Raw genomic sequence first — 72,089 nt, forward strand, 5'->3', positions numbered from 1 at the left:
GAAGGAGGATTCCTGGGGGAAATTTCTAAGCAGAGCCAAGTAATTATCATAGTTGAATGGTCCTCTGATGGTGAAAAGGAGAATTTACCTTGAAGACATGGGAATCATATCTGCTTCTGTTTTTAAGAACTGTGCAGCAGAAGGCTCCCTTAGATGGTGAGTTTGTTGAATTTCGTTCAATCCATTAAAAAAAACCCAGTTTAGGGATTACAGTTCCAGGCACTCCATGGTGGCCCCATCAGAGGGCACCTATCCATTGGTCAGCTATTCATTTTTTTTTTCTTTTTAAGGCCACACCTGTGGCATATGGACATTCTCAGGCCAGGAGTCAAACTGGAGCTACAGCAGCCAGCCTACGCCACAGCCACAGCAATGTTGGATCCAAGCCACATCCTTGACTTACACCACAACTTGTGGCAATGCTGGATCCTTAACCCACTGAGCGAGGGCAGGGATTGGATCCAGATCCTGATGGACACTCTTTCGGGTTCTTAACCTGATGAGCCATAACAGAAACTCATCTTTAGTTAGTTCTGTATTTATTCTAGATTGAATAGCATTCCCCTGAAAATGTGTGTCTTCCTGGAACCTCAGATTAGGACCACTTTTGAAAATAGGGTCTTTGCAGATATGATTAGTTTGGATGAGGTCAGGCTGACTCAGAATGGTCCCCACATCCAATGACTGATGGCCTTAGAAGATGAGGAGGGGATTCAGAGACACACAGGGGTGAGGTGGCCTTGTGAAGATGGAGGCAGAGCTGGGGTGATGCAGCCACAAGCCAAGGCTGCCAGCAGCCACTGGAAGCTGGAAAAGGCAAAGAAGATGCTTCCCTAGAGCCTTGAGAGGGAGCACAGATGTGGGGATACCTTGATTTTGGGCTTCTGGACTCTGCAGCTGGGAGAGAATCCATGTCTTCCATCTTAAGCCACCAAGCTTGTGGTGCAAACTTCAGCCCTAGGAAGCCAATACACCCTCTGGGGTGACTTAGGGCTATGCCAACCTCTTCCTAGCAGAAGCACAGACATCACAGAAGAAACCCAGGAAGTTCTATATTATCTCCCTGTCCTAAGCCAGGACCTGAGAGGTGTGTTGGCTTTAAGATCCATCCACTTCCAGCCAATGGCTCTTTTTTTGGTTTGTTTTTTAGGGCCACACTTGTGGCATATGGAATTTCCCAGGCTAGGTGTGGAATTGGAGCTGTAGCTTCTGGCCTACACCACAGTCACAGCAACATGGGATCCAAGCCACATCTTTGACCTACACCACAGCTCACAGCAATGCCGGATCCCGGACCCAATGAGCAAGGCCAGGGATCGAACTTGAATCCTCATGGATACGACTTGGATTCGTTTCTGCTGAGTCTCAATGGGAACTCCCAAATGGCTCATTTTTTAAAAAAAATTTCATTTTAGTTGATTTAGAATGATCTATTAATTTCTGCTGTACAGCAAAGTGACCTAGTCATACATATACATACATATATATTCTTTTATATACACATTCTTTTCCTCATATTCTCTTCCATCATGTTCTGTCACAGGTGATTGGATGTAGTTCCCCGTGCTATACTGCAGGACCTCATTGCTCATCCATTCTAAATGTAATGGTTTGCATCTACTTTTCATTCTTTTCAGCTCCAGAGTCCACATTTCTCCCTTCTCCAAGGCTGAGAAATGATTTCCTGGAGTCATGTCATTGGAGCAGAACTCTGCTGTGTGCATGAAGGGGCCATAGTCTAAGTTCCGGGCCTCTTCATGGCCTGCATATTATCCATATCTTCATTTCCTCTTAAGCAAACCCAGCACTCCTCCCATGTTTGATGCCTGGCCTGGATGTCAGACCTGCTTCCCTGCATGTTGGGAACAGGAGGGGATGGGTTTTCAACCAATCCCAGCTCGTCCTCCTGCCCTTCTGATCACCAGTGGGAGATGCTCCAGAAAGTTCTGCGCCATCCTCTAAAGGCGATGGGACTCCTTTTTGCACCATCAGGCCCTCCTCTTGCCTCAGGCATCCCGTCGCCCCCCTCCTGTCCCCCTTGTTTAATTGTGAAGGCCTCGCTCCTGTGGGCTGTCAACGGGGCTCTGCACATTTTATACCTGACAGGACCTCTCCCAGAAACCCCGGCGGGAGACACCGTTAAAGTGTTTTATGCTGGGGGAGAGGTTGCTTTCTGTGCAATAAAACCCAAAGCCATTGAACAAGCAAGCTCCTGGGTAATTACTGGGAGAGAGGAGATGGCTTCCATATGCCGGGTGGGCGCAGGCAGGCCAAACCTGCATCTGCTGCCTTTGTTCTGTCAGAAAACAGAGCCAGGAGGGGGTCTGACCTCCCGATAAACCCTCAACCAGAACCCTCTGCTGAGCTTCACGGAGAAGAGGGGGTTGGGGGAGGTCAAAGGGCAGCGACATCTGGCTGGAGGAGGAGTTGGCGGGGGAGGGGCTGGACGAAAGCAGAGGGGAAAGGGCTTGGGACCCGGGCTGCCCCTCCATAATCAATAAAGCCAGCTACCAGAGGAGATCAGAGAACCATTCATTAACGAGCTCGTTAAGTGATTGATAGGCTTAATTTTCCTGTCAAATGTGGACTTCCCTTGTAAACATGTCAATTGAGGAAAGTTCAAGCTTGTCACTTGGATTTATGGCTGGAATAACATGTAGGTGGAAAAGAGAGGGCAGATCCCCAGTGACCCACGCTGGCTGCTATGAGATGCTCAGGCCCATGTCTCCAGGTGCCTCCAAAGCCCTAGGTTTTTCTCCCTACAGCTGAGATAACAGTCATAGCCTCCGTTCCCACTCTCTCATCCTCAAAGGGAGGGAGAAATGGGCAGCTGACTGCTGCCAGCCCCACTCCCGCCTCTGCAAAGGCTGTCCCCACGGTCATCCGCTGATTCACCTGGACGTCCCCAGGGACATCCCAGTGTTGGAAAGACTCCCCCAAGCTGTGCTCTTGGCAAACCTCCGCTTTTCCCCTCTGGTTCTCTTAGAAGATCAAGACTCAAGGAAAATAGAACTGAAAGCCCTGGTCGTGTGACACAAACAAGCCATCAGCTCCTCAGTGATCTGGAAAATTGCTGGTGGCTCTTGGGGGACAGGTGGGAGGGGAGGTGGGCACAGGAGGAGCAGCCCGAATCAGAGCCTGGCGGGGGGCTGGTGGAGGGCAGCTGCTGCCCGCAGCCTAATGGGTGGTCCTGTGGGGAGCCCGTTTCTAACTGGCTCCGTTTAATGCTCCATGTTAAATCAGCCAGCCACGATCCCCAGATGTACCAGAAATGCAGGCACGAGACAAGCAAGCATTTTGGATAATTGAAAATACACTTCAAAATCCACTAGAATCCATTAGGGTCATTATCATGAGGCACTGGATATAGCAGAGAGGCTTTCCAGGACCTTGGCTGTGGGCTCCGCTTTTCCTAGCACAGTGAAGGTAATGGAATTTGGGCTCGAAGATGGTCTAGCCTCTTCGGGGTTAAAATATGTTACGCTCTCTCCTCCGGCCTGGCTGCAGACCATCTGAAGTCAGAGGCCTCTGTTTCTCAAGCCTTTGCATCTCTTGCTGCGTCTGGTGAAGGGCCTGAGCGCAGATGGCTGTCCCACCAGCTACACACCTGCTGGCCTGGGCCATATCAGCCCTCATAGCCTCTGTTCTGGGGCACCAGGAACTTCATTCCTGGGACCACCAGTACAGGGAGAGTTAGTGTGGGGGATGGACCGAGGCAGCAATTATCGCTAGGTGAAAACTCAGTGACAGGCTCATCTCAGCAGCACTTAATAAATTGGAATGTGTGTGTGTGTGTGTGTGTGTGTGTGTGTGTGTGTGGTGTCAGATAGGTTCTTACAAATGACAGGCCCTCTGTAGGCCCTCCTGGCCTTTCATATCATCCTAGATCATTATTGGTGTGGAAATGTGCTACACCTGAAAAAAAATACCAACATACAACTTTCTGCAGCGACACCAAACTTGTCAGTCTGAATCCTCAGGTGAGGAATCAGGAGGAACTCCTGGCTACTCTGGGCACTGGCTCCTTTTGATGGTCTCTGAAATTTTCTTTTGTCTGGAGCTGCAGATCTGGTTTATTTGTATAGGCTTGCTTATACTTCAACACTCTCAAAGTGGCTATCTCAACAATAATGATAGGAACAGCAGAGCTACCCCTTTTTTGAGCACTTACCTTACGCTGAGGTCTCCCATCAGGGCTCTGCAAACATGGCCTCAGAGTCTGTGACAAAACTCCAGTTCAGCCCAAGGAGGCCCAGGTAGCTGGGGGGCAGAGCCTGGCCAGTCTGCGACCTCCAGGGGCCAGGCTAACTCTGCTACATAGTTGCTTCAGAGGGTCCATGGCCACTTAATTTTATGAAATTGCAACATGTTTGGTGTGTTGGTCAGAAACCTCTTTGTTTTCCTGGCAGGATCTCTCAGCATCTAGTGGCAGGGATTTTCTGAAATATTTTTAGGTTCAGACCCACAGGACCATTTTTCTTCCTTATCTAAGTGCTGGTGTATAATAGGAGCTATATTATGGCTCTAATGTTCTCTTGAATTGAGCTTCTGGAAAGGTGCCAGGACCCAGTTTGGACACCAGAAAAGCCCCGTTGGAAGGCGTTGTGTGGCGGGCTGGGAGGCCCATCAGTCATGGAGCTGCCTCTTGGCAGCGACCAGACCCTCACTTTCCTTTAATGCAGTCAAGGCCGTTGAACCCAGGCCCGGACGGCCTCCCTCCATATGCTGTTGCCTCCCAGCCTGTGATTATTAATTAGTTATTAAAGTAATCTCCATTTCTTATTGAGCACCTACTAAGAGACATTATAAAGGCTCTTCTATTGACGGTCAAAATAACTCTACCCTGGAGGAACTCTTGTTACCACTGTTTACAGAAAGAGAAACTGAGGCTTAGCGAGTGGAAGCACCTACCCCACGGTGAGGAGGGAGAGGTCTGTGTGCCTGTGGAGCCTTGTTCTCAGGCTGGCAGCTTCCCAGATCCTCTCCCATCATCCCCCAAATCTTCTTGTCTAAGCCTCCTCTGCACAATCCATTTTCAAAAGTGGCTGTGAGTACAGAGCACAGCCCCCATGGCTGCTTTCCCCCTTGTGGCTGCTTGTCTTCTGACTTGGTTTCTGGGCAGAATAGACAACAGATTCTTGGCACTGTGATGGCCCAAGAGGGGCTCTTGTTGGTGCTTTGCCTGTGTGTCTGGGGCAACTGCCACCCAACTGATTCCATCTATTTCAAGTGGTCAAGGCCAGTGGAAGCAGACATGCCTCATTAACAGGGTCCCTCAGCCTGTAAGAAGCTTCTGAGGTTTCCAGCTCCCACAGCCCCCACTCATGACACTGGTCTGCACCTTCCTGGGGCACTTGTCCTGTTCTGGGTGCCTCCTGCTACTTGGATGTGGCATTCAGTTTTGGGTACCAGCTTTCTCTCTTCCAGGATTTTTCCTCTTGGAGAAAGAAGCAAGAAGGTGTATGCTGTGTTTAGTAAAACATAACTTTTGGCCCTGCTCAGTCTGCTCTGTCCTTTTTTTTTTTTTAATGGCTGCACACTCGGCTTATGGAAGTTCCCAGGCCAAGGATCAAATCTGAGCCGCAGCTGTGATCTACTCTGCGGCAGCAGCAAAGCTAGATCCTTTAACCCACTGTGTCAGGCGGATTTAACCTGAACCTCTGCAGCGACTGGAGCCACTGCAGTTGAATTCTTAACCCACTTTGTTACAGCGGGAACTCCCGGCTCTGTCCTTGAACGCTGGCATTTTCACAGTAAAGAAGACTTTGATCAACAGCCCCATTTCCAAGGGAGGTTCTTTAACTTGCAGGAAGCACCACCTCCGTCTGGGCTGGAAAGTCCCAAGCTCCACGGCGCTGGCACTAGCCCCTGGGAACCGGCAAGTGAGATGAATTGGGAGCCTCGAGCAAAATATTTGGTTTCGTGCAATTTAGTTCCCTTCTACTACTTGCTTAAAATTCTGCGGAACAATTAAATCTTAAAAGTCTTGCGGGTGCCTTGGGCTCCCTTTTCCTTCAGTTTTATTGATAGTATTTGATATCACTCACAAGAGCAAGAATTCCCCCCCCCCCAAACATTTAATAAGACCATTTGGTTGGAATCCAGAAAGAGAAAGTCCACGAAGTGAGCAAGCATCTAAACTATGGCAGCAGACTCAGCTCAGCAAGAGGAAACGCTCACAGCGTTCTATCCGCCACCGTCCTGGGTTGCCTTTGACCGGGGTCTGGATCGGGACCAGTGAGGAAATAGATCTGAATGAAGACTGGATATTCCTGCTTGTGAATATTGTAGAGAATCCTTGAGGATAAAGCAGAGAAAAATACTGCAGACAAAAAAAAAAAAAAAAAAAAGGGCTTAAGGACCCTGTAAGAAGTCAGATGAGCAAAAACAAATGAACATAAAGAATATATGGGAGTTCCCATCATGGTGCAGTGGAAACGAATCTGACTAGGAACCATGAGGTTACATGTTCGATCCCTGACCTCGATTGGTGGGTTAAGGATCCGGTGTTTTTGCCGTAAGCTGTGGTGTAGGTTGCAGCTACAGCTCTGATTAGACCCCCAGCCTGGGAACCTCCATATGCCACAGGTGCAGCCCTAAAAAGACAAAGACAAAAAAAAAAAGAATATATGAATGTATATATAAATAGATATCTTCCCCTCTCTTCACCCAAACAGGTTACTGATAGCTGATTTATGGGTAACATTGAGAACACACCATGAATTGGACTTATAACCCTCTGTACCAGGTAATCAAACTGAGTGACTTAATTCAGGGGGATTCAAGTGTGAAGGAGTCATTGAAGGTTGAAAACCATCACAAGCAAGTGTTTATTTCTTTTTTTTTTTTCTGATCACCTCTTGGCAAGTGGTTCACTCACTCTTTTTCCAAAGGCTTCTAAATGTCTGAGCTAAGAAGACCCCAAAGAATTCACAGCCTCAGGACGGCTGAGGAAGCCGAAGAAGTGCCGCCTGAACTTCTTTTTAAAAGTCCAGGTGAAAAGGAGATTTTAGAACGATAAAATATAAGAGCTGCTTCCTGTCTGTCATGGGGGAGGGGATACCTGTCCACAGTGTAGAAGTGTCAGGAGAAGCTTCTAATACGAGGTCACTGTCAAGATGGAAATGATGGCTTCTCAGCAAAAGAGGAACCAGAGGGGTGAGGAGGAGGTGGAGGAGGAAGATGACTGCACCAGGCTTTGATGGCCTCATGCTTTCAAGCTCCGAGAAAGAAGGATTTGAGCTGCAGCCCTCAATACCGAGGAGCAGCAATGTCTGGTGGGGGGAGGGGGGAGAGAGGCACAGCTGCCTTTTATAGGTTTGGAATGAAAAATGTTTTTAATTAAGGAGCGGAATTGGGGCTTTTAGTCTTGCTACACGCTCTGTACCCGTCAAACCTGCTGGATGGGAATTGTGTTCTGACCTCTTACCCCCACCTGCTTTAACCAAAGGGCTCCAGGGAGAAGTTGGAAGAACCATACATAGCACCTGAGAAAATCTGAGGCTGCTTGTGGGGTCACAGTCATTGTGCAGAATACACCCTGATGCAGAGCCTCCCCGGTCCACCCCCCCTGGGGGCATCGTGAATGACTTACTGAGAGAATCCAGCTGCCTGGCTCAGGAGGGAAAGGTGGGTCTGTGTCACTACTGGCTGTGACAAAAACTGAGAGCCAGGAAGGCTAGGGAGCCCAACAAAGCTAGAAAAACAAAACAAAACAAAACATAAGGACAATAAAAATTTAGAAATAAAAAGTGAAACTAAACTAGAGGAGTTACCACTGTGGCTCAGTTGTAATGAACCTGACTAGTATCCGTGAGGATGCAGGTTCAATCCCTGGCCTCCCTCAGTGGGTTAAGGATCTGGCGTTGCCGTGAGCTGTGGTGTATGTGGCAGATGTGGCTGGGATCCTGAGTTGCTGTGGCTGTGGTGTAGGCTGTCAGCTGCAGCTCTGATTCGACACCTAACCTGGGAACTTCCATATGCTGGTGGTGCAGCCCTAAAAAAAAAAAGAAAAAAGAAAATAATTTTCAATCCTTGAAGATTCAATGAGGGCTGCATGAACTCCCTTTCTAGGCCCTAAGTGTTAACAACCTCCCTCCCAGCAGGTTAATAAAAATTGAAAACAAAATTGATAAGACAGTAAACATATGAGTACTGAAATTAGCCCCCCTTCCGATTTCTAATTAAAAATTTGATTAAGTTCACCACAGCCAGGGTCCCTCCCTCTCTCCTCTGTTTCTGCTTTGCCAGGTCCTTAAACAAATGTTTAGCTCACATATTGGTACAGTTCTAAGATCAGTTCCAAAGTTACCTCCTCGGTAATGGTTCCCCTCTTGCCGCGCAGCAGTAATTGCTCCTCTGCTGCGCTTGGGCAGTCCAGCCCACCCCTCCCTCCAGCCTCCCTTCCTTCCTCCATTCACAATCTAGAGCCTGTAGCCTTTATCACATTGTATTACATTTAGCTCTTTATGTGTCTGTCTGCCCTGATCTGCCCTGAGCTGCCAGCTGCTTCAGGGCACAAATGCCACCCTTCTTCTCTGTGTCTCTGCTGCTGAGTACAGTTCCTGGGCCCTGGAGGATGCTCAGGAAATGTTGAAAGGAACTGAATTCAGAGCAGAGGAATGAAAAGAACCAGAGGCAAGCCATGGTAGGTTTTTGGAGTCTAGGTGGAGAAAAGTGATGCTTGCTCATGAACTGAAGATCTATTCATGTGTTTTAAAATTATTTATTTATTTTTATTTAATTGAAGTATAGTTGATTTACAATATTGTGTTAATTTCAGGTGTACAGCAAAGTGACATATATGTATATATACACATATATATTCATATATATATTCTTTTATAGATTCTTTTCCATTTAGGTTATTATAAGATATTGAATATAGTCCTTGTTCTATACAGTAAGTCCTTGTTGTTTATCTATTTTATATATAGTAGTGTGTACCTATCCAAATTCCTAGTTTATCCCTCTCCCCCTCCCATTCTCTTTCGGTAACCATAAGTTTGTTTTCTATGTCTATGAATCTGTTTCTGTGTTGTAAATAGGTTCATTTGTATCATATTTTTATGTGTCCTTTTTTAGGGCTGCACCCATGGCATATGGAAGTTCCCAGGCTAGGGGTCGAATTGGAGCTACAGCCATGCAATGTGGGATCTGAGCCGCATCTGCAACCTACACCATAGCTCGTGGCAATGCCATATCTTCAACCCACTGAGCAAGTCCAGGGATTGAACCCTTGTCCTCATGGATGCTAGTTGGGTTCATTAACCACTGAGCCACGACAGAACTCCCTGTATCATATTTTTAGATTTCATATATAAGTGATGTCAAACAATATTTGTTTTTGTCTGACTCACTTCACTTAGTATGATCTTAGTATGACATATCTAAGTCCTTCTGTGTTGCTGCAAATTGCAATTTCATTCTCTTTTATGGCTGAGTATCACACACACACACACACACACACACACACCACATTGCAGATCTATTCTTGATATCCTGCCACTGTTCAAGGCAAGGAAGGTGTGATTTATCAAATATGCCCACTCATATAAATAATTTCTTAAACCATATCATTGATACACACTTGAAGATAGGGCCCCGTGGTACATTGTTCATCCTTCAGAAAGCTACTGAACAAATTATATTATATTGGCTTAATTTTCATTGCTAGACTTTCTGTTTCTCCTAGGATTATGTACAGGAAACTGTTGACTGATTTTTTGAAAATCACATTTAGTATCAGGCATCACATTATAGCCAACAGAAATAACTGCTCACATTTATTGAGCCCTCTCTATGTGCCAGATAGTCTTTTAAACACTTTGCATATATTAACTTATTTACTTAATATGGTGAACCTATGTGCAGTCAAACATGATCTGTAATTGATGCTATTATCTTGCATAGTTGCAAATAAAAATTTCATAGTATCCTACTAGCAAATGGTTAGCGATACGGTTGGGGATAGGGGTAGAAGAGGTGGAACTATTGTGATTTAGTGAGAATATTTATCTAATCCACACCATCATGATTTCAGTTTGATGCTTAAGGAAAAAATTTTGACATTTAGACTCATAAAAAACATGATGACTTGGGGAAAATGGCATCCAATGACATTGCTGTGATGTCGGTCTTGGGCAGGGTCTCAGCAAGAGAGTGGGGAAGGGAAGAAAGCCCAGCCCTTTGCTGTCAGCACATGCTACATGTCTCATAGGAGAGAGCTTTAGGGATCCCACTGGTTCATCTGGCTGCAAGGATGAATGTGGGTCTATGCATTGAAAGAAAGCACGAGGGGAGCTCTGACACAGGGGGATTCCTTCACTGAGCTCCTGGAGAGATGTTTATTTTGTCCCTTGCCATTATTTATTGGTGATAATTCTAGCTATTAAGTCAAAACATGGGGGTTGAAGGATTTCTGGACTCAAGGAGGCTGTGACGCCTCCCTTTCTGTTCTTGTAGTTTGACATAAAACAAGACCTTAATTCGGGTTTGTGGAGTGAATCAGCAGATTTCTTTCCAGCCTGCACTGGCACTGTGATGGCAATTTGCAATCTGATTATGTTAGGTTCACACCCTATTAGTATTTATTTTCGTTAATATAATGCAATTACAGTGTAATCATATCAGCAGCTTTCAGATCATGTCAAAAAAATAAAAGTTATTGAGATACCAGTACTAATGTAAAGTGATGGAAAATAGTTGATGTGTTGAGATGCTCAGATTGACTTAGGCATGAGGAGAAAGGTGGGGGTGGGGTGGGAGGAGTTGGAGGATCAGATCTTTGGCTTCTGAGATTTCTGCTGCAGTGCTCATGGGCTCTCTCCCTGATGGTGACTTGATCCCTTCATTCTTTCTGGAGACAGAGTTCTCTGTTTGGGTGTGTCCCAGAAGGTGGTCTTGAGGTTGATCATGCCAGACAGAGATGGAGATCTAAGTACAAATTCTAAGCAGCTGTGTGACTTAGGCAAGCCTTCTACCCTCTCTGGGCCCTTAGTCCTTACCTGTAAAACAAGGAGGGTGTCCTAGACAGGAACAGCATCCTCTGGTGTGGATATTGTATTTAATGATATTATGACTTCTCAGAGCCCAAGTTGAATGATGAGGCACCTTAAACTGACTGGAACAAAGCCCAAGTGGCTCAGTAGACACAGAGGACGGGAACGTCAGCACGGTGCAATTGGTGGGTACCATTCAATGCTTGCATCCTTATTTTACCAGGTCTTCTAGGACCTGAGTGGTTGAGTGTGGGCTGGTACTGGCTTCAGAGGGTGTCAAACCTTTTTGAGGCCTGGGATGGTCATGCTTTCCCATTCTGCAACCCTTTCCACAATCCCTTGGCTGACTCTGTCTTCTGCATCTGGTAAGGGGGTAGGTGAGGAATTGGGGCAGTAGAAGATTCTGGAAAAGAAGCCAAGTGGAGAGGAAAAAAGGAGTCTAAGAGCCAGAGTCCATTTCCCAATTCACCTTTTGTTTGGGCGGCTCTGTTTCTTGATTTCTCACAGAAGGCTGCAGTGTCATCTCCAGGCCCTTGTCCAACTTTTGGTTTCTTTGATGCCCCTGAAGCATGACCACAAGCAGCTCCTCATTTGGGGCATGTGAGGTATGGGGCTGGTGGTGCCACTCCGAAGAAATAATTAACGCTTATTTCTGAGGAGAAGCCTCCAGCCGGATCTGCACACATGGTGGCGCATACATCTCACAAAGAATTGTTATTTAAGCAATAATCCTTGAGAAATTGGTCGTTACCCGCATTAAACGACTCAGCCCATTGCCAAGGATGGTTAACGCTCTAATAAACTGGTCATTAACTGCAGTAACAATGAATTTCGAGGGGATTATTGCTATTATAAACCTTAATCAATGGTTTATAACAGCAATAATGTGGTCCTTTCTCTTAATGGTAAGGAGGGCGGCTTGCACCATCGCCTTGAAAATGTTTTTGTGGTGGCTGAGGAGTCAGAGGGGAGGCCAGCTCCATGCCACCCACTCTTCAGGAATGCATCAGGGAAGGCAAAGTCCCCCCAGGGGCCCTGGACAGATCATGCTCTGTCCTTTGGGCATCACGTGTGGAGCAAGAGATTCTTGTTCAATCTCCATGGTCCTCCCCTGTTGCTGTGGGAGGCGCTGGGTGTGGGACTGCCTGGGTTTGTCGGGGCATGAGAGTCAGGACTGAGGACATAATTCAAGGTGGGTCCCTCTTGGGTGTGATTAGGAAGGAGAAACGACCACAAAATCTAGGGGCACAGAGTCTGCTGCAGGCTTAGTTCAGTCACCAATGTGGGGTGTGACTCTAGGTACAGCACAAAGAAATCTACTCAATAGTCCGTAATAATCTATATGGGAAAAAGGAATGGCTATATGGATATGTATAGCTGACTCATGTTGCTGTATATCTGAAACTAATACACACATTGTAAGTCAACTATAGTGCAATAAAATTTTTTTAAAAAGATTAAAGATTAAAAAAAATCACATCACTTTCATCAGCCTCTGAAAGATGGCGCTTAGAATCAATCACTTCTCAACTCCCTTTCTGGTGTCATTCTGCAGTTGTTTTCATGATATCGGCATCTTCTATTAGTTTACCATTATGGAGTAATAATAATAATAACTTACATAATCCTGGGTATTGTTCTTTTTGGTTTGCATAGATTAACCCATCAAATCCTTACAATACTGCTTGTATTATCAAGAACCCTGAAGCAGAGGAAACTAAGACACCTGTCTGAGCCCAGAGCTAACTCCAGGTAGAGCTGGGATTTGAACACATGGAGTCAGAGCATGTTTTTCCTCCTTATACTTTACCATTTCTCTAGAAGTCCCCCTTCCTTATTTAATTTGATCCTCACATCCTTTGAGGTAGGCTGGTTGGGACTGCCATATTGGTTTTGCAAATGAGGCCGCCAAGGATTTGAGAAATGAAGGGACTTGCTCGAGTTGCCGTAGTGTGTCTGAGTCCCACTCAAGTGGTCCTTCTGCTTCTGGCTGTGTATGTGCCAGGGAGCTGTGCTGGGAGCTTCTGGGCAAAGAACTTCTCTTTCCAATGATGTGGGCTGGACGCATCTTGATGTCAGACTCCTTGTCCCTGGGACCTCCTCCAACAAAAGGAAGGGAAGAGTTCATCCTCTCTCACATCGCTGGAACATGCTCCAGGAGATGGGAGGTCTGATAATTTTTCCACCCTGACATTACTTAGAAGGGGCATGGAAAAATGGACCTGCAGTAGGCTTTGAGATCAAGGGCATTTAAATGATTTTTTTGTTATGGAAAATTGAAAGCATGTTTCGAAGGAGAGTATAAGAACACCCATCTAGCTATTACCAACTTTAGTGGTTATCGACTCATGATCTGTCTTGTTTCATCCAACCAGCCCCCCACCCCTCCTCACTCTGGGTTGCTTTGGAGTCAACCACAGATTTCATACTTTTCATCTGTTATCACTTCAGCCCCCATCTCTAAAAGTTAAGGATTCTTTAAAATGATAGTCACAATTCCACTGTTGAACCTTAAAAATGAACAATAATTCCTTAGTATCATCAACTATGCAATCACATTTCAAATTTCCTAGATTGTCTCATAAATGTATTTGGGTTTCCTCCCCCTGCCCCCATTTTTTGGGCTTCCCCACAGCACATGAAGTTCCTGAGCTGGGGATCAAACCTGTAGCCCAGTGCTCCAAAGACACCTCAGATGCCACTGCACCACAGCAGGAACCCCTCTATTTGGGTTTTCTTCTTGCTCCAGCTACTCATGTGCTCTGTGACCTAAGACAAACCCCTTCTCAGGTTTACTTCTGCTTACTCCTCTGTAGAATGGGATGCATAATTGATGCCCCTTCTCTTCCATCTCTGGTCCCTGGATGGTTGAAATGAGGCCTATTAATGGCAGCATCTCTTACGAAGCCACATTGCCATGCCTATGCCTCCTCTTCAGACTTGGGGAGGAATCTTTGAGGGGCTGCTCTTATAGTGTGTCCTTTTGAGTTTGACCTTCTTTCCTTCTGGCACCCTCCTGAGAGCAGATTTGTTCTGGGGATAGAGCAAGGAGAGGGCAATTCTTCAGGCCATCCAGGCATCCTGTCTGTGGAGGAGGTAGGAGCATCTTAGTGACCTTTCTCCAGGAGAGGAACAGAGAGGACTCTGGTTTCATTTAGACCATCAGTGAAGTGATACTGCCTGTACAAAGCTGGCCTTGAGGTAATCTGGGCTGACTGAATGAAAAAGCTCCATTCTCCTCTTCTTATCCTTGATCCTGTGGGTTATAAAGCCCCAACCTGCCACTGCCCCCCCTGGGACTTCACTTCCTCATGTGCAAAGTGGGAGGGCTGGGTGAGAGATGTCCTTGAATTTTATAGGGAAACACCTGGGGGCTTTTTCAAACTTAATACTTTCTTCTGGAATTTACACAGGGCTGAGGATGAACCCTCTTCCCCTGCATTTTCTCTTTCCACCTCCCTCCCTCTCCACCCACCTTGAGAATTTTAGGACCGAATGATGGCTAGGATCGCCTCCTGGGGCAGGAGGTCGCCCTACATGACCTTTGGTGGAGCTCTTTCTTCTAGGTCTTTCCTGGGACTTCAAGTCGTTTTCTGCAAGAGGTGTCCACCCACAGTGACTGGAGCCTGGGGAGTGTTGAGCAGGGTAATTCACAAACACACACACACACACACCCCCCACACACACGAGCTAGATCAGGGCCTTGAAATGGGGATAATTTAGCAATGGGAAAACCCATCAAATATCTGCTTGCCTTGATCTCTTCTGGACTCTGGGTGGGGCTCTGGGCCAGGACCATTGGCCCAGACTTCTTGCCATTCCCTTACCCACAGTGCTGCCCATCCCCCACTCTGAGTCTCATCCATCTGGGCCTTGATGTGGATGCTGGGGGGTATGATTCAGCCTTAGCACCCAGCTGCCAGCGAGTGGGGGGAGGGGACTCTAGAGGGTCTGTAGGTTCAAAAAAGTATCTTTTTTTTTCCTAGGTGGGAAACTTTATATATAGAGTTTATTGAAGGTCACACGTAGAACCCCTTAACCCCATCTGACTTTCCCCTGCCCCCAGTCCCTAGGCCACATCTGGTGGGGTCAGTCTTGCCAGGCTGCCCCTTCAGGTCCTCCCCAGGGTCCCTAGCCTCCCGTTGCTCCTTCGTCCTCAGCCTTTGTAGAGAGGAGCGGGTGAGGCCAAGGGCCGAGAGTCGGAGCATGAGAAGACTGATCTGGAATAAACGGAAAAGTTTACTCTGCGCAGTACTGAAATAAAAAAGCTCATTCAGAAAGTTAATGATTTATTTTATAGTTTCATTATCAGGGTCACATTACTCAATAGCATTTCAAACATGTCATTTGTACAAACTATGGTAATTAAAATTTATAACATACTTCATCAGCAGCATATGAATCTTTTAGCCGGCACTCTGCTGTCATATAAACAGTGTAATTTCAGCTGCAATTCACCCTTTATTGGCTCTCATTTGTGATTTAACAGCCATCAATGACTGTGCTATAAAGAATAAATTAACCATCCGTAAACCTTACGATGACAGGGACAGTCAAATAGACTTCAATGCCTTCCGCCCTGTTCTTGGAGCCTACGGAAAGCAGGTGAAGGCCAGGTGTGTACCAGGCCCTCTGCGGGAAGGATCTCCCTGCCTCCTCTACCTCCCCTTCCTGGGCGTCTCCTGGCTGGTCCTGAGGTCTCTCTAGCTGCCATTTGCAGGAGTATCGGCTTTTCTGAGCCCAGGATGGTGGAGGTGGAGGGAGAAATGGCCTCTTCACAGACCCATTTTGGGATGTCTGTGCCCACCCTGGGATCTTCTTCTTATTATTATTAATTTTTTTTTTTAGGGCCACACCTGTGGCATATTGAAGTTCCCAGGCTTGGGAATCAGAGCTGCAGCTGCCAGCCTACGCCACAGCCACAGTAAAGCAGGAGCCGAGCCTCATCTGCAACCTGCACCGCAGCTCACTGCAGCACAGGATCCTTAACCCACTTGAGTGTTCTGGGATTGAACTGGGGTCTTCATGGGCACTAGTCAGGTTTGTTACCACTGAGCCACAACGGGAACTCCCATGCTGGGATCTTAGATGTCACCTCCTCGTTATTGTCAGGTGAGAACATTTGGACATGAGTGGGGCCTTTTTGGTCCAGCTAATGACTGGGTGGGGGACTAGGGGCCAGAGATGTGGGGGTTGGGGCCAGAGATGGCCAAGTCCGGCAGAGAGCAGGATCTGTCCTCTTCCCAATGCCTCTGGTGACAGAACCACAGGGCAGTCCCCCCTTCCCCTCCTGCCACCAGGAAACAGGCACAGGGCCTTGCTGCCAGCTGAGCAGGTGCTCAGGGCAGAGCCTGAAGGTGACAACTCCCAGAGCACGTCTGGTCTGCGGGGAGCTGCAGTCAGGATGGATGGGGACATTACGCCCCTGAGGGCTGAGCTCCTTGGTGCCCCCTGGGGGGAGGGGTGGTCGGGGCGCTCCGGCCAGACCCCACAGCTGACACTGCACACAGTTCATAAATGAAGTGGATTGGATTTGTTACTGAGACGTCTCCAAGGAGGCTGGGTCATGCAGGCCAATAAAATTGGCCTCATAAATTCATCCTGACATGCAGGATTACTCCAGCCCGCTGAGGTCACCTTCCTGCCCTGATTTATTGCCCGCCTATGGGTTAATAATACTGTTTACTGAGTGTTCCTTTCTTGTTCCTCCACTTCCCCTCCCTTTCTTGGAGCAGATACTGATCAAAGCGTCCTTTTGGAAGGGTGTGGTAGAGGTGAGAGAGGAGGCGAAGGAGTCCATGGCTGGGGCATTTCCTTCTGGGCTATTTTAAAGACATATATAAAGCAATAAATATGTATGTATACACATTTTTTTTTTTTATCTGAAGAAAGGTGGTTTGGGGAAGAGTGCGTGCTCTCCGATGGTCACATGGGTCTTTGGGACACTAAATTGAAAAAGGGATTTTTCTCTTCCTTGTCTGGCCAAGCCATAGAGAGCGCTTGTGAGTGGCCAGTCTCTGCTTAGAAATGTTAATGGAATTTGGTGTTGAGATGGAAGACCTGGTAGAAAGCAGATGCCTATCCTTTCTCTTTTAATGACCAGAAGATGTGGTGATAAGAACATGGAAAATTCTCACATGGATTTTAAAGTCCCTCCCACACCTGAAATACTCTGACTCCACTTTTTTTCATTTACAAGCTTCCAAATTCTGGGCTCGTGTACAACAGTTTGAATGAACAAAAATGAACTGAAACAGGAGCTCCTGTTGTGGCTTAGCAGGTTAAGAACCTGACATAGTGTCCGTGAGGATGTGGGTTTGATCCCTGGCCTTGATCAGTGGGTTAAGGATCTGGCATTGCCTCAAGCTGAGGCTCCGATCTGGTGTTGCTCTGGCTGTGGTGCAGACCTCAGCTGCAGCTCTGATTCGACCCCTAGCCTGGGAACTTCTGTATGCCGCAGATGTGGCCTTAAAAAAACAAAACAAAAAAATGAACCAGAACAATGTAAAAATTACCTGAGTGGCTCTTTAAAGGTTTCCCTTCATACAACAAGTAGGTTGGACGGTGGAGTCAGCCCTTCTCCTCATCCTTCTCGTAGCTTGAGGCAAACACTTGATCATGACACCATAAATAAACAAATGAAATCGGAGGCCCTCAAGCCATGTGACTTCAGTGCTCCATGGCTGTCTTTAATCAGGAGGTCTGGGAGAACTCAGTGGCAAAGCTCTGGGTGGGACATAATATCTTTGAATAAACAGGCAAACGATTATCAAGCAATTTCTCTGTGGGTTTCAAACCTCAGGAATTAGGCTCTGCCCTCGAGGTACCTGTAGTCTACTGAGGAATCAGAATGCATGACTGTTCAGCTGACAGTGAATAATGGGCAGATATTGAGGGTTTTTACAAATGATAGTTTTGTGGCAACCCTGTATCAAGAAGGTCTATTGGTGCCATTTTCCCAACAGCATTTGCTCACTGCGTGTCTCTGTGTCACATTTGAGTAATTTTTGCAATACTTCAAACTTTTTCATCATTATTACATTAGTCATAATGGTCTGTGAACAGTGATTTTTGATGTTGCTACTATAGCTTGCTGAAGGCTCAGAGGATGGGTAGCATTTTCAGCAATAAAGTATTTTTATTTATTTATTTATTTGGTCACATCCAGGAGTTCCCGTCATGGCTCAGTGGTTAACGAATCTGACTAGGAACCATGAGGTTGCGAGTTTGATCCCTGACCTTGCTCAGTGGGTTAAGGATCCGGCATTGCTGGGAGCTGTTGCGGCAGATGCGGTCGCAGATGTGGCTCTGATCCTGCGTTGCTGTGGCTGTGGTGTAAGCTGGCGGCTACAGCTTCCAATTGGACCCCTAGCCTGGGAACCTCCATATGCTGCAGGAGTGGGCCTAGACAAAGGCAAAAATACAAAAAAAAAAAAAGAAAGAAAGAAAGAAAGAAAGAAAGAAAGAAAGAAAGAAAGAAAGAAAGAAAGAAAAAATTAAATATTTGGCCACATCCAAGCCACGTGGAAGTTCTTCTGGGCCAGGGATCAAATCCAGGCCACAGCAGTGACACCAGCTGCTACAGTGACAACTCTGGATCCTTAACCCGCTATACCATAAGAGAACTCCAACAATAAAATGTTTTCAAATTAAAGTCTGTACATTGTTTTTCTTTAGACATGATGCTCTTGCATACTTACTATGCTACAGTATAGTGCAAACATAATTTCACTAGGCACTGGAAAACCAAACAACATGTGACTCACTTAATCAGGATATTCGATTATTGGGCCTGGTGGGGTGGGGTCTGGAGCCAAACTCACAGTATCTGTATATATATATATATATATATATATATATATATATATATATATAGATATAGTGAAATTGTCTATATATGTGGAGACACTGAAATAGGGGAGGGAGAGAGTGATTCCAACTGGATGTGGTTTGGGGCTGGGCATTTGTTTATTCAATCATCAAACACTTCTGAAATCCTGTTTCTAACCAGGCACTGGCTCCCCGCTGGTGGAAAACTTTTCTCAGCTGCTGCTTTGGGGCTGACAGCAGCCTAAGTCTTAACCCTTCTCCACTCAAGTGACCTTTCTCTGCTCCCTCTCTCCAGCTTTCTCCCCACCCTGGGCTCACGACCAGCCCTGCTGATATGCCCTCTGAGACAGCGTTCGGAAGACAAAATTGCTTTCAGAGAGCCTGGGCTTGCTTCCACCTGGGTTTGCTTGTGAGGCGTGGGGAGGGCTGGGCTGTGCCTCCACGCAACACGGAAAGGATGCTGAGGGTATTGGCCAGACCAGCCCTGCCCGGCTGCAGCCCTAGAGCCTGCTTCTTTGCTCCCCATCATCTCTGGCTGCAAAGCTTTGAGCAGTTGGCTTTGGATACTCTGTTAGCCCCAGATCAGGGAGGAAAGAGAAGAAGGGAGAGATTGGGGCTTTGTCACATGGAGAGTGAAGCGGCAGGGTGGTGGGTGGGGTGGCCCAGAGCACACACATTTCATGGACCAGTTTCTGTCCAGACCAGCTCTTCCCCCCGTGTTTCCTCCCTCCCTCGGCCAAGAAGGGAAAAGAACTAATGTACTCCCAAGGATGCCATGGGTGCTTTCTCAACTGCGACCTCATTTCCGCCAGTGAATTGTGGCAGGTGGGCATTTTTAGTTTTTTTTTTTAAATTTAATTGTATTATTATTATTATTACTTTTTATCCATAGGGAGATCCACTTAGAGAAGCTAAGCTGTGGGGTCAAAATCACAGGTCTATTAAGTGATTCGGACCAAGGCCTGTCTGACCCTAAAGCTCATGCTTTTCAGAATCTTACCAGGGGCTTCTCAGCCTCTCCCAGGAAGGGGACACGGTGACATGCAGAGCTGGCCAGTGGCAGGGCTGGTCTTGAACCTGGGTCTCCTCCCACTTGGCCTGCAGGAAGTCCATTAAATAGAAGTATCTGTCCTCTTCAGAACATTCACTTATTCTGGAGAATAAAAAGCTTTGAGAATTCAGGGATATGGGGGGCAGCAAATACTACTTCTGTGGAGTACATAGATGGATGGGGACCAAAGCTGGCAAGGGTCCCTGGCACCAGGTGGTAGTGGCTTGTCTGCACCTTTCTTCCTGAAAGTTTTGTCCAGAGACCACTGTTGGCTGAGAAGTCTCACAGCTCTGCCTCGTAGCCTGGGAGGCCACCAGCTGAGTTCTCCTCTTCCTGTGTCTGCCTGGGCCCCCAAACTGTTCTCTTGTCCCTACTGGCCCAATGCAATCCCGCAACGATAGATACAAAGAGTCTCATTTAAAAAAAAAAAAGTGTGGTTGCCAAGAGGGAGGGGAGAGAGTGGGATCAACTGGGGGTTTGGGGATAGCAGATGCAAACTACTCTATATAGAATGGATAAGCAATGAGTCCTGCTGTACAGCACAGGGAACTATATCCAGTCTCTTGGGATAGACCATAATGGGAGATAGTATGAAAAAAAAAGAATATATGTAAATGTATGACTGGGTCAGTTTGCTGTAGAGCAGAAATTGACTGAACATTGTAAATCAATTTTAATAAACATTTTTTAATTAATTTAAATTGGACATAATGTCCAAGAGGATGAGGGTTTGATCCCCGTCCTCACTCAGTGGGTTAAGGACCTGGTGTTTCTGAAAGCTCTGGGGTAGTTTGCAGATGTGGCTCGGATTTCGTGTTGCTATGGCTGTGATGTAGGCAGGCAGCTGCAGCTCTGATTCAACACTTAGGCTGGGAACTTCCATATGCTACAGGTGTGGCCGTGAAGAAAAAAATAAATAAAATAAAATGAATACTAAAAAAATAAAAAAATAAGAAAAGCAAAAAAACCAAGATATAGGAAAATGGTGGCCTTGGACCTGACATCAGGGCAGCTCCCTGGGTCAGGGTCAGGGCAGTTATCCTCCACAGGGGAGTGGTCACTGTTGACTGTGCCCAGCGCTGTGCTGGATGCTGTGGGTGGGTGGGTGGAGGGAGATGGCAAGGAGCAGGCGACCCATGTGTCACAGAATGCAGGCTTGTCCTGATGTCACTTACACATCTGCCTTCTATAGCGTGTGCCCCTGGGGGTGGTGAAACTTTCCTAGGGGGATGGTGGAGAGTCCCCCATTGAGATGGGCAGGAGCCAGACTGATTCTGCCACTCACTACCACCTGTGTGGCCTTGAGTCAGTCCCTTCCACCTTTCTCCCCTCTTAGATTTTCCATGTGTCTGCTGAGGGATGGCACATAATGACTGAGAGGTGACTCTAAAAATCAAGTAGTAGTTTGCTAAGGTAGGAGGGTGTTATTTTTGGAGATGGGGAGCCCCATCACTCCTGGCCTGAACTTGACTCAGCCTTCAAGTTTACACATCATGTATTTGTGCTTTTTTTGTTTGTTTGTCTTTTTAGGGCTGCACCTGCAGCATATGGAGGTTCCCAGGCTAGGGGTCAAGCCAGAGCTGTAGCCACTGGCCTACACAGTGGGATCCCAGCCACATCTGCAGCCTACACCACAGCTTACGGCAATGCCAGATCCTTAACCCACTGAGCGAGGCCAGGGATCAAACCTGCATCCTTATGGATACTAGTTGGATTCGTTTCTGTTGAGCCACAATGGGAACTCCCACATATTTGCTTTTTTTATTTGTTTTGTTTTTTTTAATGACATGATGTTATGGGCTTAACTGTATCTCTCGAAGATTCATATGTTGAAATCCTGCCCCTCACCCAGTGCCTCAGACTGTGGCTGCGTTTGGAGATGGAGTTTTTCAAGAGCAAATTAAGTTAAAACAAGGCTGACCTGATATGAGGGGTGTCCTTATAAGAAAGAGATTAGGGAATCCCTACTGTGGTGCAGTGGGATAAGAATCTGACTGCAGGGGCGCGGGCTGCTGTGGAGGTGCAGGTTTGATCCCTGACCCAGCACAGTGGGTTAAAGGATCCAGCTCAGATTCAATCCTGGTCCCGGAACCTCCATATGCTGTGGGTGTGGCCATTAAAAAATAGTAATAAAATAATTTTAAAAAGAGATTAGGACACAGACAGAGAGGGCAGCAAGCACAAGAAGAAGACACAGGCCATCTACAAGCCCAGGGGAGAGACAGCCCGGGAGATGCCCTGATCTTGGGGTCCAGCCTCCAGAACTGTGAGGAAATCAACTTCTCTTGCCTAAGCCAATCGATGGCGGTACTTTGTTACGAAAGTAACAAAGCTCGAGCAAAGTAATATACCCAGCAAGATGATTGAATATTTTTCTTATTAGAGAGACTCTGGGGAATTTCAGAGGGAGCATTAAGAGAGCTGAGGCTGACCAAAAGGACAGGCAAACAAGGGGTCACAGGCTAGGGCTAAGGAGTACATGTAATCTGAGGACTGGACTGGGGATGATTGCATGGGCTTTGCCTGTGGTTTCTGAGCACCATGAATTTCCATTTCTCTCTCTCTTTTTTCCCTTTTTTAGCTCCACCCACCACATATGGAAGTTCTGGGGCCAGGGGTGGAATCTGAGCCATGGCTGTGACCTACGCTACAGCTACAGCAATGCTGGATCCTTAACACACTGTGCCAGGCAGGGGATCGAACACAGAGATGAACCAGGTCACTAACCCACTGCACCACGGTGGGAACTCCCCCATTTCTCTTTTATTTAATCCTCCTATTCACTCTGTGAAGTTGGGATTATAATTTCCAATTTAATGATGAGCAAACAGAAGCGGGGAGGCTTATGTGATTAGTTCCCAGCCTCACTCTAACTTCAGCAGAACCAGGAGTGCTGGCAGTGGGAATGGTATAAATGCTGAGCTTGAGCCCAGCCCTGGGAACATACCTCGAGGCCTGCACCAGCTACAAAGGTGACCTGAGGGAGGAAAGAGCTGAAGATATAAAGGAGGTGAGGCACAAGGAAGAATTGCAAAGCCTTCCTCTAATCAGGACAAATTGCTGCAAGCCTGAGGTTTGCACAGATAGCCTGCCACATCTCAGGACGAGGCTCTTGCCACAAGCCAATGCCTCGCTGGCTCAGAAATTTATGCTGGAATTTAGACAGAGGACACAAATCATCGTAATCTCCCGATGAAAGATCACTGTCTCTGCAAAGGCATTACCTGCTTGGAAAGGGACATGTTAAAAAATACTGATAATATATGGGCACAGGGAGAGCGATTTCCATGCCTGGGCTCCTCCAGCTAAAATACATGCACCTGCATGAGAGGCGCCAGATGACAAAGGAAGTCGCCAGCCTGGAGCAGCTTCTGTGTCGGCTGTGACTCTGACACTGCAAACAAAAGACTGTGAAAGCTCATCTAGCAGCCGCCTCCCGTCCCCGATGTGTGCGTGTGTGTATGTGTGTGGGGGGAAGACGGAGGGTGCGGTCTTGGATGCAGGAGGCCTGAGAGTGGTCATTTGATCCCAAGCTTTTCAGTCCATGATCCGATGCCCTTAGACTTTACAGAATGAGGGAGGAGGAATTCGACCAACTGAGTGGGCTTAGAAGAAGCTCAAAGTATGAGATGGAGGAACCGCTCGTTATCCCCTTGCCTTTCATTCTCCTGGACTTGCCATCCCTCCCGAGGGCTCTGTCAGTCACAGCCCACCCAGGCCTCTTTCAGGTGGAGATAAGATAAAAGTCAGGAGTTTCTGGTGTGGCTCAGCAGGTTAAGAACCCAACACAGTGTCTATGAGGATGCGGGTTTGATTCTTCGCCTGGCTCAGTGGGTTAAGGATCTGGTGTGGCTGTGGCTGTGGCATAGGCTGGCAGCTGCAGCTTCGATTCGATCCCTGGCCTGGGAATTTCCATATGCTGCTGGTGAAGCCCTATCAAAAGATAAAAAGACAGCACTTGGTTTGTGGGGGCATAGAGCCCTGGCCTTGTTGTAAGGCTTCCTGCGGTCTCTGAACCTCTCTCTGTCTTCAGTGGCTTCAAGACAGAATGAGATGGGGGAGAGTGTGGCTGTGGAGCCAGAAAGATCAGCTTTGGAGTCAGGAACTCCAGCTCCATGACCGATTGGCAGGGTGACCTTGGGTAGCACTCCTCTTCCAGGCACTGCCCACCTCCCTCTTTCTGCCCAGAGCCACCTGGCATCCTGGCTCAAGGCTGCATCTTGGTCTTCCCCACCTTGCCATGCTCAATCTGACTGCAGTGTGTGGTGAGTGCCAAGGCCACTGTCCTACTTGCCTCTGCTCGGGAGAGAAGCAATTTGGTGTCTAATGGGCCTGGAGCACAGGTGCATCCTTCTTGCTGTAACGATTGCTGGATAAACAAAGCGAGAAGAACCCAAACCCAAGTACATTGTCCTAAAGGGGGAAATAATACTTCAAAAAGCGGCCAGAATGTTTACAGACCCAGTGAAAGGGAAACAGCAGTGCAGCCCAAAGATTTGGTCTGTCCCCCTGCAGCGGGAGAGGGAACCTCTGCTGACCGGGTACCCTGTTCCCAGGGCCAGTCCTTGTCCTCCACAGCCCCCTCCCCTCACCATGGAAAAGGAATTCAAGGATATCTTCTCTGCCATGTTTTTCTTCTTTCTTGATGGAAATGGAAAAGAACCCAAGCATTGCCGTCTGTGGGGAATCCAGCTTGGGAGCATCTGTATTTGTACAAAGGAGGGAGGGCTGTCATGCGCTGGCCCCACGGGGTCTCTAAAGGGCTTGTTTGGAGGACCATGGTGATGGGTCTATGGTGACTTGAAAGCAAGACTTCTGCATCAGCATCTGATGGAATGATCTGGGCTTTCCAAGCGCAGGGCTGGAAATGAACAATTCTTCCTAATGGAGTTGTGCAACAGGTGCAGGCCTCCTGCCCCCCGCCCCTTCCTCATTCACCATCCTTCTCCAAAATGGTTTTTGGCTCCATAAAAGCAAAGGCATTTGGAGCGTAAAACCAAATGCCTTTAGTGTGATGGCCTCCTTGGCTCGAGTGCATAAGCTACAGAATTAACAGGCATGGCCTCTCCACTCCTGGCTCCCTATAAACGGTGACTGGGTGGGAGAGTCATTGTTACCAACCTTCTGGTTACCTTTTATGTCTTTCTGATCCGGTCCTTTTTCTTTTTAAAAATTTGTATTTTTTTAATTGACATACCACTGATTTACAGTGATTCAGGTATATAGCAAAATAATTCCATATATATATATATATATATATATGCATATATACACATTCAGGATTTGGTCTTTATTATGAAAATGTTAAGAAAGCTCTAGAGCTTTAAATTTTTTTAATTAAAACTTAATTTTTTAAAAAAATTTTATGGCTACACCTGTGGCATGTTGAAGTTCCCAGACTAAGCGTCAAGTAATAGGAGCTGAAGTTGAGGGCCTATGCCACTGCCACAGCAATGCCAGATCCGAGTTGCGTCTGTAAGGTACACTGCGGCTCATGGCAGTGCCTTTGCTAAATTAACATATATTAATGATTTGAAATATTTTGAACATTTATTTGAATTTGAACATATCCTCTGGGTTGCCAAAATTGACGTAGAGTTCAAAATATTTTCTTCTTATACTTTTTAATTTTATTTTTATTAAAGTACAGTTGATTTACAATGTTGTGCCAATTTCTGCTGTACAGCAGGGACCCAGTTATACTATATATACACACACAAATTCCTTTTCTTATATTATGTTCCATCATGGTTTCTCCCAAGAGATTGGATGTAGTTCCCTGTGCTATACACTAGGCCCTCATTGCTATCCCTTCTAAATGTAGTAGTTTGCATCTACCAACCCCAAACTCCCAGTCCACCCTTCCCCCGCTCTTATACTTTTAATGTCTGAAGACTCTGTAGTGATGTCCTTTCTTTCAAAAATCATATCAATTGTTTGTATCTTTCATATTTACCCACATTTCTTTATCACCAGTCTAAAAAATTTTTTTTGGTCTTTTTTATGGCTGCACCCAGAACATATGGAAATTCCCAGGCTTGGGGTGACATTGGAGCTATAGCTGGCTGCCTACACCACAGTCACAGCAACACCGGATCCTTAACCTACTGAGCAAGGGCAGGAGTTGAACCTGTGTCCTTATGGATCCTAGTTGGATTCGTTACCGCTGAGCCACCACAGGAAATCATTTTTATCACTGGTTTTTATTAATTAGATATTGTACTGTCAAGGTGTTTTCTTTGTGTTTATCCTGCTTTGTGTTATTGAGTCTCTTGGATTTATGGGTTCATAGTTTCCATCAAAGTTGGAAAAAAATAATCGTTATTTCTTAAAATGTCTTTTCTACTCTTTACATCCTTCTGGGTATTTAGTGACTGCTCAATACTATTCACCAGGTTGCTGAGGTTCTGTTCATTCTTTTTTAGCCTCTCCCCCACCCCTCTTGCTATCTTTTAGTTTGGATAGTTTCTATTGTTATTATTATTATTATTATTATTATTATTATTATTATTATTATTTTTTAGGGCTGCACCTGCGGCATATGGAAGTTCCCAGGCTAGGGGTCTAATCAGAGCTACAGCTGCCAGCCTACACCACAGCTATAGCAATGCCAGATCCGAGCCGCGTCTGCGACCTATACCACAGCTCATGGCAACGCCGGATCCTTAACCCACTGAGTGAGGCCAGGGATCGAACCTGAGTCCTCATGGATGCTAGTCAGGTTCATTACCACTGAGCCATGATGGGAACTCCTCTATAGCTATTTTTAAAGTTCACCAATATTTTCTTGTGCAGTGTCTAACTTACTGGCCAATCTCCAGTGAAATTTTTAATTTAAAGTATATTTTTCAGTTCTACAAGTTACATTTAGTTCTCTTTTTATACATCCTTTGCCCTCACTGAGTTCATGTTGTCCTTTCAAATCTTGTGCATATTTATACAGCTATTTAAAAATCTTTGTAAGCTTGTTCCATCATTTCTGTACCTTCTAGCTCTGTTTCTATGGTCTGATTTTTCTCCCGAATATTCTTCTCATGAATAATAATTCTTCATCGATGCTGGACATTTAGAATATAATGTCAAGCACATAGATTTTGTTGTTTTCATCTACAGAATGTGAAATCTGTTTTGGCTTGCAGTTAAATTCCTTGTGTGGATCAGCCCAATCCTTTAAAGCTTATTTTTAAGCTTCATAATGTTAGGTTGGAAGTAGCCTTTACTCTAAGGCTAGTGTATTTATGCTTATTTTGTGTGACCTTTTGGAGTTTCTACTGAGTGCCCAGAGTTTCAATAAGATCTTGCTGGTCTGGTTCATTGGAACTTGAATATAACAGTCTTTTGTAAGCTCTGGGGATTGTTTAGCTTATGGAACTCTGATAGTTATTCTTAGTCCACATTGTAAAGCCTCACCTTAGTATCCAACCAAACCAAAGACTCAAGGGTATCCTTTTCTCTCTCTCTCTCTTTTTTTCCCCTGCATCTACAGCATATGGACGTTTCAAGCCAGGGACTGAATCCAAGACATGGCTGCCACCTAAGCCACAGCTGTGGCAACCTGGGGTCCTTAACCCACTGTGCCAGGCCGGGGTTCCAACCTGTGCCTCAGCAGCTATCAGAGCCTCCAAAGAGATCCTTAATCTGCTGTGACCCAGTGGGAATTCTGGGCATCCCTTTCTCTGTCTTGCTTCTTCTCTCTGATGGTCTGCCCCACAAATTCAAGTTACCCTGGCAGCCCCATCCTTGATTTCTGTCTCATCAATTCAGTGAAACCACTGTATTCCCCTCATTTGTTTCCTTCCTCTCAGGGATGGAAGTCCCATGCTGCCTATTTTCAAATATCTGAAATTAGTTTTCTTCTTCTTCTTTTTATAGCTGCACCCATGGCATATGGAAGTTCCCAGGCTAGGGGTCAAATCAGAGCTACAGCTGTGAGCCTACACCACAGCCACAGCCCCACTGGATCTGAGCCATATCTGCGACCTACACCACAGTTTGGGGCAACACCAGATCCTTAACCCACTGAGCCAGGCCAGGGCTTGAACCTGCATCCTCACAGACACTACGTTGGGTTCTTAACCCACTGACCCATAACAGGAACTTCTGAAATTAGTTTTAAATGCAACATTTTCAATTTTCTAGTTGTTTATAGCAAATGGGCAAGTCTGGCTCCAGTTACTTCAACATGGTTAGAAGCAGATGTCAAGTTTTCACAGTTCTGAGATTATGTGGAAGAGTCTGAGCCTGTAAAGGGGACTGAAAATAGTATCCATTAGATTCTGTAACCTGGAAACCACTGGTGGCTTTATGAAGATCTGCTTGGAAGGGACAGATCAGAAACTAGACTGTGGTGGACTGAGGGATGTGTGGTAGATGAGTTTCTTGGTCAAAGCAGTACTACATGTTGCAACAAATAAAAATCGAAACTTCAGTGCCTTCACTAAATTGATGTTAATGTACTACTCTTGTGACAGTTGTGCTTCTGGATGTTCCTGGTCATTGGGCGGCTTTCTCTCATGATAGGATCCAGGGAATAAGCCTCGTTTCTTTTCATGGTGACATCTTCTCCTACTGGGGGTTCGTGATTGCAACAGTCTGCATCTAACTGGTCAAAGGGAAAGCAGCATGGAGAAAGCTACCTCTTAAAGCCTTTGCCTAGAGGTTACATACAACTTCTGTTCCGATTTCATTGGTAGAACTAATAACATGGCCATACCTCAATGAAAAGTGAGGCTGGAAAATGACTCTCTGTCAGGGCAGTCACTACCTCTCTACAGTTGGCAGCGGGGAATGACTTTTTTTGGGTATCCAGCCATCTCTGCCACAGTAGAGATAATGCTTTTGAGAAGTTTGAATGGCAGGAAAGTGACTGGTTTAAAGCCAGATAGAGGTGAAGGGTTGAGGGCATTTCTCCTTTTAATCTGAAGGTCTGGTACATGTTTTCAAGCCATTGGGAATGACCCAATTCAAGAGAGAGATTAAATATACAAGAAAGGAGGGGATAAAGGGAATGGATATTAAAAAAAAAAAAAAAGGACAATGTGGAAGAGGATGATATGCAGACCAAATACAAGGATTGGCCCCAGGGAGGCTGGGCAGCTAGCCTGTGGTGTGGGGAGTTCCTCTCTGCTGGTGTCTTTTTTTTTTTTTTCCTAGAAATAGGAGATGCATGAATTGAGAGGTATGTGGCATGGGAAGTTTGAGGAGTGCAAAGATTTAAAATCATTGTTGTCTTGGAGTTCCCTGGTGGCCCAGCAGATTAAGGATCCAGTGTTGTCACTGCAGTGGCTTGGGTCACAGCTGTGGTGCAGGTTCCATCCCTGCCCTGGGAACTTCTGCATGCCATGGGTGCAGCTCCCCACAAAGACAATTAAATTACTGTTACCTAGCTTGATACTTACTATACAGAAGGTGCTCTATAAATGGTTTTTGGAGGCTGCTGATGTGTGCGTTACCTTCCCCGAGGTTTGGGGGCAGCATCTGGGGATTGCTATGAATAAACAAAGGCTCGATCCTCTACCCCTGAGCAGGCACCAGAATCACACTGTGAAGCCAGGCACCCATTGGCTGGAAATCATTCTATAAGGCAGGCCCTTCTTCTGTCACACCTGGAGAAGCTTGGCCACTGACTTCCTCAAGCATCCTGTTCTGTAAGTTGCTCCTCTGACCTGGAGCCCATGGAACTATTTCCACCTGCTGCCAACAGCTATAGAAGCCCAGGTGCAGGACAGCAGAGGGAGAGGGGTGTGCTGTCAAGGGTATCCAGTCCACGCATGGAAATGTTGGGGGTTTCCTTTGTTCTTCCCATTCTGCTGCCTCCAGAGTGGAGAAAACCAGACCTCAGAGTCAACAGGCAACTTGCTTCCTGCTGCATGTATTTGGGATTAGGTCATGAACCTGAACTGAAGAAAATAAAAGGTGGGCACTCTGCCAGCAAATAATGAATTTACAAAGCCAGCATGCTGGAGCCCTCGGAAGATGGACTCTCCATCCCTGTCAGTGGGTCCCTCCCCACTCCACGCCCCGTGCCCTGTCACCTACTCCTCGCATCTGCTCAGCTCATCTTTCTGCCTCCCCCCACTTCCCCCCACACCCACACTTCCCCATCTCTCTTCAGTTTTCCCCCTCAGGCCTCTGGGAGGGGCGTGAGCCGGAGACCCTGCAGCCAAGGGCTCTAGCAGCCTTCCTGGTGCCTGTTGTTCTCTGTTATTTTCATTTCCCTGTAATTCGAGGGGACAGGTGAGATGTGCTTCAAAACACTGTAATCATATTTTAAATGGAAATGAAATGTGTGAATTAAATGTAAATTACAGTAGAATGGAAGGACAATCACTATTAGTTAAGGTCTGACACCTATTTTTGCAGACCTTTCCCAAACGCCACAACTTGTTTCCCCAACGTGTGATGAGAGGTTGTAATTACGTGGCAGCTGCTTCTGCAGTGGGGCTGATTCTAGTCACTGGATCATTTGTGTAAGGGGGCCGGGATCAGGGCGGGGGGCGGGGGTGGCGATGGAGGTATTCCAAATAGATATGGACTGCTGCTGGTACTATAAAATTACCCAGAAGAAATGATATTTTTATAGGAGGGCCGTGAAAAGAAAAAAAAAATCTTTTCCCCTTGGAAAGGTGAGGCCATAATATAAAGGGACACTTTTATACAGTCAATTTATTTACGGATCTTCCATTTGCTTTTATATTGGAAAAATATGTGCGGTGCCAATGGGTTGCAATTTTGCCCTCAATCTTGGCCCGCTTCCCTCCCACCGAGTGCCGGGCGCCTTGCTGGTTCCCAGGGGGCACCACAGAACTTCCCGCCTAACCTTTCATGGAACATTTTTCAAGACAGTACCAGCTCTTTGCTTTAATTCCTTGGATGATGAAGGCAATCCTTTTATGATCTATCTACCTGATGCCATGACAAACAGCAAAAAAGATTTTAAAAGAAAATCATCAAATTCCCATCAGTCTGGCCTCCTGGTTTGTTTTATGTGGACAAAATGACTGGGTTGACTGAGTGCATTTTAAAAACTTTCTAAGCCATTTCTGTGTTTTTTGCAGAACTTTCAGGGCGAAGGGCAAATCTGGATAAAATAGATAAGCTTAGAAGTGTGGGATGATCAGTGCATTCATTAAAAAGGGATCTATTTACATACCCATTGTTGATTCTGCTCGTTTGCTTCAACTGAATTCCTCCGTCTCCAGCTGTCAGCAGATAATATATGTTGAATAATCGTGTGTGTCATTGAATTGGACAAATCTTGTGTTTTTTCGAGCCAACAAAGATGCAAGCTCAGTCAATATTTTGTTCTTAGGGACACTGGCAATTAAGGTGTAACATTTAGCCTGTGATGAGCAAAGATCCTCTCTTGGAGGTTCTCTGGAATCTGGCCAGCATTGCTCCTGTCCTTGGCCTTGGTAAAGCTCTTCAGCCACAGTCCTCTCCTAGGCCATGGCCAACAGCTTGGGAACAGCTGGGCACATGCTCCACATCACTGCCTGAGCTCGGGTTATAGATGCACTCCAGGCCATGTCACTTGTTGTCCCCGTGAGAACTTTCAGGGACCTCTGTGAGTCAGGGGTCCCTGCTGTTGCCATGCATGACAACTTAGTCTTCCCCGCCCCCCAATACTCCAGACAATTCCTCTCTGCTCAGGCTGATTCTTCTTTGAATGTTTGATCCCACCTTTTCTGCCTGGTAATCTCACTCACAGTCAAAGACTCTCAGGGAGTTCCCATTGTGGCTCAGGAGGTTAAGGACCTGTCTCTGTGAGGATGTGGGTTTGATCCTGGCCTTCATCAGTGGGTTAAGGATCTGGCATTGTCCCAAGCTGTGGCTCAGGTCATAGACGTGGCTTGGATCCAGTGGTGCTATAGCTGTGGTGTAGGCCTGCAGCTGCAACTCTGATTTGACCCTTGGCCTGGGAACTTACATATGGCGCAGATGCGGCCGTATAGAAAAAAACCAAACAAACAAAAAAACCTCTTGGACTTCTCCTTGAAGGCTAAGTCCCCCTCAGAGACCCTTGGTGACTGTGTTGCAGGCATCCTGTGATCACTACCCTGAATCACTCCTGACTTCATACAGCCATACCTCTGGATGGGCACGGAAATGCCCAGCACATCTGCACAACTCCACAGGCAACTGGAAGAGGCCTTTTTGACAGTGGCTGTTTCTCTTTGGAAAATTGAGGTGCTAAAATGAATAAACATGAATATAGGCCAATTTTTTGAATTCCCTAACAGTTTTCCTCTCTTGCTGACATCATCTGTCTTCATTTTTAAATAAAACATAAAACTGCTGTAGATCACAAAATGTAAACCCCCATCAAGTGTCTTCCTTTTGATTGCATTATATCTACCATTACCTTGTTTATGTTCATGTGGAAATAAAATTAGTTGGCAGCTTGTGCTCTACATGCAAATCTGATCATGGTGCCCGCTCCCCTGCCTCCCCGCCTGGGGAATAGAAAGCTTGGTTAGGATGGGCGAAAAGGGCCAAAGGAAAATGTCCATGAATTTATAGGGACAATGTGATAGTGTGAGTTATAATAAGGAATATGCATTTAGTCTTTTTGGCACAGAGCTCCTAAGACCTTGAGATTTTTGTCTTTTGTGATGTTAAGGAGGTGACTTCTGGAAGGCACCTAGGGATGGGAGGTGATTGCCAGGGAAACCAAACCTGTGATTGGAAGATTGGAACTTGCACCTCCTTGACCTCTGGGGAGGAGAGAAAGGCTGGAGATGGAGTTCAGTCACCAATGGCCAGTGATTTAATGAATCGTGCCTACGTAATAAAGCCTCCTTAAAAATTCAAAAGGGTGCATTTGGTGAGCTTCTGGGTTGCTGAACATGTGGGGACTTGGGGAGAGGGGGTGTTTGGAGACAGCCTGGAAGCTCTGAGCCCTCTCCCCCTATCTTGCCCTGTGCATCTCTTCCATCTGGCTGCTTCTGAATTACATCCCTTTTTAACAAGCAGGCGATCTAGTAAGGCAAATATTTCTCTAAGTTCTGTGAGCCACTCTAGCAAATTAACCTAATCCAAGGAAGGAGATTGTTGGAATCGTTGATACATCTCTAGTTGGTCAGAGGCGCAGGGGACAACTTGGACTTGAAATTGGCATCTGAAGTGTGTGTGTGTGTGTATGTGTGTGTAGAGGAAACAGTCTTGTGGGATTGAGCCCTTACCCCAGGGGATCTATCTCTAGGGGGACAGAGTCAGAATTGAGCTGAATTGCAGGTTACTGAGCTGGGGTGAAGGGTTTAGGGGTGTGGGAAAACCACCACACATTGTAACTGGTGATGAGCATCATTACACAGTTCAAAGGAAAGAAAGGGTAAACGTTTCCAGAGCCTTTTCAAACCATCTGATTTCTACCCTGTGAGACAGAGAAGGCAGTAGTGAGATAAACTAGGAGATGGAATCAGAGGGCTGATGGAAATAAGAGGAACCAAAGGAATTCCTGTTGTGGCTCAGTGGGTTAAGGACCTGAGGTGGTCTCTGTGAAGAGGTGTTCGATACCTGGCCTTGCTCAGTGTTAAGGATCCAGTGTTGCTGAAAGCTGCAGTGTGGGTCGCAGATGTGGCTTGGATCAGGCATTGCTGTGGCTGTGGCTTAGGGCACAGCTGCAGATCCGATTCAACCCCTAGCCTGGGAACTTCCATATGCTGCAGATGTGGCTGTAAAAAAAGAAAGAAAAGAAAAGAAAGAAGAGGAACCAAGGTAATTAGCAGTATGTGGTGTGTTTGGAGTAACAGATAACCAGCAACCTTGGGGCTCATGACATTCCTCTAGGTCATGGCATGATTCACAGCTCTCAAAGGAGCAAAGTTGGTGGGGTCAAAGAGATTGGATGAGTATCCCCTGAGAACTGTTATTCTTACGCAATTTACTATTAGGAAGCCTGGATGTTTCTGCAGAAGACAGTAATTCTGGTTGAGATTTATGGGGCTGCAGGTGTGAGGTGTGATGGGGTTCTGACCACACCCTGGCCAGGGTGCCCCTCTCAACCTCCACATCACAGGCTGGCATGCAAGTTGTCAAATGTCTGTCTGCTCTGAACTAGGAGTCAGTATCCTCTAGAAAACTCAGCCACCAGATCAGCTCTTTCTATTAATACAACCAGACAGCCGCTGCAAACCTGGGATTTATTCTGGTAAACCCTGGTCCCAGGAGGGCCCCCGCTCAATTTGTGCAGAAACTCCACCAACAGTGGAGGGTTGATTTAGTGTCAGAAAAGGGTGTTTGAAACAAGTGCGTTTTCCTTTACGAGTCTTTTAACATCAGGAGAGAAATACGGCTGATTGCAATTGATTTGTGTACGTGGTTCTTTGTGGGAAGTGTCACAGTGAGTTTTATAGGAAGATGGGAACAAAGAAGAAGGAAGGAAATTGTTTTTGGAAGATGCAGGGCAGGGGGCAGGAGAAAATGCATCTTACAGGACATGGCTGGCTCTCCCGGTTTGGCTTTTTTTTTTTCTTTTTCTTTTTAGGACCCCGCCTATGGCATATGGAAGTTCCCAGATTAGGGGCCAAATCAGAGCTGCAGCTGCCAGCCTACACCACAGCCACAGCAATGTGGGATCAGAGCCACATCTGCAAGGCAGGATCCTTAACCCACTGAGCAAGGCAAAGGATCAAACCCACATCCTCATGGATACTAGTCAAGTTCTCAACCCACTGAACCACAATAAGAACTCCCTGGATCTCCAGGTTGACATGCTTGTATCCCAGCTCACTTACTTGTAGTGTGACCCTGCTGCTTCTCAAAGGTTGAGTTACAAACATTTGGGGAAGGGGGATAAGGACAGTACTCCCCTTGCAGGCTGTGGGGAAGGTTCGATGGGTTTGTGCAGCTGAAAGCCTGGGCACAGTGCCTGCCGGATTGTCGATACTCAATAAATGATAATGAAAATCAAAAGCATTTGAGTTGTGAACCCAAAAAGGCAAGACCCAGAAAGGGCTCCCAAGAGTCAGCTATTAAAAGTTTCCCTCACTCCACTGGGGCTGAATCTTTAAAAAACTGTGAAACAGGGGCTCCAGACCTTTTGTCACCCCAACCCCAAACCAGGTTGTTTTTGTTTTCCTCCAATTCCTCTCGCTCCCTATAGTCTCCTTCCAGGGAAGGGCCCCCTAATAGCCAAAGGTACTAAAGTATAGTAATGTGGTCACCATGGTGGATCGTGTATGCATGCCATAAGGGAAAACCCTAGGGCCTTTTAGAGTTTAAAAAACACTCTCACCCATCTTACTTCATTTAATCATCTCAACAACTCCATGTGTCATAGAAGGCAGGCATTGTTTATTCCCATATTAAAACACAGTACAGGCCTAGAAGAGTTAAGTAACTGTTCAAAATTCGTATTTTTGCTTTACAAATCTAGTGGGAGGTATGTGTGAGTGATCCTGCAAAATCACACAATTAATGGGAATTCCTGTCATGGTTCAGCAGAAATGAACCCAACTAGGATCCATGAGGATATGGGTTCAATCCCTGGCCTCACTCAGTGGATGAAAGATCTGGCATTGATGTGAGCTGTGGTGTAGTTTGCGGATGTGGCTCGGATCTGGCATTGCTGTGGCTGTGGCGTAGGTTGGCAGGTGAAGCTTTGATTCAACCATTAGCCTGGGAACTTCTTCTTTTTTTGTCTTTTTGCCATTTTCTTGGGCCGCTCCTACGGCGTATGGAGGTTCCCAGGCTAGGGGTCTAATCGGAGCTGTAGCAGCTGGCCTATGCCAGAGCCACAGCAATGCAGGATCTGAGCCTCATCTGTGACCTACACCACAGCTCATGGCAACACCGGATCCCCAACCCACTGAGCGAGGCCAGGGATCGAACTCGCAACCTCATGGTTCCTAATCAGATTTGTTAACCACTGAGCCACGACGGGAACTCCTAGCCTGGGAACTTCTATATGCCCTGGGCACAGCCCCAAAAGCAAAAGCAAAAAAAAAAAAAAAAAAAAGTCACAGGATTAATAAAATAGTGATCTTAGACTTGACTTTGTGTTTGCCGACCCTGAGTTGTGGTATATTTTCAAAGAAAAAACCGATTGTGGTATTTCAGCCTAAGTCAGCAAATCAAGGAGCGGGAGCACATTGTGGTTGAGGGGCTTGTCCAGTGCCTCTGCTTTAACATTCTACAGGAGCCAAATTGTCTATGAAGAAGGTCCACCCCTGCCAGAGATCTAGCCCACCAGCAGCAAATGTTTCAATTTCCTCTTGGTCTTAAACTTTCTGTGTGTCTGTATATTCCTTCACTGTTTCCTCTGCTAGGATGCCCATGTGAGTTGTCTACTGTTGTGTCACAAGCCCAAACTGTAGCGCCTTAAAACACATTTGTTATCTCTCAGTTTCTGGGTCAGGAATCCCAGCATCCTCTGGCTGGGCCCCCTCTGCTTCTCAGTCCTCATTAGGCTGCAATCAAATGTTGGCTGGGACCACAGGCACCTTAAAGCTCAGCTGGGGGTGCATCTAATTCCAAGCTCACCAAGTGGCTATTGGTAGGACTCAATTCCTGCACATGAGCTGCATAGAACTCAGCCTGAGGTTAATCTCTGAAGTGATATCCCATCACTTTTGCTGGGTTCTATTCATTGGAAGTGAGTGGCTCGGTCCAGTCCATCCTCAAGGGGAAGAGTATTTACAAGGGTGTGCATACCAGGAGGTGGGGACCACTGGGGTCATCCTGGAAGTCACACATTGATAGAGAAGCCTTCAGCATCAGTTCCTCTCCCTATGACTTCATTTGCTCCTTTCCACTTTGAGACTGGTAGCATCTCTTGAAACCTTAGCCATTGTGAGCATATTATCCTGAGTCAAGCCCTTGGCCAATGGACTCTATAATGGAAGAATTCAAATAAATCAAAGTAACACATCACCCCTGCCCACAGCTTGTCCGGAATGAAAGAGGATAAGCACAGTTCTCATCATTATCTTAACATTGAACAAGGCTTTGGTTCTTTTTTCTTCCCTTTACTCAAGTAGTTATGATGCTATACAAAAAATACAGGGCACACTTTTCCAAAACAATGGTAGGGAATCTCTTGTCCCTGTGCCACTGCTCCCTGCAGAGGTAGGTGGGGTCAGGATCCAGGAGCAAGGATGATGCTCTGCAGACCCCAGGTGGTGGTAATGGTACAGAAAAGGTCTGCAATTGTCCATCTAGCCCCGAAGATATGCCTGTGGGAGAAGCTTCAGGCTGCCTTGAAAGGAGAGCTGCTGTTTCCCAGAAATGTCTGGCCCCAAGTGCACAGAATCATGCCATCGTTTAGGCAAGTTCATTTTATTTTCGTTCATTGAATTGCTTCTCCTAGCTGCTTGTTTTACGAGGAGTTAGTGTCATTAGTGCTACCAAGCCCACATGATGGCTCCGTGTACACCAGCCTCAGGCCGATGTTCATTCTTGCCACAGTGTGCTGGGCACAGCAGGGACCATCAGTGACCCTGGCATTGGCCTCTACAGGTTGAGTCATGGCATGGGTTGCCTAGCACAGGACCAGAATGCTCAGTAAGCCATTATCCGCATCCGTGTCACTGCCTTATTTAAAAGCCATGGGTGGCTTCCTGTTTGCAGGAAATGCCAAGCTAGTTGGCATGGACACGAGCCTTTCACAGAGTGGCCAGGGACCTCTCCAGCTGCCTGTCTGGATCTCCTGTCCATTCAACAGCTATATACCCACACCACTTTCAGCTATACACCCACACCACTTTCATGTTTCTTTGTGCATGCTTTGCTCTCACTTTGGAATGAATGGCCTCCCGCCCTGAGACCCTCTGCCCCTCTCTGCCCAGCAGTTTCCTCCCCATCTTCCAAGGCCCAATTCAATGTCAACTCTCCTTTGTAAATTTCCCAGATGCCCTTCCTTTGCTTCAAGTTAGAATTCTGGCATCTGCAGCAGCAGTCTTCAGCACTACCCCCGCCCCCTCAACATTTCCATGACATTTACCACATTGGACAAACCAGCCTTACCTTCCAGCTGCCAGCTCCCACAATTCTCTTTGAGAGGCTCTCTCTGTCTACTTGCTCTGCCCATGTGCAGGGCAGGTAGGAAGCATCTGCAGTTATATCCCCAGAGCAGCCTTTGCCAATAACTGATGGGAGTCAGTAGATAAACACCCCAGCTCCTTCATCCTTTGGGTGGGATGTTTCTGAGGCTCACATTTGACTGGTTTTCCTGGGGGAGATAGAGAAGCCTTTGCCAATAACTGATGGGAGTCAGTAGATAAACACCCCAGCTCCTTCATCCTTTGGGTGGGATGTTTCTGAGGCTCGTATTTGACTGGTTTTCCTGGGGGTATCTCCACTTGCCCACCAAAGTAACTGGTTGAGAACGTACCATTAGTGGTTTCTTCCTTTCCCTGTCTCATGTTTCCACTCTCCATCAGTGCTTCCCCCATTTATGCCCCTAAATCATGTACTTGAATTTGAAATTTGCTTCATGGTCTGCCTCAGGGGGAACTCCATTAAGGCAGAGCCCCTCCTCAGTGTCTGTTCTCTCTATACATTTATTACAGCCCCTATTCCGGTGCATCTGTGCATTGCTGTGGAGTCCCTCCTCCACTATGACCTCCTCGAGGACAGAAACAGTGCCTTGTCCCTGGTCCACATCAGGTACTCACGCTTTTGTTCAGTTGATTTTCTTATACTCATTTTCCTGTTTTTAAAATTTACTGTTTTCATGGAGCTGGTAGAGCTTCAACCTTTTGCCTCAGAGATTGAAGTGACCAGCCAGACCATCCTGGCCTCATGGACCACTGTGGGCTCTGCCCCATCGAGGCACCTTATGGCAAGAAGTTTTCCTGGAGTCCCATGTGGCCAGGTGACAAGGGCATTCCTGTGCTGTCCACCTTTGAAGAGAATGCGAGGTGGCATTTTGCATTTTGTGTGGTTGCCTTGGTCCCAATCTGGTACAGGCAGCATCCAACTGATCTCATGTCTTTGTCCCAGCTCTCATTACAATGAGAGATTGGGAGGAGAGTAAATGAGATATTGGAAATAAGATCCTAGCCTGCAGAGGGCTCAAGTCCTAGGGGAAGAAGAAGGACATTTCTGCAATGCCATCATGGAGACAAACTAGATGTCTGCCAACCTACTCTTACATGTGCTTATGGGTCAAATTTGGGACTTGGAACCAAATCTCTCATCCCACTTGAGAGCAGGGTGTTAAGTAAAGAAGGGACAGGGGTTGAGTCTCTGGCAGGCTGATTAAAGTTCTCAGCAGAGGTATTTACTGAGGGTTATTCTGCAATGGCCTTGGTCAGATTTTGTGTAGGACGATGTCACTTTACATTCAGGTGAGTCAGGAAAGGGGACCAGGAAGTGGGTCATGAGGCAGAGGATCATACTCTTTTGGGTCAAGTACAAAGGGAAAACCCTGACCACCCTGTAGGAAGTGTTCCAGGGCTGTTTGCTGAGCTTCTCAAAGGAGAGACAATGGTCTGAGGTCCATCAGGAGGCTGGCCTTATCCACTAGGACTTCCTTCCTCCTCTATTTGAGCCTGACTTTGTTGATGCCCCACTTGCCTGTGGGGCTTGGGAATGTTTTTGGTGGGGCAGCAAAGTGACCACACAACTTCTCTCTTTCCTTCCCCTTGGTCATTGGGGTCAACATATGTGGGCTTTTCACTCGGGAGAAGCTCCATTCACTGAAAGTAGATCCTCGGTCTGGGGGAGGGATTTTCCAATAGCAGAAAAATCCTTAAAAAATTGTGGGGGTCTTGGGCATAGCCTGGGGCGTCAAGGATGTGAGTTTGCCCCACTCTTTTCTGGAGGGCATGCTTTGTTCTGAGATATATCTTTCTTACTCTATTTATTAGATAAGATAGCTCCCTTTATGAATGGAAATATATGGTAGGTTTTTTTGTTTAATACCCCTACTTGACCAAATAAAACGTTGGCACCCTGTTATTTCTGACAGCCCCTTTAAAAGTATACTTTTAATAGGTCTGTGATATACAAAGACAGGGAACTGATGTATAAGAACAGATTAAATACCTGATGGGTCCTCATCTAAGCCTGATTTTTGACTTTCTGTGGAGAAGTACACTTTTGTCACATGTGCCTGACTTTCCTTCTCTGCAGGATGGAAGCAGAGATCAGGTCATCTTGCTCTACGTAGATCAACTGGGGAAAGTGATTAGAAAGAGAAAATTTTGTTGGAATTGTGGAAGGCTGAAAACAGCCTTCAAAAGTCACCCACTTCCTAATCCCTGAGCCTGGGATAGTGGCCTTATTTGGAGAAAAGCCAGGAAGGTGGGGTAGGGGCTTTGCAGATATAAGTAAATTAATCTGGAGGAGATTGTCCTGTACTATCCAAGTGAGTTCTAAATGAAATCATACGTATCTCTCTCTCTCTCTTTCTCCCCCCTCTTTTTATGGCTGTACCTGCAGCATATGGAAGTTCCTGGGCTAGGGGTTGATTCAGAGCTGCAGCTGTAGGCCTATGCCACAGACACAGCAATGCCAGATCCTAGCCACATCTGTGACCTGCACCATGGCTCATGGCAATGCCAGATCCTTAATCCACTGAGAAGGCCAGGGATCAAACCTGCATCCCCATGGAGACTCTGTTGGGTTCTTAACCCAATGACCCACAATGGGAACTCCAAAGTCATACAAGGGAGGCTTGCTCATACAAGGGAGGCAGAGGGAGGTTTTCCACACAGAGCAGGAGATGTGGAAATAGAGTAGAGTAAGGCTGGATGACACTGGCCTTGAAGATGGAGTGATGCAGTCACAAGCCAAGGAATGGCAGGGCCACAAAAGCTGGAAGAGGCAGTGCATGGATTCTCCCTGGAGCCTCTAGAGGGAGCAGGGCTGTGCTGAAACCCAGGTTTCAGCCCGGTGACACCCATTTTGGTCTTCTGATCTCCAGAATTACGAGGGAATACATTTCTGTTTTAAGCTACCATATTTTTGGTGACTGATTACAGTTGTCATAGGAAATGAATACAGGGATCTGGACTGCAAGCTCTGGTAGGTAGATTAGGGACTCATTCTTCATTTCTTTCATCTTCGCAACAGTGTCTTGTCCCGACCTTGGATGTATCATAACTGCCCATGTCTGGAGATGGAGCCGTCCTGGCATCTTTCTGCTACTGAATGGCAAACCCTCCGAGTCTTCTCTTGCAGGGCCTAGAGATGGATAATCCCTGTTAACCAGCATCACTGGGGAGACCTACTCACGGTTCTTTCTCAGCTTCATCTCTGGAAGCATTAGACAGCCTCCTTGATGTTACACACAGAGAGATGTTCTTTCCAAGGCACAGTTTAGGACTTGAAGAAAGAGTACTTTTAAGCAGACAGTGGGCTGAGAAATGAGAATCCAGGCCACATTCCTCTTCTAAACAGTGGCGTGACAGCATGCATTTTTTTGGCTCAGGTCTCTTCTGAGTAAGCATTTGTTTCCTGGTTTGCTTTGCAACCTGAAAAGTTGCTGTTATGTGCTGAATTGGGGGCCCTCACATCCATGGGCTTAAATTCTAACCCTAGTACCTCAGAATGTGACCTTATTTGGAAAGAGGGTCTTTGCAGATTAAGTTAGTTAAGATGATGTGATTGGGGTGGGTGCTAACTGGCGCCCTTCTGAAAAAGGGAAATTTGGATGAAGACACACACTACACACCCTCAGAGAGAAAGTCCTGTGAACATGAAGGCAGAGGTGGGAGAGACCTACAATTTCAGGAGCACCAGAGATTGTCAGCAAACCCCCAGCAACTAGGGGAGGAGGCATGGGTACAAATTTCCCTCTCAGCCCTCATAAGGAGCCAACCCTGCCAGCACCTTGATCTTGGACTCTAGCCTCCCCAAACAGGGAGACAATAAATGTTGCTGTTTAAGCTGCCCAGCTTGTAGAACTTTGTTATGGCAGCCTGAGCAAATGGATACAGTAACAGTAACCTGTGCATTATGTGTCTTGTCTAAATCTTGTAGTGGGCAGCTAAATGAGAGCAGGGTAGGGGGGTGGCAATGTGGTTAGGGTAGGAGTTGCTTTAGAAGTGTGGCCTTGATGTCTGAGCAGGAATTCTTTCACACCCAGCAATTTGTCTGGTGCCTGTGATAAGAGGACAAGTGAAGTCTTTGAGCCCCCCTCTCTGTCCTAATCCCTCCCCAGGGATCCAACCTTGCCCTCTTAATGGGGTCAGTGAAAGAAAGTAAAGTTTCAGTCCTGCCTTTCAAGTTGCCCTCCTCCCCTCCCCCACCGCATCCCTCCCACCCCTTTACCCTCCCACGCCCGTTTCCAAGTGCCCAGCCTTGTCAGAAGAGAGGGGACCATCTGGTTAGTCCTTGTTTACTGCACACCCTGCCAGTTTGAGCTTATTAATCATATTTACCCAAGTATCTTAATTACTCCCTGTCTAGCAACTTGCTTTGCACTCAGCTGCTGACCCCCCCCCCTTTTTTTTTTATTCCTTTCTATCATTAATCATAGGAGCAGCGTGGGTACAGGAATTCCTGCAGCTTGGGTTTCGCTGGCACCGTGACCACTCCCAGGGAGGAGCGGCTGGAGGTCACGGCTGGTTCCTGACAAACTTCCTAATTAATCTGCTGAAGATCAGAGGAGGACTAATAGGGGCTGAAGACTGTGCAGGGCCCAGCCCTCCACCCTTTCCCTGCGTGTGCGCCTGCGTGTGCCTGCGTGTGTCGCAGAGCTTGGCAGGAGAGAGATGGTCTCAGCCAGCCGTTCAGCACAATAGCGTCCCTGCTGCTGTAACCTACCTTTCCTCTTCTGGGAGAAGGAATTTGCTCCTCTTCCTTGGAAGTTTAGAAGAGTCACCCACCATCTTCTTTTCCCAGAAGCTATGGTGAAACAAAGCACCTTCCAGCCAACATGCTTACGGAACTGGAGTCCTGATGTTTGGGTTCGGCAGGCAGGAGATGCCACGTTGGGTGGATTCAGGCTCCTCCCTGTGGACCCACAGAGCCTTGGGATCAAAGGAACTAATGATGCTCCAGGCCACTGGATGCTCTGTGGAGGCCAGGGGTATCCGGGCTGCAGAAGCACCCTGCTTGACCTCATTTCCTGTGCTGTCCAGGCTGACAGCTTTGCAGACAGACCTTGCACTCGAAGAGCCGCAAAGAAGAGGACAGCTGAACAGAAGGACATCATTTCTGACCCATCTTGCCCTGCCCTCCTCGCGAGCTCCCTGATGTCTAGGGACCTCCTAGATCTGCCTCCTGCCACCCCTGCCCCTTCCTTTTCCTTTGGCGGAAGGCGGGGAGTAAGAACAAACGCTGTGCTCCCTTCTTCCTGCCGGCCTGAGTCTCAGGCTGAGAGACACCATTAAGGAGCATAATTTGTTGATCCAGGAGCTTCTCGCGTTTCGGCGCCGAGTGGCATCGCTTTCTTTATGACCTCGTAAAGTCACAGCCGAGAGGCCGATTTGGAAAACAAACTGCCTCAGGTTGACAGATAATTAGATACAGGGGACATATTATATGCCTTTGCATATAAATGTGCTCCGAGGCGTGTTGGTTCATCTGAAGTTGAGGTTAAAGGCACGCCAGGTACTCCTGACACATCAGGATATATATTTTCATACAGTCTCAGGCGCTGTGTTGGTTTTATAGCCCTTTCATTCCTGGTGCTGACGGATGGGCTGTGAACACAACTCAACTTGGGGGAAAGGCACACTTCTCTTACCCATGAGCCTCCTGGCCTTTTGTCTCCCCCAGCCCAGCAGCCGCCCCCACCTCCCTTCCTTTCTGGGGGAAGGGGCTGTTCTCTGGGCTTAGATTCTGCAGTGAATGACTAATAGCCAGAGTAGAAAGAGGCTGAATCAATTTTTCTTGCCCCCTTTTTTGCACCTCACAGGCCCATTTAATGACGGTTATAACATAGGGGCCTTTCAAGTCTTGGGCAGGCCCTGGCAGAATTCCCTATGGGGACATGGAACAGGATGGAAGTAGATATTTTCTAGAAGGTTCGGTAGACCATGGGAGCTGTGGGTGGGCAGCTGCAGCTGCACAAGATGGAGTCTTGGCCGTGTCATGAATGCTGACCTCTTTTCCCCTGATCCCACTCTGGGGGGTGTGGTCACACCGGACCTTTGGGCAGACCAGACCTAAGGGGACTTTGGATCCTCAACTTTCCCTGTTAGCTTCAGAACACTTAGGGCTGGAGGTTCCGGTTAAATCCATCCCCACTAAAAATGTAAAGAGCTTAATTTAATGCCCTTGGGAGTAATTTCAATTTAAAAAGTGGCATTAGAGCTGGTGCCTCAAAGCACGGCTTAGCGGGGAGTCGTCTTCCGTTTGGGCGACTCGCTTAATCTCTTTGAGTCTGTTTCTTCATCTTAAAATAGGAATAAAAAGTAGTACCCACCTTATGACTTGGAGAAGATTAACTTCGATAAAACAGGTAGCTGAGGGCTTCATGCGGAGTATGTCATACATGCTAACCAAGTATAATAATGACAGTCAGCAGAACTAATCATAATCAAAATGATTAGAGAAGATTGGAGAGGGGTACCCCTCCCTTCCCAAGAAAGGCGAGGTCTCAGCAGCGCGGAGGTGGCCCCTGAGCAGTGGGCTGGACAGAGCCTGGTGCCTGGGAGGTCTGGCTCTGACTCTGCCCTGATTAGCTGTGTAATCTCCTGCGTTTCACTCACTCTCTCCCCATCTTAGTTTCCTCATCCATAAAATGAGGGCCTCTCTCTGGGCTGCCTGGGCCAGCGGCCTGACCCATGACCCGCGTGGGAGCAACTGTCTGTGGCAGCATCTCCCCCGCCCTGCCAGGCCTCTGGGCAGCCCTGTTGTTGACCTTGCCTCTGGGACAAGCTTGCTCTGTTCTCCAGGCCAAACTGAAGAGCTGGGGGGCGGGGGGGCGGGCGTTAAGAAGACTTTGGGGAGATGGTTGAACAATTTTCAGCTTACCCTTCTAATAAATCTTGCCATTGTCCTATTAGAAGATGAGAGTGAGAAAGAGAGAGAGAGGGAGAGAGAAGAGATGAGGAAGGAAAAATAATAAACCCCATAGGCCCACCCTAAGTCCTGTTGACAGAGACGACGTAAATAGAGTTGCTGTCACTTTGATGAATTAAATCCTCCATTAATGAGGATGCATCGATTTAAGGGTTGTCCAAGCAGTCCTTCTCCTCTTCCCAGCTAGTAATAGCAGTGGGAGGAAGCCTCCGAGGGCCCCGCTTTCTGTCTTTCTCCCCGATTGCTGGGTTCTCTTCTAGGCCTCATTAATTATCCTAGATTGCGGTCTTTTCTTCCTTCCTTCCTTCCTTCCCTCCCTCCCTCCCTCCCTTCCTCCTCCCTCCTTTCCTTCCTTCCTTCCCTTCTTCCTTCCTTCCTTCCTTCCTTCCTTCCTTCCCTCCCTCCCTCCCTCCCTTCTTTCTTTTTCTTTTCTTTCTTCTTTCTTTCTTTCTTTCTTTCTTTCTTTCTTTCTTTCTTTCTTTCTTTCTTTCTTTCTTTCTTTCTTTCTTTCTTTCTTTCTTTTCCAGCTGGCTCTTGGCAGTGGGCTACACAACAGCTCTCTGGAGGAAGGATTGTCTTTGAACCCCACTGCCTGCTGGGACGTTGCCCCGCAAGGGGGTCCATTGACTTGAAAGGGGAAGGGAGAAGGTTCAAGGTTGGATGGAAGGACACGTGTGTTGATCTCTGGGCCTGAGAGGCAGTAACTCCTGAGAGGCAACGTCTGTGATGGCCGAGAATCAGCTTGGCATCTCATGCCCTGCTCTGAGCTGACCTGATGTTAGATGGGCTCTTCCCATTGCTTCATGGAGTCATTAAAAGCTCAAAAGGAGGAGTGATGATGCCCCTATCTTGCTGTCTGCACAAGGGCTGTGGGCACAGCCCTTCCTCTGAAGTCAAAATTTTCTGCAGCCATGGCTGGGCTGGCCAGCTGGAAGACCACCTTGTCCCTTTCTTCCTGGATCTCACGCCAAGTCACTTTTTGTTCCAGAGATCTGAGGCTCCAGCTGCTTGCTCTGGATTCCTTTTCCAAAAAGATGAAGAAGTATTGTTCACAAGGACTGAGAAAGTCTGAATCTGGATTGAATATTCCTGGAGTATCTGCAGTTCAGCACTTCTATTCTATTCTATTCTATTCTATTCTATTCTATTCTATTCTATTCTATTCTATTCTATTCTATTCTATTCCATTTTTATTTTATTCGTTTTATGCCTGCCTCAGTGGCATATGGAAATTCCTAGACTAGTGGTTGAATTGGAACTGCAGCTTCGACCTATGCCGCATCTTGCAGCAATGCCAGATCCTTAACCCACTTAGCAAGGGCGGGGATTGAACCCTTGGCATTTTATAATACTGGATTAATGAGTGAAAATGATTCAGAGGAGCAAGACAAGATAAAGCCATGGTGTGTTTTTTCATCACCACTGCAACCTAAGTTCGCATTGCTGGTTGTGTGCAAGGATCCTGTGTTCAATGTGAAGTGAAATAAGAAATGAGCTGTTAGCCAAGCTAGTTCTGAGAGCCAGGGTGTGATGGCTTACGGAAAAACCCCTAACCTTGACCTAGGAAACCTTGAACAAAGTGATTCATCTTCACTTTACAACTTAGCTCCCAAGGGTCCCATCACTCAGGCAAGGGGAGTGTCTCAACTTTGAGAGAGGGTTGAGTTATAAACAGATGGAACAGGGTCTGTAAGAGGTCTCTTAGATTGAGTCTTTCATCTCAAGGCTTCAGCTAAAAATCCTGGTATGACTGAAAGAAGGAAGCTCTCACAGACACCCGTTCCCATCATTTGCCAAAGTCTGGTATACAAATATAGGAATGCATCCCAGTACCAATAATGAAATCATCCTTCTGGATTTGCCCAGGTTTGAGCGTGGCAAGAGTTTCCTTGGTTTGGAGAAGAAGGAAAAACTCATAAACATGGAGCTGTGCCCTGAGTGTGTTCAAAATTGCAGACCCATGATGATTCTGACCCTTTGGGGAGATGGGCTGTGTTTCTGCCCTGCCTATCAGATTTCAAGTTGCCCCCGCTGCTGCTAAGGCAAGATCCCTGTCTCGATCAGCCAGGGTCCCAGCCCCAAATCCTGCTGTCCTCACCACCATCCGACGTGGACTCTTTCTATTTTATTTTATTTTATTTTATTTTATTTTATTTTTTCCTTTTTGCCGCCCCCCCCCACCCCCACCCCCGTGGCATACAGAGCTCCTGGGCCAGGGATCAGATCTGAGCCACATTGTGACCTACGCTGAAGTCAGGGCAACACGAAATCCTTTAACCCACTGTGCTGGGCCAGGGATCGATCCTACGTCTTGGCACTGCAGAGACCCCGCTGATCCCATTGCGCCACGTGGGAACTCCTGGCCTCTCTCTTGTCCTCTTTCTTCTCTTTGTTGCCATGTCCAGGGCATCAGCAGGGCAAAGGTGACATTTTTGTTAGTAGACTGAATGAGCCAGAAAGGGTATGGTGGGGAGAAAGGAAGAAGAGGGAAGAGATGGGAACAAGAGGAAAAATAGGGAAGAGATAATAGGAAACAAGGGTGAGCCAGGAAGATCTGCAAGGGACAGAGGCAGGGAGAGAAAAGAGCAAGAGATGGAGAAGAGACACAAAGAGGAAGTGAGAATGTGGGGAGAAGGTAGAGGAGAAACAGGAGACGGGAGTGGAGAGAAAGGAAACCAGGAGGAGGAAGAGAGGGGAGAAAAATCAAGGAGGGGGCAGGAAAAGATGGGGGAGGGAGGAGGGAGGGGAGAGGCTGGCCCTGGAGAAGAGGAGAGAGCAGGCGAGGGGGCCAGCGGGGGAGGGGAGCCGGAAAGTGCTGTGCTGTGTGGATTATTGTGTGTTTGTCATCTGGAATGGTATAAGCTGTAGGTACAGCATCTCCTGCCCATGATTTATGGTCCCTGTCAGGCAGGGAGCGCGCTTTGTCTGCTGTAGCGTGGAGGATGAATGCACTGCTGTCATCCCAGCCCGGCCAGCCTTTCTCTCTCTCTGCTCCGAAACGCTCGCTCCCCATTTCACGCCAGTGAACATAAACAATCTTTTGTAAACCTGACAGTCACACTTGCTTCTTTGGAAACATAAAGCAGAAATGTATGACTCGGCTTTCATTACCCAATTTCCTACGCTATATAAAAACACTCAGGAAAGACATGTAAGTGGTCACGAAACCTGGGAAATTGGAAGTGTCCTGGAGGGGGAGAAAAAAAAAAAGTGGAGATGGAGGAGGGGAGTCTGGGTGGGAAGGAGCTGGTGAGGAGAGGGAATTTGGTGCCTAACGCCCTGCATCCTTTCCAGAAAATGCTGTCTGATAAACTGGGCCATCCAGACACATAATTATATTACATTTCTGAATAATAGACATTTCCTGCCTGAAGTGTTGCTTTTCTCCCCGCCTCCCTTTTAACCCAGAGTACAGTAAGGAAACAGTCCTGAGATCAAAGCTGGCTGATAATGTGGCTTTTTTTTTTTTTTCTCTCTCTCCTTTACTCTGCTTTACATTTGTCTTCCCTACGAGCTGTTCTGCAAATCCCGCCAAGTCGAAAGTGTAACTTATTTTTAAAGAGCTACTTGGGTGCTGATTATGGTGATTTCACCACTGGGGGGTCTTAGCTGGGGAGAGAGACCCATTTCTGACACCTGGAACTGGGCCAGGGCTGGAATGGGTGGTGGGCACCCATCAGGACAGGGGTGGGGCATGGCTCCAAGACTTGTGGAGTCCTGTCCTGGAAGCTACTGGCCACCTTCCCAGGCCCTCCTGAAGAGATGGCTGTCTCTTTTTTCTGCCTTCAGTTATATTGAGTCACACCCTTGCAGGCAGCAGAGAGGAGGCTGCGGTTACTTCCATTGTGCTGGGATTCTGACCTGGAAGATCTGGCCCAGTAGTTACTGGTGGGGTCACTTCAGCTTCACTTCAGGCCAATGACATTCCTGACTTGGTGGATCTGGGAGTTGATAACTATTTGAACAATATTAAATAGTCAACAATATTAATAGTTGAGAGCTATGTTAACAATATTTATTTTATTCTTGGCATTGTCACCAATCCCCCCCTCAATTCTTTAAGATCAAAATCTTTGAGTGGTATTTAGTGAGTTGCTTTCGTGCTTTTGGGTGCTTGCTTTTGAAGAGAAAAGGGCCTTTGCAGCACCCACCTGAGAGCTCACCTTGAACTACACCGTAGCTGGGTAACTGCGATGTCAATCCGGCCTTGTCCATTGACCCAGAGACCTGGGAAAGTCACTCCAATTCCTTGAATCTCAGCTTTTCCCAAGACAGACACCCTGTCTGTGCAGCAAACACACACACACACACACACACACACACACAAACATGTATACAAAAACGTATGCAGGTAGTAGAGCACAGTTTCAAGGACCTTCCAGTCCTGCTACAAATCCAAAGAGTTTTTGAATGCCTGTGATGTGTCTAGTATTATGGTAGGTTCTATGAAATGTGTGTCCTCAAAATGATTTTTGTTTCATGGAAAAGTTTCCAGGAATTCCCGTCGAGGCACAGCAGAAATGAATCTGACTAGGAACCATGAGGTTGCAGCTTCGATCCCTGGCCTTGCTCAGTGGGTTAAGGATCCGGCGTTGCCGTGGGCTGTGGTGTAGGTTGCAGACTCGGCTTGGATCCAGCATTCCTGTGGCTGTGATGTAAGCTGGCAGCTATAGCTCCGATTAGACCCCTAGCCTGGGAACCTCCATATGTTGCAGATGCGGCCCTAAAAAGACAAAAGACCAAACAAACAAACAAACAACAACAACAACAACAAAAACAAAGAAAAAGTTTCCACTATATTGATACCTAAAACCTGCATTCAACTTCTGCGATGAATGCCTTCTTTCCTCTCTTTCCAACCCTATGCATGCCCAGGTTTGATTCATTCTTCTTTCAGGATCATACCCTTGCTGACCCCTCCACAAGAATCTCTTGCCCTCTCCAACCTATGGGGAGTGGTCTGTTCCATCTGAACATCCAGAAGTGATGGCGTGTTCCTCTTTGGTGGAAATCCATTACATGCTGTCTTGTGCCAGTTGTCACATCACTTTCACGTCTTCTTGTGTGATATCTTGAGAGGCTGAGATGTTAATCATGTCTCATCTCACTGAGTGACCCCTAGCAGTCAATGTGGGGACTTGCTGTATAACAAATTTGTATAACATCCAAACTTTTGGAAAACATCCATCTCAAGACTTTTTCAGATTCCCCAATTTGCTCCAATATGTAAAGACACGTCTGGGTTAGATCTCTGACTTTTTGCCTAAGAACATGTCTATAAGGAGCTATGTTTCACTCAAGAATACATTACAATATAAACATTTTTAAAGTCATTCAATGGCTGTTTATTTTTCACAGTGCAACATAGTTTTATTATTTCAGAAGAATTGCAGTGTGCATGGTGAGTTAAAATGGAGGACTCAGGAGTTCTTGTCCTGGCTCAGTGGTAATGAACCTGACTAGGATATGGGTTTGATCCCTGGCCTTGTTCAGTGGGTTAAGGTCTGGCATTGCTGTGAGCTGAGGTGTAGGTCGCAGATGTGGCTAGGATCCTGTGTTGCTGTGGCTGTGGCGTAGGCCATTGGCTATAGCTCTGATTTGATCCTTAGCCTGGGAACTTCCTAATATCTTGGGTGAGTGCCTAAAAAGACAAAAAAAAAAAAAAAAAGAAGGAGGTGGGGTGGTTTGGCTCATACCCTGGCTGGTTGCTTCATTCTGCTACTAACCTCTTTTCTCAGCACTGTGATTCTCATTTGTACCTCCATAAATTTTTTTGTTTTGTTTTGTTATGGGACTTTAGATTAATCTACAAATAGAGAAAACCACTAAGGAAGAATCTACCAAGCATATGTGTAGTTAGTCCCCAAATCTATTGATCATTTGAAAACAAAGTACGCCATTAGTGTCCCATGAACCCTTTCTTATTTTATTTTATTTTATTTTATTTTATTTTATTTTATTTTATTTTTTATAGGGAAAGTTTGCTAAGAGGTATTTATTGAGGTACTTTGTCTAGTACGTGGTCATTTTTTTAACTCAATGAATTTTATTACAGTTATAGTTATACAATGATCATCGCAACCCAATTTTATAGCATTTCTGTCCCTAATCCCCAGCCCATCCCCCTACCTCAACCTGTCTCCTTTGGAAGCCATAAGTTTTTCAAAGTCTGTGAGTCAGCATCTGTTCTGCAAAGAAGTTCATTGTGTCCTTTTTTTAGATTCTACATGTAAGTGATAGCATATGACTTTGGTGTCTCACTGTCTGACTAACTTCACTTAGCATGATAACTCCATATCCATATTGCTGCAAATGCCATTATGTCTTTCCTTTTAATGGCCGAGTAATAGTCTATTGTATATATGTACCACATCTTCTTTATCCACTCCTCTGTCAATGGGCACTTAGGTTGTTTCCATGTCTTGGCTATTGTATATAGTGCTGAAATGAACATTGGAGTACATTTACCTTTTCGAGTCATGGTTTTCTCTGGATAGAGGCCCAGGAGTGGGATTCCTGGATCAAAGGGTAATTCTATTTTTAGTTTTCTGAGCCATGAACTATTTCTTACTCCTCACTCCCACCCAGGAGTCCTCAGACTTTCTTACCTGTCACCCAAAAAGGCAGCACAGAGTCATGGAAACACTGAGACTTTGGCTCCAGACCTGGTTTCAAATTCCGACTTTTTTTTTTTTCTTTTTAGGGCCACACCTATGGCATATGTAAGTTCCCAGGCTAGGGGTCAAATTGTAGCTTCAGCTGCCAGCCTACGCCACAGCCACAGCCATGCCAGATCGAAGCCATATGTGCAACCTACAGCACAGTTCAGGCAACACTGGGTCTTTAACCTACTGAATAAGGCCAGGGATTGAACCCGAGTCCTCACGGATACTAGTCGGATTCATAACCCGCTGAGCTTCAAATCCTGGTTTTTTAAAGCTCAGTTTGCTCATCTGTAAAATGGGCACGGTAATAACCTACCCAGGGGAGTTGTGAGAATTAAATCACAATGACTATTACATGATAGGGAATTAATCAGTGTTAATTCTTTTTTCTCACTCCATCATCCACTGCAAATATATCCCCCTCATTTCATGGCATACAAAGTATGAGGCTTCTAGAAAACTCACTGTTGGAAACACTTAGGGAGGAAATAAACCGGCAGCTTGCTAAACACGATAAACAGACCCTGATGCAGACTCAGATTCCTCCAGGCCTCCATAGGAACACTTCCCCTATTATTGCTAGGGTCACTGTGGTGGTGTTGTTTGATCCCCAGCCTGGTGCAGCGGATTAAGTATCCGGCATTGCTGCAGCTGTACTCTAGGTTACAGCTGCCGCTAGGATTCAGTCCCTGGCCTGGGAACTTCCATAAGCCATGGGTGTGGCAAAAGTAAATAAATAAATAAAGCAAAGAGTGAGGAGTTGGAAACACAGTTGGACCTCCTGTTTGGACTATTTATTTTATGGCAATCATAGGCTCCCTCTCACTTCTAACCCACGCGCCGTCCCCCCCCCATACAAATAAAATAAAGGGATAATCATTACTAACAGAGCAGAAGAAGAACTCTTCCTTTTAGTGATTCTTAGAAGTAGTCATCTTCCTGGAGTTCCCATTATGGCCTACTGAGTTAAGAACCTGACATTGTGTTCATGGGGATGTGGGTTCAATCCCTGGCCTCGCTCAGTGGGTTAAGGATCTGGCATTGCAGGAAGCAGCAGCATAAGTTGCAGATGCGGCTCAGATCTGGCATTGCTATGGCTATGGCATAGGCTGGCCACTCTGGTTCGACACCTAGCCTGGGAACTTCCATATACCACAGATGTGGCCATAAAAAGAAAAAAAGTAGTCAGGGCTTTCTGAGAATTTAAAGCCCCAGAGACAGCTCCTCAGATTCTCTGTGGGATGGCTCCAAACAGGTAAGGGAGGGGTCTGGATGTATATACAGGGGTTTTTGCAACAAAAACCAGGTAATAGGAGCATCAAATGATTACTGTTAGGAATTCCCGTTGTGGCTCAGCAAGTTAAGAACCTGACTAGTATCCATGAGGATGTAGGTTCGATCTGTGGTCTTGCTCAGTGGGTTAAGGGTCTGGTGTTGCCACAAGCTGTAGCATAGGTATCAGAAGCAGCTTGGATTTGGTGTTGCCATGACTGTGGTATAAGCCAGTGGCTGTAGCTCTGATTTGACCCAGGGTCCGGGAGCTTCCATATGCTGCTGGTGCAGCTGAAAGAAAGAAAAAAAAAGATGATTGTTAATAAAAGGAAACCTGATATCTCAAGTTAATGAATATATTGCTTTTCTATGTCTGGGAAGATGCAAGAGTCTGGGCTCACTGAAATTGTTCCTCTGATAGGCTGCTCAGCCTCTAGGGCCAGTATCCTGTTTTTTTTTTTTTTTTTTTTTTCATCCTGAGGCCCCTTAGGGCTCACCGCTGGGGGCAGCTGCAGTGGCTAGAAGGCTGCAGCATCCTTTGTTTCCTGATAAGGCACCAACATTTTTCTTTTCTTTTCTTTTCTTTTCTTTTTTTTTGTCTTTTTGCTATTTCTTTGGGCTGCTCCCACGGCATATGGAGGTTCCCAGGCTAGGGGTCCAATCGGAGCTGTAGCCCCCGGCCTACGCCAGAGCCACAGCAACGCGGGATCCGAGCCGCGTCTGCAACCTACACCACAGCTCACGGCAACGCTGGATCATTATCTCACTGAGCAAGGGCAGGGACCGAACCCGAAACCTCATGGTTCCTAGTTGGATTCGTTAACCACTGCGCCATGACGGGAACTCCAGCATTTTTCATCCACAGTCAGAAAAGGCACAGTTGCTCAGGACTAGATGAACTTCGAGGTCCTTTCTGGATATAGTGGGAAAATGAAGGATTTAGGGTTGGACAAATCTGGATTCAAATGTCAGTTCTGTTTACAAGCAGTATGAACTTAGACAAGAGACTTGAAACTGAGTAGTAATTTCGTCCTCTGCAAAATAGGTAAAATAACACAAATCTTCAGTAAAAATGTCATTGGAAGTTTCCAAGTGTTTTCACAGTACCAGGTACATCAATTGGACTCTGCTCCCATGAAACTTTATATTCTTCATTTTGTTGATTAAATTCTATTCTTTTTTTTTTTTCTCCTGGGGCTGCACCTGTGGCATATGGAGGTTCCCAGGCTCAGGATCGAATCGGAGCTGTAGCCGCTGGCCTACGCCAGAGCCATAGCCATACCAGATTGGAGCCATGTCTGTAACTTACACCACAGATCATGGCAATACCGGATCATTAACCCACTGAGCGAGGCCAGGGATTGAACCTGTGTCCTCATGGTTTTCACTGAGCCATGATGGAACTCCTCATTAAATTCTGTTCTAAATGCAGCAGAAACGCTCGCTGTTTAAAGGCAAACCCTGCTTGGAATCCCTATCAGATGCGAAGAGTACGTCTATGAAAAAAAAAAGAACTGCTCCCAACTTTCTGTCCCAGGTTCTCGCCACTGTTGGGAAACCCTCCTTTTCTCTCAAATGGGTTTTTCATACAATCCAGCTTCTTCTTTGCTGAGTTCTCAGGTTTACTCAAAGTGAGACACGTTTGTACCTAACTCACCATCAAATTTCCCACCTCCCAAGATAGCAAATCTTAGAAAGGAAAACGCCAGCCACCTGCCCCCAAAGGCCCCCCCCCACCAGCCCCCAAGCAGGTGGGGTAGGGGTGGGGGGGTGCAGCCTGAGGAAAGGTTGGAGGAGGAGAGGATTCCCATGAAGTGGGGAGAGTAGAGGAGGAAAACACAAACACAGCTTTAATTAAACGCAGTGCTTCTAAATCAAAGAGGTAAGCTCCAGAGCGAGGAAGGGTGAAATGGAATTTTTAGAAAAAAAAAACTTCTCCTACCTGCTTAGTCTCATTAACATTGAAATGAACCCCCTGAGGGGAAGGAGCCAGCCCCGGGGGAGGAGAGGGAAGGCTTCTGGAGTTTGGAGGAAGGTTTGTGCTTGCAACCTAAGCAGCTAAGATGGGCACCTGCTCCCCCAGGCTTCTTCCTCTGCCTCTGCAGCCAGGGAGGGGATTTCCATCTGTGCTGCTGACTGGGCAGCGGAGCCTGGTAGAGGAGCCTCAGAGATGTGCCAGGATCCTTGTCTGACCCAATGGGTTTGTCTAGCTCATCACACCTCTCACCTCCCTGCTTTATAGAGCACCCACAGAAATCCCTAGCACTTGGGAGCCACTGGGACAGGTCCACTGGCTCCCTTCTCTGCAGCTCTCCTCTTGCCACACTCAGGAGCACTGAGGCTCCCTGGTGGTGCAGCCCTACCTGAGACCCCTGAGGAAGTTCAGGGACTCAGTTTTGAGTCTCCTTTCTTGCTAATTTGACCTCAAATCTAATCATTGGATCTCTCTCTCTCTCTCTCTTTTTTTTTTTTTTTCTTTTTTAGGGCTGTACCTAAGGCATGTGGAAGTTCCCAGGTCAGGGGTTGAATCAGAGCTGTGGCTGCTGGCCTACACCACAGCCACAGCAATGTAGAATCCAAGCCATGTCTGCGACCTGCACCACAGCTCAGGGCAATGCTGGATCCTCAACCACCCTGAGCAAAGCCAGGGATCAAACCCTCATCCTCACGGATCCTAGTGCGGTTCTGAGCCACGAAGGGAACTCCTGGATGTCTCTCTTATCTCAGGCAGCTGGACTCACCCCAAACCCCAGTTCTTACATCTGGCTTCTGTACCAAGGTCTTAAAAAGCATCCCAGGGTAGTTCCTGCTGTGGATCTGGGCTTGTCTCTGTGATTGTGCATATTTGACTCCTGACCCGGGAACTTCCATATGCAGAGGGTGCAGATATTAAAAAAAAACATCTATAGAACTACCATCTTATCCAGCAATCCCACTCCTGGGCATATATCGAGACAAAACTTTCATTCAAAAAGTTACATTCACCCCTATGTTCATTGCAGCACTATTCACAATAACTAAGACATGGAAACAAACTAAATGTCCATCAACAGCTGAACGGATTAAAAAGATGTGGTATATACCTACCATGGAATACTACTCAGCCATAAAAAGAACAAAATAATGCCATTTGCAGCAATGTGGATGCAATTAGAGATTCTCATAATAAGTGAAGTAAGTCAGAAAGACAGAGATACCATTTGATATCGCTTATATGTGGAATCTAAAATATGGCACAAACCAACTATAATGGAAAAAATAAAAATCATTAATAAAAAAGAAAAAGAAAAAATAAAATGAAACAGGGCACAGATGAACCTCTCTACAGAACAGAAACAGACTCACAAACATAGAGAAGAGACTTGTGGTTGCCAAGGGGGAGGGGGAGGGAGTGGGGTGGATGGGGAGTTTGGGGTTGGTAGATGCAAACTATTACATTTAGAATAGATAAGCAATGAGGTCCTGCTGTCTAGCACAGGGAACTATACCTAGTCTCTTGGGAGAGACCATGATAGAAGATAATATAAGAAAGGTAATGTGCATATATGTATGACTGGGTCATTTTGCTGCACAGTAGAAATTGGCACTGCATTGTAAATCAACTATACTTTAATAAAAAGAAAATAGGATGCCATCCATTTGTATGGTTTAAAATTTTTTAGTAGCCACACTGTAAAAAGTAAAAGCAAAGAGGGGAAATTAATTTGAATAACATATTTGATGTCATCACATGTATGTAAAGTATAAACAGTATTAAAAAACAACATAAAAAGAAATAGTTTCCATTCTTTTTAATTTTGCACTTTGTAGTCAAAATCCCCTATTTTTCACTTATCACAGGCCTCCATGTTGACAAGCCCCATTGCAAGGGTCAGAGTCAGATGTGTTTAGCACTGTTGTATAGCAGAGCCCAGCCCTAGTTCTTGGGCTCTAGGGAAAGCCGGGTAGTTGATCCAGTTACAGGTTCTTCCCCCTGGGGTGGAGTTTTCTGGCTTGGGAAGAGTCCAGGGGAGTAGACAGCTGTGTCCATTTCTGCTCTCTGCATATTACTGCGAGCTACTCAGGAATGACATTAACATTTTCCAGCCAAATGAGCTGCAGTAGGTGGGAGAGGATTTGGGTCCACATCCAATCATGGGCCTAAGGGCGGAGAACAATTCTCCAAGGGGATTCCAAATCATGGCTAATGAAAATGTACCCTCTTCCTGGTGTGCTTTCCAGCTTAGGCAAAAGCTGGACTAAGGTTTTGTCATTGGCAAAGGCAAGCTCAGGCCCTGGGATACATCAAGCAGGAGAAGTTTGTCACCAATGTCCCTATTTCCGCACTGAGCTTGCTGCCGTCCTTCAGCATCAAGGGTCCCATAGGCCAGTCCAGGGGAGGTCTCACCCCGCCATGCTCTGTCATTCAAGGACGCTGAGTTTCTATATCTCTGATGTTGCACTGGATACTTGGGTGGCCTGGGGCTTCCACATGCACATCCCAAGTCATATTCCACAGGATATCAGAGGCCTTCTTATTAACCCCTGGCCTAGAAAGTTCTGGAAATATTGGGTTTTACAAAAGTTAAGCAGTTTCTTTACTGTAGGACTTTGTAGACACTTTCACAATCCACTTTGTATGGTTAATTTCCAAGAGGCCTCCCCAAGTATTCAGTTTCTCAAATTTAATTGTCCTTGGAAACTTCTTTCCCTAGGGTCTCAGTAGAAGGGTGAAATGCTTGATTTTTTAATATCTGGCACCAGAACTTCCCATGTGGAAGGGGATATCTAAGTTTAGGAAAAACCTTGGCAAGCCAGCTTGGGATGTGGGTGACGGTGTGGAGTATGTGACTGTCATTGGATGCTGAGACACCAAGAGGAAAGAGGTGTGAGACAGTGGGAAGAGTGGACTGTTTTTGTTCCTGCCCGGGACTAGAAAAGAGAATAGGAGAAGACAGAGAATGGATAAAAAAGAGAAGCCAGAGAGAGGAGAAAGGCTTGGGCTGGGTGGATCAAGATTCAGGGATGCTTCAGGGTGATGAAAGAACCAAGGGCATTTTATGTAAACCCCTCTCCTTTTCTCTTTTATTTACAGAAAGTCTAGAAAGATCATGTATGCTTTGTAGAGTCGGGTGTGTGTGTGTGTGTGTGCGTGTGTGTGTGTGTGTGTGTGTGTGTGTGTGTGTGTGTGTCTAGGGGTTGAGAAAGAGCTCTGTTTCATCCTTGAAACTTTATGGACAGGGAATAGACAGCATTAACAGAAACAGGAGCCTAGCCATGACCATGAGAGGTTAGCCTTGGTGTGTTCCTATAACTCTTTGGGAGCACTGGGCACTTGGGGCTTGAGCTAAGCTCCCTAAATTCTCAATTGGCCCCCCAAGTGGCAATTAGACTGTCTATAGATTAGCTGACTTCCAACGCTTCTGACATGCCATCCTAGGGTCCCATGGCTGTGTCTCCAGGACTGTCCTTCTCTGAGATGGTGATCTGCACATGGTGACCCTATTTCCCTTGAGAAGTTGGTTCTCCAGACTAAAGTCTTCATTCCTTCCACCCGGTTCATATAACTAGTTACCAGACTGGTCAACCTCCTGTTCACCCTGGTCTGGACACCCTCCAGGGTTTCAATGCGCCTCTGGGTTCCAGACCACAATCCAGCCAGTGTGGTCTGCCCGTCACCAGCTACTGGAGGGGTCTTTGCTTTCTGTGATCTGGCTCTGCTCCTTCTAAGGAAACCTCACTTTGATCCGGCATGGTTTTGGTTTGGCGGTCACATTGTGTTCTTGGCTCCATGAAACTCCTGGTCAGCTAAAATCCCTGTCAGGTAATAAATAAGTTTCTCTGTTTTGGTTACAGCTGTTCTGCTGGGAGGGTGTTACTGCCACGTGGATGAGAACGGCTGCAGCTCCTGTCAAGTTACATAATGATCATGGTTCACATCACTTTGTCGTGGGCGAGCAGGTCCTCGGATACGCGCGCACGTGCAGAGGCTGGGAGAGCAGAGTGCCGGAGTGTCACGGAGTGGTAATTAATCACAGACAACTTTTTACTTTTCTTCTGGCGCTGCGCAGCTTGTTTGTCAAAAGCTGCTGATGTGCGGGTGATTGGTGCTAGGTACACAGAGAAAGCCTGGCAGATGGGGTTGCAGAGTGGGGACAGGGACCCCAACGCAAACTGTTACATTTGGAATGGATGGGCAATGGGATCCTACCGTACAGCACTGGGAACTGTGTGTACTTTGCTGTACAACAAAAATTGAAGAAATGTTGTAAATCAACTATACTTTAATAAAAAAAAGAAAAAAACAAAACCCAGTCATGACAGCCATTATGTATACACACAGATCACTTAAATGGCTTTGATCAAAGTGCTTCTGGGGGGTAGGAAAGATGGGTGGGGAGGGCAGAGGCTGAAAAAGAAGTAGAAGGATTTGCAGGTCTTTGATGACCAAATTGTGTTAATATCTCCTGATGGAAGGGCTTCTGGAGAAGCCAGAGCCCCCGGTGGGCCCTCTGCCCTTAGTCTGTAGTTGTGCGGGACGATGGATTTCATACCCGGAGGGGAGCAGAGAAGAGGCTTCCTGTTCCACTGCTCACTAGCTGTGTGACCTTGAGCAAGCATACCTTTCTGAGCTTTAGTTTCTTCATATATAAAATGGGTTTTCCAAAGTGGATGCAGGGGATGATGGGAAAGTAGAACCAGTGCGCCCACTCCTGGCACCCAGGGGAGCTATAACTCAGTAGCTGGGCATAGTAATCTCACCTGTCAGTCAAGTCCTATTTGGAGAGAGAGGCCATTCACTCAGTCATCCCTACATGTGTGAGCCTCTAGGGGGTCAGGTTTGTGGTAGGGCCAAGGGCTTGCGAAGATAGACACCCTGCCTGCAGAGGAGATGGACCTGCACACTGATGCCTTAATTGCAGAATAGAAAGGAGAAGTGCCCTAAGAAACAAAGGTAAAGGGTGAGAGGGGAATCTACTTGTGGGGGAAAGATGAGAGGGTGGAGGTTTCTAGAAGGGTCTACACTTGTGTGATCCAGAAGGATGAGTAGGAGGGGGACTCAAGAGGGGTCCAGGGGAATATCTTTCCTGATGAAGGAAAAAAACATGCCCCCACCCCCATCCCCACTTGAATTGAGTGTCTTTGCATCACTGATCTGACTCAGCCCCTTCCATAAAGACAGCAACTAACGTCACAGCATTCAGTGGAGTCGGTGCTGTTGGAATTTGCTCAGGAAAGGCAGCTGAGAGGAGCCATCCTGCTGGCCAATAGTGTCTTGGGGGTGAGCAGGGGAGTCTGGGGAGGTGAGGTTGAAAGTCACTTCCAGGAGGTGAGCCTGGAAGGAGGGCACGTACATGATCTAAGAAGTACCTTTAGGGGTCACCGTAAATGGGGAGTCCCCTTCAAGGCTCCCTTCCTGACTTTTTTTTTTTGGTCTTTTTAGGGTCACACCTGCTGCATATGGAAGTTTCCAGACTAGGGGTTGAATCAGGGCTGCAGCTGCTGGCTTACACCGCAGCCACAGCAATGCAGGATCTGAGTTGTGTTGCTCACGGCAATGCCAGATCCTTAATCCACTGAGTGAGGCCAGGGATTGAACCTGCATCCTCATGAACCCTAGTCGGTTTTGCTGAGCCACAGTGGGAATTCCCTCCCTGACTTTTAAGGTGTCCAGAATCGCATTTTGGCCTGAGATCATTGATTTGAAGGTTTGAGGCCTGGGAGGTAAGGCTAAAACCTGAATCCATGCAGAGCTAGTTTTCTTGAGGAGTGAGTAGATTACAATGATTAGTTAGTCACTTAACTCACTCACTCAGTCTGCAGCCATTTAGGAGAGATCTAAATATGCTGGGCACTGTCCAGCTCAGCCTTCAGGAAGCCCTTCCTCAAATGTCCTCTAATGACCGGCTCTCTCTCCTTTCCAGTTAATTTCCAGATTACTCCTACTTTCTCAGCCAGCTCATGGTGCTGGAGACTCATCCATAGACTTGATTCAATGTGTTGGGGTTCTGCAATGGTGTTATCATGTGAACAGAGAGCAGGTGCTGTCTGAGAAGACTTCCTGGAGGAACTGAACTCTGATCAGGGCTGGAGACACACCAAAGGGTAGGGAGAGCTCCCGGCAATGGGCGTTGTTACAGCAGAATCTGGGAGGTGGGGACTAAGGAGAGATGAGGCTTGGGTACTCACAGATGGTGGTGGAGGGGGGTCAGGTCACAGAGGGACTATGTGCCATGCTCAGAAGTTTGGACCCTACTTGATAAATGGTGAAGAGCCACTGATGGAAGTGCCTTGGTGGTGCAGCGGGTGAAGGAATTAATGTTGTCACTAGTGTGGCTTGGGTTGACGCTGTGGCATGGGTGCGATCCCTGGCCTGGGAACTCCCACAAACCGTGGGCGTGGCCAAAAAAAAAAAAAAGGAGCCACTGATGCATCTAAGGAAAAGGAGTGACAAGATCCAACTTGAACTTTCTATGGAGGATTGTAGCAAATACTGGTATTCTGGGAACTATTTTAAGTGCTTTGCATATTATCTTCATGGTAACCTTATAAACATAGTATGTGAAAATCATCCCCATTTGATAGATGAGGAAACTGAGGCTTAGAGCTCATATGGCTTGCCAAGAACCACATAGATAATAAGAGAGCAGAGCTAGGACTTAAAGCCAGGTGGTCTGGCTCCAGAGTTTGTGCAACTTTACTGAACTCTGGGGACCCCAATGAGATGTTCCAGGCAGCAAGTCTAGAAGTTTGGAGACGCTTTTGGAAGTTGTTGCAAAAGTTCTGGAGAAAGACACTGAGGTCTTAAACTAACAAGGACCTACATTGTTACTGGAATGGGAGTACATTCCATAAATGTCAGGGAGAAGTTCATCAGGTCACTGCCAAGGGGGAGGGAGGAGTCAATGTTGGGTTTGGGGGATTGGTAACCACTTTATGTAAAGGCCCAAGTAGTAAATATTTCAGGCTTCGAGGGATCAGATGGTCTTTGCTGCAACTACTCAACTGCTTTTGCAACATGAAGGCACCTAGGCCATGTGTAAATGAGTGAGCACAGCTGCGTCCCAATAAAACTTTAACAGATGTCGAAACCTGAATTCCATGGGATTTCCGTATGTCACAAAATATGTATTTTTCTTTTTAAGGCCACACTCATGATATATGGAAGTTCCCAGTCTGGGGGTCAAATCAGAGCTGCAGCCGATGGCCTAGGACACTGCCACAGCCACTTGGGTACCAAGCCACATCTGTGACCTACACTGCAGCTTGTGGCAATGTCAGGTCCTTAACCCACTGAGCTAGGCCTGGAATGGAACCTACATCCTCCTGGATACTAGTTGGGTTGTTACTGCTAAGACATAGTGGGACTCCCATATGTCACGAAATATCTTCTTTTAATTTTTTTCTAATCCTTTGAAAATGCAAAGATGGTTTGTAGCTGCAGGGCTGTACCAAAATAGGCAGTGGGCCAGATTTGGGCTGAGGTAAGAGTTTGCCGACCTCTGGATCATTTCCTGTGTGGAGGGGGAGGTGAGTGGTGGTGAGAAAGGGAGCCAGGATGGTTTGAGGACAAGACAGAGCAGAGGCCAACGAAGGCCACACAGCTGCTCCCTGAGCCAGAGCACCTGCTTCGAGGGGAGTGATTCAGAACAGATAGGCCAGGCTCGACACCCTTAGACCTGAGCTGCTGCTGATAAGAGAGCATTTGCAAGGACGGAGGTATTAACAAGCCGTGGCTTTCTCTTCTTCCACCTCCCCCTTCTCACCCCAGGCCCGGTAATGAAAACACTTTTACATAAACACAGAGGTCATGGGCACACAGCCACCCTCATGCTAAAGCATTTCTGAATACTAATAGTTTTCATTTAATGCAAAATCTGCATTGTATGTGAGAGCTTAAGGTGACCCAAAATACCCCTCTAAATTGCACGCCTTTATAAATAAAAAATCATTCTGCAGGCTAAATTACTCCAACGTTCTTCCTCCATGTTGGAGACAGGGGAAACACAAAGTTTGAAATTGTATCTGAACATGAATCTTAAGGCAACAATGGTGTGGCCATGGGTTAAATGTTAACCCCCAGGCCACCAGCCCCACCAGCCACTTCCCCTCACCCCCAACCCCCCACTGGGAGAGCTCTTATTGGGCACAGATGTCAATACGTTCATGGGTGTTGATCAGAAGGGGACTTGCTTGGGCAAGAGTTTGTGGCCATGCTTAAGTACTAACTACACCCAGGACACTTGGCCATGCCCTCCATAAGTACAAGATGGCAGAGGTTTTCTGGATGCATGTGAACAAATGGGTTCCAGTTCAAGTGTTTTAAATATTAAAAATTTTTTTCTTTTTTTTTTTTTGTCTTTTTGCCTTTTCTAGGGCAACTTCCCACTGCATATGGAGGTTCCCAGGCTAGGGGTCTAATCGGAGCTGTAGCCGCCAGCCTACACCAGAGCCACAGCAACGTGGGATCTGAGCCGCGTCTGTGACCTACACCACAGCTCACGGCAAAGCAGGATCCTTAACCCACTGAGCGAGGCCAGGGATTGAACCCGCAACCTCATGGTTCCTAGTCGAATTTGTTAACCACTGTGCCAAGACAGGAACTCCCAAAACCTTAAAAATTTTTATCAGTAGACCCTCGTGTACATTATCACCTTTTTGGTGGAAACTCAACATGTAACACATCAAAGAGGAGGCAGTATACCACCTCTTGCCCACTAGGCCCTGAAGCATCCTAGGGGTTTGCATCATGAATATGACCTTCATTTTATAAAGTAGGAAGCTGAGGCCCAGAGAGGTTACATGACTTCCCCAAAAGTACACAGCTGTGGCTGGAGGCAGTTCCTTTCCATGTCAGTACCTGCTTCCCTCTACAACGCTGTCTGGCATCAGCCTTTTCTGGACATGGTCCCCTCTACAGGCACAGACCCTCCCATGTCAGCCAGCAGCCCGTGACCTCCAATAGGGGCATCCTGGTGAAAAGGAATTAGCCTTGAATGACATGATAGCAACTAGGGTTTTAGGCACAATTGCCATGTACCAGCTACATGACCTCAAACAGGTAACGTCCCACCTGTGGCCCTGGCCTTCTCATGTGCAAAATAGGGATAATCATCAGATTTGTTGTGAGGATCTTGGAAAAGAAGTAAGTCAAGGCATTTTATGAGATGCCGTGTTTAAGAATGTGATGATGGCTGTTCCAGGCACCATGGGAGGCCGCCCTACAGAGGCCTAGAGCCTGTGCATGTCCAAAATGGAACAGTGTGGAATTTTCAACTAGCTTCACCGCCAGTTCTGCACCAAAGGACAGGATTTGGCGGCCTGGCAAAAAAAATCTGGCTGCATTTTAATCCTTGCTCTTGTCATCGGAACTCAGTCTCTGCTCACCAGTACTGAATAGACACACGGAGACAGAGTTTTGGGCGAAGGAGAAAAATTGGCTTTATTGCTTTGCCAGGCAAAAGGGGGTCACCGCAGACTGATGCTTTAAAGACTGTGCCCCCTTAGGAGAGATTGGGAGGTGGTTTTATAGTTTTGGAAGTGAAAAGTAGGGCTGCAGATAAAGATCAGAGTAGAGGCAAGCTTGCATTGTTTTCAAAGCTGGTGTTCAGTGGTCTGGTGGTCTTCTTTTCATTAACATCTTTCATTTGTTGGGGGTTTTAGTTCTGCAGAGGAACTCAGAGATATTGTTATTTATCTTCCTTGAGGAGGGACCAGGACCCTGCCCCAAAAGCTGCACTGTTGTTTCTGGACTGCTCCCCTCTGGTATCTGCATCCCCTCCCTCCCCTTATCTGCAGCTGTTTGAACCTGCTCTTTGGAACTCTGGGAAGGTCATGGAGGCTGAAGTTTATTCCCTAAAAACAAGAAATGGGGGACACAGAAAGGCTTGTGTGCCCAGGAGCCCACAGGGCCCTGCTTGGTTTCACTCTGTGCCCATCTCTCTGGCTCCAGCCGTGTCTCCCATCTGCCATCCATCCAGGCAATGGGGAAGGAGAAAAGGCCTTTTCTTTCCCCTCTGGTTCCTGGGCAGCATTCGAGAGTTATGGGCTTTTGTTCCCCCAAGAAAAAAACATTATTCTCGGCCGTCAAGGGGAAGGATGCCTGCATGTAACAGGGCTGAATGATGACTTTTCTCTCTCTCTCACGCTGGAATTTAAGAGGACCCCAGAGCAGCCGAGTTTATTAGGACCCATAAGAACCATAGTATAACCAGGACACCCGCAGCCATAAACCTCTACCTTGAAGTTTGCAACAAATCCTGAAATGGTGAACTAGGACGAGCTCTTGTCTTTGTCAGCAGAAAAAAAATAAAATAAAATAAAGGGAAAAATGCAAACCCAAGCAGAAAGAGACCCGAGAAGGAAAGGCAGGAGGAATGAGAGAGAGCCACGGTAACAGCGATGAGGTAAATGATGGCGAAAATAATAATCCCGGCAAGAAAGCAGGTGGTGTGGCCAAACCTCCCCTGAAATGCCTGGGGACATCACCTATGAGATAGGATGGAGGGGAGCAGGCAGGAGGGAGAGAAGAAACGAGAGGAGGATACCCGCACATACATCTGTGCACAAAGTGTACTCACACACATGCACACACATACATATAGGCACACAGGTACATGCACACACATGATACACACACATGCTCACACGTACACACAGAGATATATGCACATGCATGCATACATGCACACAGATAACCCACACACACAAGGTACACAAGTTACACATGTGCATGCATGCACACACAGGTATACACATAGGTACACACACACATGCACACAGGCAAGCATGCATATACACACAGATACGTATGCACACTCATGCATACATGCACACAGATACACACATACACAGGTACACAAGGTACACATGTGCACAGGCACACCTGCACACACATACATGTACATAGGTACAAAGCACACACATGCACACATGTACACACACATACATGTGCAGAGGCACACATATACAGAGGTATATGCATGTACACAGGTACACACATATAATACAGGGACACACAGTTTCACACATGCACACACAGCCAAATAGAGGGGAGGGTAGAAGCTGCATGGAGGGAAGAAAAACCCAGGTAAACAATAAAAGACATCCTGGGCCCTCCGGGCAGCTACCACTCATGAAAGGGCCATTTGGAGGAGAGTCTGTGGTGAGGGAGTGGACATTCCCTGCTCTGTCCTTTGGTGCTGCTCAGATCGCCAAACTGACTCTCATCTGAACACTCAAAATGGCTGTAAGGCTGCACAAAGGCTTTATCCTTAGCAGAAAAGAGAAGCACAAATTAATAGCAGTAGTGGGCTCAGGGCGGGGCTGGAAGTGGAGCTTGAGGACCAGGACCTTCTCTTCCTGGGCCAGGACAGAACAGAGAGGCTTTCTGCTGCCCACACGCCCCCAACAGGGCCTGCCTCAGTCCCAAAACCCACTCCTCTATGTGACAAACCCAGTTAGATGCTAAAACAAAACCCCTTCATCTCTCCTTCCTTGTAAATAGAACCCCATTTTTTTATTCGGCATGACAACATGTCCATTTCATCTCCCAGGATCATTGGTGGATCTTTGAGGTAATTTTGGTCAATGAGAGAAATACCTAAATTCGCTGCGGGGCTCTGGGAAGATTTTGGCTTTCCTGAGAACAGAGTTAATAAAGCCTGGGGCCATCCTTTCTGCTCTGTTCTTCCTTTGAATGTGGTTGTGATGTCTGGAGCTGCAGTAGCCACCTGGTGACCATGAAATCACAGAAGGTGAAAGCCAACGTCCTAAAGATTAGAAGAAAATCGATCCAGGACCTCCCACCTCCGGACTTTGCAAGAAAAACCAACACTTCTTTGTTCAAGTCCCTGTGAGTCAGGGCTTTTTGTACTCAGAGCCAAACTCAATCATAACTGGTACATTCAGGTAGAAAGGATTTGGCATTTTTTTTTGTTTGTTTGGTTTGGTTTCCTTAACTTCCAACCTTCCTGCTGCTCCTTTGTGGCTCGCGAGACCTCCTCGCCAAAGTATGAAGTAACTCCAACATTCCTGAGGATGTGAAATAGAGTGTCTTGGGCTGGGCTGGGTGGGGACAAAGAGAGAAGCGGTGGCTGCTGGCTGACTCTGAGTTCCCCAGCTTACTGTCTGGGCAACGTCCTAGTCCCAGGCTCCCTTTCCTCCTTCTCTGGCCCCGCTTCCCACTCCACTAGGTTCTCAGCTCTATACTGTGAGCCTGCCTTCTTGACCCCATCTCAGATCTAGAACGGGTTAAACTTTTTATTGATTTATTTTTCTTTTTTTGAGAGTGTGTAGGGAGGAAGAAGAGGGAAAATAAATTATACATCTCCCAAGATACGATCTGTAGTTAATTCTTAATTAGGACTGACAGATGCTTCCCCCATAATCTTATTCCCAACATGTTCTGTTTGCTTTGTTTGGTGCTGGAAGATATATTGTGACACGCTAATGACCTTTCTGAGCTTGTCCTGGAAGTGTTATTGGCATTCCAATGATTTATTGCATGTTCCAGTTGATTACAGGGCCATTTGTCAACATTTTATTTCTCTCTCCATAAACCTGTCTCCTGCGTCACAGACATTCACTGGCATGAAATTTAAACAAACACAATATAGGGCTCTTATTCCACTTCTGCTTTCAGTGGGAGCCTCTGGAGCAGACCCATTCTGGCCAAGAGAGGGCTTTTTTATGACTGAGGCTGTGGTGGTTTGCACAGGGCTGGAGTTAGTCAGTCTCTGTGTGAGTCTAGGGATGACTTCCTGTCTATTGATTTGGAAGTCTTTGGGTTGGATTTTTTTTTTTTCGTAAATGGAATCGGCTAGTTTCCCAGTTACTTAGCTGGATTCTGTCTCTGGGTTTTCAAGCAGTCGTCCTGTGCCTGTTGTGCAAGAAAAGGCTTGGCTGGAGAGGGAGGTGCTGGCCGGTCTTAACCAGTCAGTGCTGCAGATTGACCTCTTAACTCCTACAACCACAGACTCACAGTGCAGGTGACAGGACTGAGCAAGCCTGTGGGACATTCAGGGAGAAGATGAGTCACATTGCCATGGCACCTCTCCGGGTGACCTTGGCACATCCCGTCTCCTCCCGGGCCTCGGACTTGAGCTGCATGCTGTTTAGACATTATTTATTGAGTGCATCTGGTCACCCTTGTCCTGTAAGTGCCTCATAGAGGTGTTCCAAGGATAAATAAGTCCATTATCGGCAGAGTGCGGAGCACTCTTTCAAGAAAGGCTTTACATAAATGTGCAGTTATTCTTGTGCTTCTATTAAGCCAGTTATCAACCTCTGGAACTGGTCCATAGACACAGTGGGGTCACGGGAAAGAAATGGAAGATGCTGCTCCCTTTCAGTGTTGGTCCAAGAAGCCCTGAGTGTTCACCGGGCTGCTTTCACACACACGTGCACACTCACTCACACACACACACACCTCAGTGAGGGCATTTTTTTTTTCTTGGCCACGCCTGAGGCATGTGGAAGTTCCTGGACCAGGGATTGAACCCGAGCCATAGCAGAGACCTGAGCTGCTCCAGTGACTACGCTGAATCCTTAACCAGCTGTGTCACCAGGAACCCCAATGGAGGGCATTTTTTAAAGTTAAAATTCAGTCTGGATAGTGTTAGGGCTTCACTTTCCTCAGATTCCTGCATCTCTAGGAGACTTTTAGCCTGGTCCATGGCACTATCTCTCTGAAGTTATCAAAATCTATAGCTGTGCTCCTGTGTATTATATGTGCCTTCATGTGTTCCCCTTGGCATCTCAAAATCACCAAGTCGATAACTGAGTTTGTAGTTAGTTTGCATATTTTAGTTCCCTGAAAGCTGCTTTCTCTTGAATTATATTCCTTACAGAGTGGCACAAACATCATTTGCCTGGTGGCCCAGTTAGAAACCTCAGAAACATCCTTGCCTGTATCTATTCCTGTATCTTTCTCAAGTCCTTTTGGCTTCTGTGTCCTGGGCTCCAAACCTTCCCCACATCACATCTGTTCTGAGTCCCTCCTCGTCCCTCTCCTGGACCATGACAATAGGTTTCTCATCAGTTGGGGACAGCAGTCACAATAACAGACACACAGTCTGGCTGGGTCACACAGTCAGGGTGTCTACTGAAAGGATATCTGATGATACAACATTGGTGGGGAAGGTAGGGAGTGAGGACTAGGAAATAGCCAGGAATCAAGAGATCTCTGGAGATGAGGAAGTTGGATCCTCAGTCAAGGTCACTGCTTTGGTGATCTGTGTAAAAAATTCCCCAAAGCTTAACGGTTAAAATGACAACATGTCCTTTGTTCATGAATGTGCAATTTGGGCCTGGATTGGAGGGGCATTTTGTCTGGACTGTAGCTGGAGTCAGCTGGGATGGCTCAAAGCTGGGGCCTAGGATTGCCTGAAGGCTCCCTCACGTACATGTCTGATAAGTGTCTGATAAGTAGTACCAGGCAGAACATCTCCAGGTGCCTTCTCCAGGTGGTCTGGTCTTCCTTGCAAGGTGGTGGCTGGGCTCCAAGGGCCAGCAAAGCTTCTTGCGAGAGAATGAAGCAGGGAGTTCCCACTGTGGGTCAGTGGGTTAAGAATCCTACTAGTATCCTTGAGGATGTGGCTTTGATCCCTGGCCTCGCTCAGTGGGCTGGGGATCCAGCTTGCCACAAGCTGTGGTGTAGGTTGCAGAGGTACCTCGGATCCAGTGTTGCAATGTCTGTGGTGTAGGCTGGCAGCTGCAGCTCTGATTGGACCTCTAGCCTGGGAACTTCCATATGCTGCAGGTGCAACCCTAAAAAGACAAAAGAAAGAAAAGAAAAGAGAATGAGGCAGATGGAAACCATTTCACTTCTTACGACATCGTCTCTGCAGTCTTGTGGCGTTTCTGACAGGGCTTCCATCCCAGAGAGAAAATAGACCCGGCCTCCTGGCTTTAGAAGAGCATGTGGCATCAGAAATAAGGCTGTGGCCAGTTTGGGAAAATAAATCTGTCACAGTCTGTGAGAAGTCTGCTGTTTAGTTTCCCTCTCCACATGCAAAGTTCCTAGAAGGGAGCGTCAGATTGGCTGGGCTTGTTGCAGGCTTGCTCCAGGAGACTCCAGAGTGGTGGTGACTTGGAAAATCTTGCCCCTTTGGTGACAGAAGAGGGAACTGTCTCCCTCCAAAACTACACAAAAGGGTGGAAGTTTCCCCCAAAGAGATGTCAGGGTGCTGGTAGGAAGGTGGGGACAGGGATGTGAAGGAAAGTACTGAATTCTAGACAGTCAAAAAATGACAAGTATCTTTTATAGCTTGACTGCAGACTTATCTTCCCACTTGTGTTTAGATTTTCGTGCCCTTGATGGCATTGTGAACTAAAATTGATGGTGATGATGTGACCTTCATGCCTCACACCCTCTGATGGCTTCCTGCAATCACAGAATCAGTCCCACACTCTCTAGCCTGGCAAGCAAGACACCACGGACCTGGCTCTTGCCTCTCTTTCTGACGATTCTCTGGCTGCAGCCCTCAGCCAACAGCCCACAGCCCACATATAGTCAGTCATTGGTCCACCAAGCTGCTCTCTGGCTCTTTCTCCTGTTGGCCAGACTCTCAATTTCCTCAGAGTTTGTGTGCTGCAGACCTGCAGATCCTTCTGCATTGACAGCCTATCTCTATCCTTGGGTACCAAACTAGCTTTTTTATTCATTGATATGGGTTTGTGTCAAGAGTTGCCACTGAGAAGCCTAATCTGGAATTACTCTCTGTGTGCCAGGCTGGGTTGTGGTCTGCTTCTGTGTTCCCAGAGGAGCACCCACCCCCACTATCCATAGCTCCCCGCTGCCATCAACAACGCCCCCCACCATCCACAGCTGTACTGCAATTTTGGGCCCTTCTGTGTTCCTATGGGACTCCACACAGCCCAACTGCAGTTCTAACCTTTGCTTTCCTGGTTAATTTTCTCAGTTAGATTGTGGGACCCTGGAAAGGGGGCGGGGGGACTATGCTTGGGGTTATCTCTGAATCCCTCAGAGCTTAGGCTGCTGCTGGCTATAAAGTGGATGCCTGGTAAATGCCAACTGAATGGTGATGAATGATGCTGTCAGTTGGTCCAGATTCCTTTTTCTAGGATGATTGTCTAAAGTTAGAGGTCACGGTGGGGGAATTTGTAGCTGAGATTTGGAAAGCCAGATGAGAACTGGACTTGCCAATGGCATTCTGGGCTATTCATGGGAGGGTTAGAGGGGAAATGAGCTTGACCCACATGACTGAACCACATGGATGCTGATGCTGGGGGTTTATGGGTCAGTCAGAATTGGAGCCTGGTGGGGCAAGGAGGTATACATGCACATAGCATAATCCTTGATCAAAATAGTTCTTTGGCTCAACATCATGCCAAAAAAGTAAACACTTGAAAATTTTAGAGAACAGCAAACCCATGTCCCTGGGAAGGAAAAATAGTTCAATTTTCCATGTGTCCTTCTGATGCAATGGCTCTTTTCCAATGACTGGACACAGTGTGCAGTGAAGAAGGAACGGTTCAAGTGGCCATGGAAATGGAGATGAGGTCAAAGTGTGAAGGGCAGGGGAACCACCTTTGTTCCTCTCCTGTAGAGACCCAAGATGGGATGTGTCAGCTGGGAGTGTCAGCTTGGTGGCGGGGGAAACTCAGGGGGGCAGATTAGCAGACCCTTCACTCTCTTTCTGATGATGGATGACTCAACCATTGCTGGTGTCCTGGGTGAAAGTGGAGTCTCTTCCAGGATGTCCGCAGCACACATTCTGCAGCCACCTGGCTCCCTGCCCCTGGTCCCGTGAGGGGTGACGGCAGGCTCTGGGCAAGGGGTGAGTGTGAACTCCAGCTCTTGGCTGAAGAGGACAGACGGGGTGAGGAGAGGGGTACCCTTGAGAGATTTGGAGGCTGAAGAACTCCCAACCCCCGTGCGAGATGTGCGTAACGTATGGCTTAATTTCCTCTCAAATTAGACACTTGATAAAAAAAGTTATTATATCTGTCAAATTGCCAGGGCATTTTATGGGCGTGATAAACTAAGAACCACTGCTTTACAAACCTTGATGGGATGTTTCAGTACCTGGAAAACAATTTTACGGCCGCCCAGGCTACTAACAAATTGCAAATACTGATTAAGCCATAAAGTTACAACAACATTAAAATATAATGAGAGGTTATTGCACGCGGGAAGGCTCTTAAGCAACTGCCACAGCTGCACTCAGCTGGTGGGATGGGCTTATGCTGTCTCTGGCAGAGTGAGATGGTCCCTTCAGGGCAGGGCCTGAGCCCCCTGGGGGCCCCGGGTGAGTGAGATAGTCCCTTCAGGGCAGAGCCAAGAACACAGAGAAGCCAGCCTTCATGGCAGGCTGGGAGGTACTAGACGTTGCTGTCGATGTTGAA

Source organism: Phacochoerus africanus, chromosome 3 (genome assembly GCF_016906955.1).
Source record: "Phacochoerus africanus isolate WHEZ1 chromosome 3, ROS_Pafr_v1, whole genome shotgun sequence".
Taxonomy (NCBI): Eukaryota; Metazoa; Chordata; class Mammalia; order Artiodactyla; family Suidae; genus Phacochoerus; species Phacochoerus africanus.